Source organism: Chenopodium quinoa, unplaced genomic scaffold (assembly GCF_001683475.1).
Source record: "Chenopodium quinoa cultivar QQ74 unplaced genomic scaffold, ASM168347v1, whole genome shotgun sequence".
NCBI lineage: Eukaryota > Viridiplantae > Streptophyta > Magnoliopsida > Caryophyllales > Amaranthaceae > Chenopodium > Chenopodium quinoa.
The window spans coordinates 5,647,343-5,718,852 of record NW_018744304.1 but is presented as its reverse complement, the minus strand read 5'-3'; the positions used below and the strand labels follow the sequence as shown (position 1 = coordinate 5,718,852).

At 34.4% G+C, this 71,510-nt stretch overlaps 4 protein-coding genes, 1 long non-coding RNA gene and 1 pseudogene across 10 annotated transcripts; 4 read left to right on the top strand and 2 right to left on the bottom strand.

Moving 5' to 3' along the window:
* Positions 1-455: 455 nt before the first annotated feature.
* LOC110695730 lies at positions 456-5,666 on the top strand. 2 transcript variants are annotated; one of them, XR_002506190.1, is made up of 7 exons: positions 456-1,071; positions 1,440-1,507; positions 1,677-1,778; positions 2,009-2,078; positions 2,568-2,653; positions 2,978-3,091; positions 5,352-5,666. It is a non-coding gene; the product is annotated as an uncharacterized LOC110695730 (long non-coding RNA). The 2 variants fall into 2 exon arrangements; XR_002506191.1 differs by lacking the exon at positions 1,440-1,507.
* Positions 5,667-26,174: 20,508 nt separating this feature from the next.
* Positions 26,175-31,491, top strand: LOC110695728. Its single transcript, XM_021872955.1, has 4 exons — positions 26,175-26,713; positions 26,812-26,994; positions 27,109-27,186; positions 30,970-31,491. The coding sequence occupies exons 1-4, from the start codon at positions 26,689-26,691 to the stop codon at positions 30,999-31,001; spliced, it is 318 nt and encodes a 105-aa protein (XP_021728647.1). The 5' UTR covers positions 26,175-26,688; the 3' UTR covers positions 31,002-31,491.
* A 14,900-nt stretch (positions 31,492-46,391) lies between these two features.
* On the top strand, positions 46,392-50,776 carry LOC110695726. 4 transcript variants are annotated; one of them, XR_002506188.1, is made up of 4 exons: positions 46,778-48,842; positions 48,924-49,147; positions 49,270-49,375; positions 49,890-50,309. XR_002506188.1 is itself a non-coding variant. In XM_021872954.1 (3 exons), exons 1-2 carry the CDS (start codon positions 46,546-46,548, stop codon positions 49,367-49,369), a joined length of 321 nt encoding a protein of 106 aa, XP_021728646.1. In that variant the 5' UTR covers positions 46,392-46,545; the 3' UTR covers positions 49,370-49,375; positions 49,890-50,309. The 4 variants fall into 4 exon arrangements, 1 of the variants encoding a protein (XP_021728646.1); XR_002506187.1 differs by adding an exon at positions 50,371-50,776 and having other exon boundaries at positions 46,803-49,147; positions 49,890-50,259; XM_021872954.1 differs by lacking the exons at positions 46,778-48,842; positions 48,924-49,147 and adding an exon at positions 46,392-46,766.
* Positions 50,777-52,824: 2,048 nt separating this feature from the next.
* LOC110695849 (zinc finger MYM-type protein 1-like) lies at positions 52,825-54,711 on the top strand. Its single transcript, XM_021873073.1, has 2 exons — positions 52,825-54,599; positions 54,654-54,711. The coding sequence occupies exons 1-2, from the start codon at positions 52,825-52,827 to the stop codon at positions 54,709-54,711; spliced, it is 1,833 nt and encodes a 610-aa protein (XP_021728765.1).
* Positions 54,712-57,060: 2,349 nt separating this feature from the next.
* Positions 57,061-60,068, bottom strand: LOC110695725 (annotated as a pseudogene).
* A 1,042-nt stretch (positions 60,069-61,110) lies between these two features.
* Positions 61,111-71,085, bottom strand: LOC110695724. Of its 2 annotated transcripts, XM_021872953.1 has the most exons (13): positions 70,687-71,085; positions 69,494-69,558; positions 68,476-68,548; positions 68,280-68,298; positions 68,025-68,144; positions 66,461-66,530; positions 64,167-64,210; positions 64,048-64,089; positions 63,884-63,943; positions 63,342-63,409; positions 62,722-62,779; positions 62,503-62,618; positions 61,111-61,512 (listed from the first exon to the last, which is right to left on the bottom strand). In XM_021872953.1, the coding sequence occupies exons 1-12, from the start codon at positions 70,986-70,988 to the stop codon at positions 62,529-62,531; spliced, it is 1,011 nt and encodes a 336-aa protein (XP_021728645.1). In that variant the 5' UTR covers positions 70,989-71,085; the 3' UTR covers positions 61,111-61,512; positions 62,503-62,528. The 2 variants fall into 2 exon arrangements, with proteins under 2 accessions (XP_021728645.1, XP_021728643.1); XM_021872951.1 differs by lacking the exon at positions 61,111-61,512 and having other exon boundaries at positions 62,253-62,618; positions 70,687-71,084.
* Positions 71,086-71,510: the final 425 nt, after the last annotated feature.

Below are 71,510 nucleotides of genomic sequence, written 5' to 3'. Positions count from 1 at the left end.
CAGGGGCCAACAAGAAACTGCTATAGACCGTTTCAAGATTGCTTGCAAAGGCATTAAAGTTATGCTAATTACATCCTCGTCTAATATCACATCAGGAACAATGCTCGATGGGCCACTCCTTTGCAAATGAGTCGTCAAGTATTAGGGTACCAAAATTGTTTATTCTTGGATTATTCAATAAAAAATTGTTGGATTGTATTAGAAATTTGATCGATCTATGTCATATTTTTTTTACTAAGTCATTTTTTTTTTTTGACACACATACTTATCTAATTCAACAATACTTTTTTTTTTAAACGGTAATTCAACAATACTTTGTTGAAGATATTTTAGCTGCTTTTGCTTTTCGTACTTATCTAATCAATATGTCTTCCATCAAGTCAAATTGTTTTTTTTTTTTCCTATTTTCTAGCCTAAATTAAGTTTGTTTGTTATGCCTTCTGTACACCACTACTTCCATATAATATAACCCTTATAAAAGCCAAATTGGGTTGAGGAAGTTGGACGATTTTGCCCCTGCCATAATATTTTTCTGTTCTTGCTGAATGCTTCCCTTCCGTTTTTGCCTCTTCAACTTGTTTTTGGTTTTATCTTTTGTTTTGTCGTCTTTTCCAGCCTTTCTCAGCTTCACTGTAATTTGCTCCTTTTTTTCATCTCTCCTCATCTCCTCTCAACCTCTCTCCTCAATCTATCAAGGTAATCCTCTTCTCGAATTCTAGGCCAGGGTTCTTCATTTTGAACGCTAATCCTATCCCCATAATTCTTTGGTTGTTTAATTTGGTGAGATTGATGGATTTAGGGTTTATTTCTTAGAAAGGAGAACCCATCTTTCTCTCTCCTTTTTTAAAACCCACTAACTCCATTTTCATCCAACACTGAGTCGTGCACCGATTCACCAAACCCAATCAACAAAAGCCTATGATCGCCGGAAAATGGCCACAGCATCACCAACATCTCCACCGTCTCAACATCCACGAATTTCAAGTATATCGCTTTGTTCGTCAATCCCGAGGAACGCCTTCATCTTGAGCATGCCCAGAAACATGCTCATTGATCTTCCTCCTTTTTCAGGTAATTTTGGTTTTGATTGTTTCAAATTGAAATTGATTCTAAATTTTTGTTGAATGAATATTTTTACTTAAAAAGCTTTTGATGCTAAACTACTTCATTAGTCACAATATTTGATGCTTAAGGTTGTAGAGTTTGATTCTTTATGAATTTTGTGTCTCTTGATGTAATGCTTAATGTGTAAGAAACAATTTGCTCGCTTGCATTCTAGGTATGTCAAATTCTGATTTTATATACTCCTTAAAGAGGGTTCAACGATTATAATTTGAGTGTTCCATTGTTTCTGGGTTTGTGTAGAGTTTCAAGCTCAGATCTTTAGGGTTCTTCTTAGCTTGATTGTTTCTGATTTTATTTTTTGGCGAATTTTGTAGGAAACCCAGATGTTCAAGATTGAATTAAAGAAGATATTCTTGATTGAGTTGTCAGTGTTTGTGCCAAGGTGAGTTCATTCGAATCTAATTTAATGTTATATTATTTGCTTTTGTCTTGTAAATATTTGATCTTAAAGTGTTCGATGAATTGCTTGAATGAAATAGATTGTGGGTATTTTCTAATTTAATCTAGGGGTTTATGTTTTCATATCCATAACCCTTAATTATGAATTGCAGGTGATTGATGATCTAAATCTTGCCAATTTACTTGGTGTTTGAGCTCTCCATTAAGTTCTACTTTGACTTGGGGTTGAGTTTTCCATCATGAATCTCATCTGGGTATGTCAAATTCTGATTTTATATACTCCTTAAAGCGGGTTCAAGGATTATAATTTGAGTGTTACCTTGTTTCTGGGTTTGTGTGGAGCTTCAAGCTCAGATCTTTAGGTAGTGTCAGTTTCATGATTTTGTTTGGGTATTTCATCTTTGCTTGATTAATTGATCTGATTTTTCAAAGATTTTATCTGTTATTTTTTGGTAAAAGACTTTTTAATGATTTGTGGTTGCAGATCCGAAGAAAATATAAGGGACCATGCCTCACTAATCACTATCGACCTCACCCAAATCGACTTGGACTCTGTAAGATTTTAGCTTTTATTTTTATTTGTTAAGTTTGTGTAAAAGTTTTACCTTCAATTTCATTAATTGTAATTGATAATTGAATTGAAGTAGTGATGATGAAGTACTAAATTTTGAATGGATTTTGATCTGGAGTTAATTGGTGGAAAATAGAAGTACTTTTGTTTAGAGATTGGGGCGTTGGTCGATGTTTGGTGAATCAGCCTACCAATGACCTGAAGATAAATGCATTGTATTTAATTGGTTGTTAGGTTTAGTTGACAATTTTGCAAACTTAGGGACATCAGTTTGCTGCGACTGCTGTTTTTGTTATAACTTAAGCTTGTGAAAGGTATACAAACACAGTAGGGATAGTTTTAAGTGATTGGTAATCTGGAGGTGAGTTTTAATATTATTTTTAAAATTTGTTTCAGTTGTACTGTTCCTCGTTATCTTATAATGTCAGAAGTATGAGTCTAATTCAACCTTTTCTCACAATGGTGATTTCAGGGCAAGCAATAGTAAGGTGTTTAGAAGGGTGCTATAATGGAATTTCAAGAAGGTTATAGGTATAACCCTTGATTGGGATGTTGTAGGTTAGTAATTTTTATGAATTGTGTTCTTTATGAATTAAAAAGTAATTTTTATTGTTCTCGATGTTGGATGAAAATAGTGAATTGAATTGTACTATAATGATCACCATAGAGGGGTTGGGAGCTCACGCAATTTTTTTACTTTGTTGAATATGATGGTTTGAAAGTGAGAATACGAGGAGCAAATCGTTCATGGGATTATTTTTGAGTAATTATATTTTTTTGGGTCAAATTATGTCTTGTAGTAGTTTTGGGTAAAATTGATAGCCTTTTGAATTGAAATTTAATTAGACTAAGTAGATGGATTTGTGTGTGTCTGATCAACAGGTAATTATAACAGAAGCTTCAAAGGTTATTCGAGATGCTGGAAAGAAGATGAACCTTATGTCTTCTTTGAATCAGAGAATTGCTTCTTCAAGACCACCATCCAAGAAGTGGAAGGTATGTCAATAATGGGAAGATACTTAACACAAGTGACTTTGCCCAAAATCTTGAGAACTGACATGCCTAACACCATAGAATTTTTCCTTCAGCGTCAATGAACATGATGTCTTGCAGTCTCTGATTGCCTAATCTATGTCAAAAGATTTATAGTAATAAATGGCACTAATGTTAGTAATGTTTCTTGATTGTTGTACACTCTTAAACCAGTTTCTAAGGGTTTGTTTGGCATTGTTGTGGTTTTCTGTTTTTCGGTTTTTTGTTGTATAAAAGTATATGATATATGCCCCATAATAAATAAAAAATTATTTAAACTTATTAAAATCATAATAATTTTGAAAACTGACAACAAAAAAGTGGAAACACCTTTTTCTTGTTTCTTGTTTTTGGTTTTTAGTTTTCAAAAAAACAGAAAACTGAAAACCAAAAATGATACCAAACAACCCCTAAAGATCTGGTTTTCAGTTTTTCACTCATGTCACTGATAAATATGATTGTGTGAGACTTGGGTGTCCACTATGTTTAGTCAGAGGGAACTCTAGAAGCTGGGAATATTTATTGGAGAGAAAAGTTGTCCCTTTAAAAGAAATCAGATTTGTTACTTTATCTGCAATGTCTAATCTCATCTTATGTCCTCTTGTGGAAAAACAACTCTTTTAAGGTTTGGGTTATGTGAATAAGCTAGCATGTGAGAGAGAAGTTCATAACAACTGTATCTTTTTGTTTCGAGGTGAAGATAATGGTTGTTTTAGTTTAGCGATCTCCTGATGGGTGATGTTGCTGCCTTCTCATCAGTCCAGACTCCCGAGCACCTCCCAACATGACATGTGACTCTTTCCTTATTGAGGTGAAGATAATGGTTATTTTAGTTTAGCGATCTCCTGATGGGTGATGTTGCTGCCTTCTCATCAGTCCCGACTCCCGAGCACCTCCTCCCAACATGACATGTGACTCTTTCCTTTTTGCGGTTATACCTTCCTTCAATCACTGCCCAAACTAATCCCCTACCCTACTGACCCCAAACCTTTATCACCCCACCCAAACCCACAAAAAAAAAAAAAAAAAAAAAAAAAAAAAAAAAGCGAAAGAATTTAATAGTCTTCACTTCCTGCTGTCATGTAACTGGAAGAAACTGTTCAGAAAGAGGAGAATAAATGGAAATTAATTATGCTAGGGGAGATTGAAGAATGTTGATGCACATCGTATATGGTAACATAATAGGAAAATTGTCTCATAAGCTAAAAGTTTAGTGAATTTTGTATATATTGTCATTTGGTGAGTCAACTTTCTTTTTGGAAATCATCTATGTCAGAGTTGTAGTATGTTTAAATGCAATCTATGAATTGCTTAATTGAGGGAGGGTAAGAGGGTGGGATTTAGATGGATGTGTGAGGTTGTTTATACTTTATAGCTAGGACATGGGTTTTTCAGAACAAGTCTCAGTATTGGCTTCCAAATTACTATGTACGAAGTACTACAGTAGAATCTTTAATCGTAGAGAAAGTGGGATCAATAATGAGCTTTGTTAACTTGTATTACTTGTTGCTAGGAGAATAGGATATGGTTAATGTAAATATATAATGGTATATAATATAATCCATTTACCATGTGCTTCTTGCCGTAGAGATGGGTGGACCATTGGATTTAGACTATCTTGCATTAAGCAAATTGAGATGTGACGATTTGATTTGATGTTGTGTAGTATGATCAAAGCCACAAAATAATGCTGGTGAAAGAATAATGTCACTATTTCCTTTTCCTTGCTAGCATGCTGTGTAATTGCTTTTGTGTGTTGTTGATGATTTTATTTGATGAAATGCATATCTTGAACCCTTTCTTTGTTGTGCTTGTGTGGTCAGGCTATTCTTTATGTCTTAGTTTTTTGTGTGACTGACCCACTAAACATGACCTTAAATATGTTGGTGAAAGTCAATTTTAGAAGTTTTTTGTGGGAAGGTAAATAACCTTGCGTTGGTGGTTAAATTTAAACTTAAAACTGGCATTTCTAATACAAAGGTCAGGTTGGTATAGTGTTGCATATTATATTTCAGAATGTATATGAGATTATGAGTGATGTGCTAAATGCAACATAATATGATACTACTATTTGGGAGTTGTATTTTCCTGTATATGATGATTTCAGCATTTCACCTTGCGAATTTTTTAATTAGAGTAATCAGATGTCATTGATTATGATAATATATCAAATGACTCGCATTGTTATTAGTATTGATATCCTACATAATTTATTTCCTTTCAGGTTGCTTTGGATTTCTAACATAGACGAATTCTGGACAAAGGAGGAGGTGCTGGGCCTGCTTCTAATGGCGTCAATGCGGCTGTTAGACTTGTTTTCTTTACTGTTATCTATTCACTAAACTTGTTATATACAGGTATTAACTATAGTAAGCAGGCAATGCTTTGCAATGAGTTTCATTTTCTAGCATAAGTGATAAGACAGTCGCAATTAGTTTAGTTTTTAAAGTATTAACAATCGTTGCCATTAGATGCTTTAAAGTGTAATCAACTTACAATTTTGCAAAGTACAAGTGTAATAATTTTTTTTCCTAAGAAAATACTTTTTCTTTAAATATCATCGTGGTTTTTTTTAATGAAAGGATAGACATAGACTATTATTCAAAAGTCATTATGGAGTTTTTTTTTTTTTTTTTTTTTTTTTTTATTCAGAACATAACCTATTATCCAAATGTTATGAGTTTTGAATAAGGAATAACCTATTAAGTATTAACCAACAATGCAAATTTATTTAGAGGTGACACAATTGTGTATGATATTTATGGATGAGACAACTATTGCTCCCTTTGTTTTGAATTAATCGTAATATTGGGTGTTGCACAAAAGAAAAAAATAGGATGGGATCAAAAAGTGAATTTTATGACATCATCTATTTGGTGTAGCAGGTCACACCATGTGGGGGGGGGGGGGGGTTTACATCAGTTATTTTGTTAGGGTTATCTGAGTTATTCAGTCATGGGTAACTCGAGTTACTCGTTCAAGGGTTATTTGAGGGGTTGGGACACGGGTTACTTAAGGGGTTTACTCAAGCAAGGGTTACTCGAGTCACTCGATCAAGGGTTACTAGAGGGGTTACTTGGTCAAAGGTTACTTGAGGGGTTACTCGAGCTACTCGGTTAGGGGTTATTTAATGAGTTCGGTACGGGGCTATTCGAGTAATTTGGTTAGGGGTTACTTAAGAAGTTTGGTAAGGGGTTACTTGAGGGTTCAACCAAGGGTCACTTGAGGGGTTACTCAATAGGGTTTACTTGAGGGGGAGGGGTTACTCAAGGGTTGAGTCATGAATTACTCGAGGGGTTACTTGGCAGGGGTTATTTGAGTAATCCCAACAACTCGAGTAACCCTGACAACTCGAGTAATCCTATACCGAGAAAGTCAAGTAAACCTTGATGCACGATATAACAAGCTGCATACAAAAATTTGTGATTTTTTAATGTAAATTATAATTAGTTAGATATATTTATTTGTTCGTAGAGAGAGAAATAATAATAAAAAAAAAAGTGTAAATTGGGTTGGTTAGAGAGATAATAAAATAGTCGTGGACTCTTACCAAAGAAAGTAGCGTTGCAATTATTATGAAACGGATTGTGGCATGGTTACTTGAGTTAAGGTTATTCAAATTATTCAGTCAGGTGTTACTCGAGTTACTCGGTCAGAGATTACTTCAGGGGTTGAAAAAAGGGATTATGCAGTAAATTGATGATATCCTTTTCATCACAAATGCTCTACATTAAATATGATAAATTTTTTTTCTTAGAGACCTATCATTTATGTATGATATCAATAGTAATAACACTAATATTTCAATACAACTTAATTATACTTTACACAATAATGCAATAATTTATAACGTATACAGGCATATATCATGTACAAATTTACAAAAACTAAGTTAATTAGCTTACTTATATGTCTTGCTAATAATTTTCTTAATAAGGTTTACAAACCGGTGCGCGCGCATCGCGCACGGCGCTCTCGGACTAGTGCTTATAAATATTGGTATTCTAATTCTAAATAAAATCATTTAGAATTTCTTTCCTTACAAATACGCAGTACTCCGTTGTTCGTTTTTATATATTTATATACTACATATTTTATTACTTTCATTTTAAATATTCAATATTATCGAACACTTTATTGACCGAATAATCATATTACTCTTAATATAAACCAAAAGTTACTTCTACTGAATTAGTTAGTCTTACGAAGTTTTGTGGAAACATAAATATAAGGATTTTTGACTTTTGCTACGTGTGTTTCACTTTTGCTCCTAGGAATTTTTTTTTATTTTTTTATTTTACTACCTATCAAATCCTTTTTTATAAATTTCGCTACCGGTTAACGTTTTCGTTAGTGAGATCCAATCACCCTAATTACCACCTTTCGACCACCACTACCTCCTTAGCCACACCCTAAATGCCTCCCTGTCAGCCACCAAAATTTTTTTAAAAAATAAAAATAAAAAAAATTTAAAAATCAACCACCAAGCCCAGCCCTCCCGTTAGCCCCCTCCCCCCTAACGGCGGCCGGCGAACCCAACCCCCATCCTTTCCCCCACCACCGCAGCCCCCTCCCTCCCCCCACCATCGCAGCCCCCTCCTTTCCCCCACCACTGCAGCCTCCTCCTTTCCCCCACACCATCGCAGCCCCCTCCCTTCCCCACCATCGCAGCCCCCTCCCTTCCCTTCCCCCACCATCGCCATCGCAGCCCCCTCCTTGTCCCCACCATCGCAGCACCAAAATTGACCCTAAAATCGACCCAAAAATCGATTTCCCCCAAAATCGACCCAAAAATTGAAGATAATCACCAGCCCGAGACCGTTTCCTTCGCCGACGAAGCTGCACCCTTGTTTTCCGGCGAAGTTGAAGTCCTTTTTCCCTAGAAGCCGCAATCTGTGTTGGTTGGGTCGAGGCAGCAAGAACCAGGGGGAAAAGGGAATGGCTGGGCTGCGTTCGAGGGGGAAAGGGAGAGGGAAAGGATCGCCGGCAGAAAGGAGGGGGTTTGGATGCCTGCCGCCGGCAGAGGGGAGGGGGGAGGGAGGTGGTTAACAGGAGGGTTTGGTTTTTTTTAAATTTTTTTTAATTTTTTAATTTTAAATTTATTATTTTTTTTTTTTTAAAAAAAAAAACTCAACGGAACCCATCCGCATTCTGTTAACTGGTAGCGAAATTTTAAAAAAAGGATTTGATATGTAGTAAAATAAAATAAAATTTTTGCCAGGTAGCAAAAGTGAAACACACCTGCTTTAGAGGTAGCAAGAGTAAAAAAATCGTAAATATAATTTGGTTAATTTAGTCATATCAATGTAACAATAGAAAGCCCAAAATATTCCTACAATTTTTGCTTTTCTGCTGTGGTGGAGTTTTCCTCATCGCTTCTTGCTGCTTTCTTGAACCCTGCGTTTGCATAACATAAGATGGTAGGAACAAGTAGTCACCATTGTCACACCTGGACAATAATAATATACAAGATGCCAATTATAGTATGCAAATATAATCAATGGTATTAATGGGGAACAGCAGCAGCAGAAGTAGATGAAGAAAAGGAATTGGAATTTGAGGTGAGAATCCTGTGATTATGGCGGATTCGAAGAGCGAAATTTGAAGAAAATCGAGCTAATATTGATCTTGTCGCCATGTCTCTTGAGTTCGTTCCTCTTCTGCCTTCTTCCCTCTCGATATCTTTCACCATATTAAATCTAAACCCCCAACGCCTACTTCACGTGTGGAGCTATTAATCACCGGTGTTTGGGTCGGGTTAGTGTGGGTCAAATCAACTCAGGTCGGGTCAAGTGAAGTTAATAGAGTTGTTTGATACTGCTAATCAATCCTAAAACTCCCATCATTTAACAGATTTGGCCTTGTTAAAAATGGTTTTACAGCATCATCACATGGCAGAATTGACAGGAGGTGAAGCATACAGCTTCAGACAAACAGAACCTCACTTGGTTTGCATACACTAATAACAATCTTCCAACTCAATCAAATGTCTCAATAGATAGCAGTATAATTACAAGAAGCACCAATGGGAAAAGAAGCATGGAAAAGTAAAGAGCAAAGTGTCATTTTCAAAAGAATAAGGCAACAATTATGGCTTGAGACATCCAAATTGAGATGTAAATTTAGATTGTTATGCAACCTTTACATTGAATATGAGTACCTTAACAATTTAGATTTTTTTTTTTTTTTTTTTTTTTTTTTTTTTTTTTTATTTGTCAAAAAAAAAACAAAGTGTACAGCATGCAATGTACTCTTAGGATTGGAATCTTGGATTAATTCTATAATCTATAATCTATATAAAAGCCCCAAGCACCCTATATAAAAGTCCCAAGCACCCTTACTATTCCCAATCTACTGTATGAACAGGAAATTGACGCTATTGCCCTTAGCACCCTTCCCTGATTGACCAGATTTCCAGGGGTAGTTTGGTCTATTCGGGTTGCCCATTTCTCTCTCCTGCTTTTGCTCCTCTCATTCTCAGTTCCTCACTCTTCTCCTAAGCATCCTCAAATTTCTCTCTCTCTCCTCCATTGAAGCGCACTCTGAGTTCTCCATTAAAGCGCACTCATGAGTCATGATTATTGTTGTTATATTGTCATTAATTTCTTTAATCAAGTTGTCAAGGGTCAACTCAGGAATTAATCTCTCTAAATTGATTAGTTATAATTTAGTCATTGGTCTTAGTGATTGGGAAATATTTGTATTAGCTTCATATCCCTGCTTATTGTTTCTTGGGGCTTGCATTATTTTTTAGCAATTGGAGATGAGAAGATAGAGCAGTTGGAGATGGAGCTGAACAAAGTAGGAAGGTAAAGTTTTGTTTTCTGTTTTTACTTACTGGAATGACATGACATATTATTTACCTATTTGTATGTTTTACTCTTTCAGGAAGTTCAAAAGTACCATGACATGTATGTTTTTAAGCAAGAAGAGAAACTGGGTTTAGATGCTGAGCTCCAAGATTGCAAGGTATCTTATAACTGTCCTGAAAAGCTTCAAGGAAAGGAAATGATATTGGTTCAAAATCTCTTACTCATGCACTAAACTTTAGCACCAATTCTAATCTAAGTCTGCTAATGAAGCCTGTTCTTCACAGCACTATAAAAAATAATAAAAAATGAACCGAAGGACAAGCTACTTCAGTTTTTGCGGGAGCCTCTTACTTAGTTTGTTCTTGGCCTTGTGCTACTCTTCATGGTTTTGGATTGCTGATTTGCTATTCTGTTTTACCTTTCCAGTTTCCTGTGTAATTACTTATGTTTCTATTTGGCTATACATAGTATGCTTGCCTTAGATATGCATGGTTATGGGTGGTTGTTTATGGTGCAGGTGCTGTCTTATTCTTGTTGTTATTCTTGGTCCTTTACATAAAGGAAATTTCTAGCTTTATTATTATTATTATTATTATTATTATTATTATTATTATTATTATTATTATTATTATTATTATTATTATTATTATTATTATTATTATTATTATTATTATTATTATTATTATTATTATTATTATTATTATTATTATTATTATTATTATTATTATTATTATTATTATTATTATTATTATTATTATTGTGCCCGGGAAATTTCCCATTGCAATCTGATTGCATGCCATAGTTTTGGTTTTGTTTTGGCCTGTTGTACCCATGCTTTGTAGTAGGGAATCTGATTTCATGAGTGCTCATTGTTTCTAGGTTGTGCAAGATGATGTGGTCCATTTTTGATCTTAGGGTGTGTGTTGTTGCTCCTCTTGTTAGGAATTTGACCTCTTAAACTGGCCTATATGACCCCTTTACATTTAATTCACACAGTCCATTCTAAGCATAGTTATTGCCAGTTTACAAGCCAGGTTATGGTTGTACAACCGAGCTAAGTCTTCATTCCTTTCCAACCGCTTTTAGACCAGATAACTGAGCACCTTAGGTTTTCAAAGCCAACATATGATCTGGTTGATATGTCTAGGAGCAATGCTTACGTGTGTGTGAGGGAAGCATCTGGTCCACCTAGGTTTTTTTTTTTTTTTTTTTTTTGGGTGGTGCAAAAATTGAAGACTTATTTCAAAGTTCGTGTGGCTGATTTCACATCTGATAGGCGGAAGATATATGAACTGTGTAGAAAGCTTTTCAGCCATAAGGCATAAATGTGTGTGCAGAGCTTTTGCGTTAAGAGGGGCGTCATGGGACCATATAGGCAAGGGAATTTAGATGGGAAAGCATCGGATTCCTGTCCTCTGTTCAGTTGAACGTGTTGGTTGATTCAGGGTATTTGAATTTGAAATATGACTATGGCTGATTCATGGTAATGTTTCGAATGTGAGTGATTCAGTGATGTCAATTTGACTTGCAAGTGTACGCATGTAGCATACTAGAATTGTTTGCGGTTAAGATCTATTAATTTTATGTATTTTGTGCTTTTAGCCTTTTCTTAATGTGACTGACATCACATGTAGTAACTTGTACTCCCTCCATCTCTAAATACTTTCGACACTTGTAAAAACAAGTGTGTAGTACATGAAAAATGATGAATGTTAATATGTAACTACTCCAAGTGGGGTTAATGAGTGTATTTTTGTTAGCTTGTAGAGAAGGAGAACAATAAACGAATAGTGCAAGTGGGGTTAAAAAGAGAGAGAAACATTAACTTAATCATGCTCCTATGTCAAAATAGAAAGTGTTGCAAGTAGCCAAAATATGTGTTTACAAGTGCTTTTTGAGCAAAACATAAAAATTTCATTGTTGTAGGAATCCCATGAAAACTCTGATTGAGATTTATGACGTACAGGTAGCAATAAAGGAATTTGTGTTTGTGGATTTGACAATTTACAAGTGTTACCAAGCTGGTAATGTGGAATGACGTTTGGCATTAATACCGGGCTTTGATGTATTGAGAAAGGTGAGGGTAGATGTGTGAAGGATATTATAGGAGTAAATCGGGGAGGGAATGATATTTCTACAGAATTAAATATAAGGATTAATTTCAAATGGATAAAGGAACATTAGAAGATATCAATAATGACTTGGGATTTAATTTTGAAAGGCATTAGGGTGAAAGAATTTGTATGAGTGTTTGTATAAAGTATTCAAATTTGTCTGCACTATTGTTAGATCTTTCTTATTGCATATGACTGCTAGACCTTATTTGCCCAACTGTGAAACTATTCTAGAAGAATATGATTGGATGCAAAGAAATAAAAGTGGGAAAGAGTAAACATATGAGTTCGCTTTTGTGGAAGTAGTCAAGTTTATGAAGGGATTAAGCTGGAATAAAAGCCTTCACCTATCCTAATAGGAGATATAGAAGAAGATTTAAGATTTTGAGAAGCCTGCAATCTTTCTTTTCTTTTTTTTTTTTTTTTTTTTTTTTTTTTTGTGGGTGTATATATATATTGTATGTTCTAAATAACATGTTTCTAAGTTATTGAAACAGTAACCTGTCAACAAGTGACCAAGAACTAAGGTAACCAAGGTGTTGAAATACGTTAGTAGGCCGAGGAAGTATTTAATTCTTTATTGTCTTAATTAAAATGTCCATAAGATAGGTTGTTTTATACCCTGTTGTAGTTGATTTTATTTTCTGAATATTGTGTGTGAATTCAGCAGTATGGAATTGTGGAGTGTAAACTTGAATGTCTGGATTGGATTTACCCAAATCCAAAACATTTTGGATTGCACCTGTTAAGAGATTCTATATGTTGATTACAAACCTAACCTAACTTTTTTGTTAATTTTAAGCCATCTGTAAAGACTATAGTTTTTATTTGTTTTGGATAGTTATTGCCGCCAAAAAGGCCTGATATTGCTGTTAGAAGGCATTGCATCAGAGATCATGTGTTTTGTATTTTTGATTGCTTAGAAGCCCACCACCTTGTGGATTTATGTGCACTTACTGCCTAAGGCAACATTTTGCTTGCTTTAAGTTTTCTCCATTTGCTTTTTCCTGCTTGCGTTTTTGGTAATGGAATAGAGGCTCAGTCTGCCAATTCTTTGTTGTATGCAGCCTCTTTAGAATATATGTGTAGTAAGAGGCATGTTTGTATTTTTGATATAAATCAATGAATTTATTTATTTCTATACAGTTATTTAAATGTTGTTTTGCATATGATCATGATGGTGTTGTTGTTGCCCTATGGAAGTAAAGTGCTTTAGGTTTCCTCTACATTTTGTTTAACAATGGACACCTTTTCTTTTCAGGGTTGGGATACCAGCTCTGCTGTCAGTGAAATGTCATGCCTGACCAATTTCGAATGGGTATATTGTATTCTATTGTTTTGTTACAACACAAAAACGCTATCATGTGCCTTTTTAAGACTAAATCCCGCTGCTGTGAAGATCCATATAAAGAAATCAATTGTATGTGTTTGCATTGTGATTTGTATTTTGATAGCTGGCCAGCACATGATTCCCCGCTTATCAAAAACTCAGAACTATAAAAGGAGCCGTGCTTTTGATGGAGTCCTTGTGCAGCTGTGCCTGAAGCAATTAGGTACACATCTGTTTAGTTTCTTTTTCATCGTGGTATCGGATAGAAATAAAGTAGCCTTTGTTTTCTTTTATGCAGTGGTTTAAGGGAGTCTATACCGCCAAAAGTTCAAAGGCAATGCACGAGACTTCCTCTCGAGAGTACCATCATTTAAAACTTGGTTGTTAGGTGGTTTTCCATGTGATTAGCTTTGTTTTATGTCTTTCTTGCCTGTAATTTCTCTATGGATTTGTTAATCAGAAGTTTATTTATTGTTTTGTTGTGTAAGAGGCTGAGTGACAATGTTCAATTTGATTTTGTAGAATTTTCGAGAAGGATGGTGTCAAGTTGGTGATCCATAAAATTTCTTATGACTTTGTTAAAGGTTCGAGTATTGATTATGTCGAGGAGCTTATCCGTTCAGCTTTCCAGGTCAGTTGTCCTTGAGAAGTTTGGTACAAAGTATATCATATGTGGTATTGATGTATTGTGAATTCATGAACTATAGATGCTCTCACTGGCTTAAACTCCAAGCAATGTCAATTTTTTTTTTTTAATTTTTAATTTTTTTTTTATCCTTCCTATGTCAAAAGTAATTTAATTTGACTAAGATCACTATTACTTCCTAAAAATTGGTAAATATTGTTGCTGCAATAGCGTGGTTCATTGTTGATATCCTTCAAATCTCATAAGAAGAAAAGCTCGGAACTTTGCAATTTTTACTAGAGGGTGAAAAAATGGGCTTTGTATACTCTAGTAAGGGGTGAAAGAATGGGTCCTACTCAGGGTAAAGGAGGAAGTGAAACAAGGGTTAGAATTAGGAATGCTTATGTGGATTAAATTGCCTATTATCAATTCATGGGACAAACCTTTTCACTGTAAGAAATAAATAATGACTAAAGCTTTACGAAAAGAAATTCACAGATATCGTTGCTTGAATTCATGTTAAATTTAAACTTTGTTATGAGTTGGGGCTTATTTGATTAAGGTTTTGCTTTAAATGTAACTATTATTCTGGCTTATATTGTTTTTGAGGCCTAAGGACATAACCTATGATTACAAAGTGTTGTTTGACATAAGGTTGTTGACATATATAACTCTGTATATATTGCTAATGGTTGGATTCACGGTGAGTTTGGGTGTGTTAGCCTATCATTATGTTGGACAATACATATCCCCTCCTTTTTCTGTTTCGTGGTTACAAAACTTGACGTGTATTGCTAATATGCTTACAATTTACTTTGTTGTCTTATGCTAATTGTAGTCCAATTTCTTTACATTGTATGATTAGACTGAATGGTGTGAGGGAAAGTCAAGGCAAAAAAAGATATTATTATTTGTTATAAACTAATTGTAATCAGTGAATACTATCATTAGAGGACATCCCATTAAATTACGCATTTTTTGTGAGGTGGAAGGACTGAGAATATATTATATTCAACATCTCAAGTCCTATTCACTACGAAGTGTTAAATGATTAATGACTGCTGTTTATTATTAATCCAAGATTCCAATCCTAAGAGTACATTGCATACTGTACAATTTGTTAAGATACTCATTTTCAATATAAAGGTTGCAGAACAATCTAAATTCACATCTCAATTTGGATGTCTCAAGCTATAATTGCTGCCTTATTCTTTTGAAAATGACCTTTCTTTACTTTTCCATGCTTCTTTTCCCATTGGTGCTTCTTGTAATTATACTGCTATAATTACAAACCAAGGGAGTTGGAGGATAGTTATTATTTTATGCAAACCAAGTGAGTTTCTGTTTGTTTGAAGCTATATGATTCACCTCCTGTCAATTCTGCCATGTGATGATGCAGTAAAACCATTTTTAACAAGGCCAAATCTGTTGAATGATGGGTGTTTTAGGATTGATTAGTAGTATCAGACAACTCTATTAACTTCAGTTGACCCGACCTGAGTTAACTTGACCCACACTAACCCTGTTGGGGAATTTGTGTATGATCAAGGGTCACAAAAATAGCAAACAAATTAGAACAGAAAACTTCGAGGCGTGAACGGAATCACTTTCCCAAAAGTATAATTCCGACCCTATACTACAACCGGGTTTCACGGAAAATTACTTAGGAGATACAACGAAGAAACAATTGCAATCACAAGTAGGATGATTACAATTCAATGTAGATAAGCCTTTGTATTTATGATGATGATAATAAATTGCAAAGAGGTTTCGAAGAAAAATAATTTCTGATTTTTCTCAAGTATATCTTCAACATATGTTCTTAGAACATATATATATTAAAGCATAATCTTTGCCAAAAGCCACGAAAATAACTGACCTTCTTCAAGCAAAACTGACGAAACCGTCGGATCCGCTGCCGCCCGATCGGGCGGAAATCGACGTCAACTCCAGGCGTCTTCTCGCGCCCGATCGGTCGGTGGTGGCCCGATCGGGCGGCTGCCCCAAACTCCAGAAGTCCCTTCTCGCGCCCGACAGGGCGGCGACTGCCCGATCGGGCGGCGAAGATTACGATTTCCGGACTACCCTCGCGCCCGATCGGGCGTCTGACCGGGCGATGTACAGGGGCAGCAAACCAGAGTTTGAGTTGTTCTTTATCAATCTTTAATCAAGGTTAATTGCTTTAATATTCTTTATTAATTATACACAACACCTTTGCCTAAGTAATATAATTAATTAACGTGAATTATGTCTCTAATTCTCAAAATTATTCAACAATCCTCCCCCATTTTGAGAATTTAAACTAGACACATTGCAAAAACATCATCATCACAAAACAATCTTATGCATAAATGAAAGTGTACATAGACTTGAACTCCCACTTAGTGAAATATACAATTCAAGAATCCGTATCGATTTGGTATCGTAAAATGTTTGAACCAAAAACAACACATCTTGAAACTTGAGGATATTACACACAAGATTAATTACTTAAATACATATTAGCTTGACACTATAAGCCATGTGTCCATATCTATTCATAAGTACATCAAAGCTACACCCTTAATAGCTTCTTGAAGCGGCTAAACCTCGTACTTATATAGGTAGAGTTCCAACATGCTCCTGTGACAAAGCACTTTTATCAGGAATTCTATTAAGTTTAAAACAACCTCTTTTCATCACAGAAAAACCGGAACTTTACCTTGGATGAATAAACAAGTTCTCAATCATCAATTAAGAGAATTAATCTCATTGAACTTAAGACCCAACGTCTTATTGGGCGTTAAGTTGAGATTCTCCTAATTGTGATTATTTAGGGTTCCAATCCTAAACCGATTGCCATCAACTGTTAACATCTCTAGCCAAAGCCTTTGTAAAACAGTCGGCGAGATTAAGATCCGTTCGAACATAATCAATAGTGATCACACTATCCTTGATAAGTCCTTGGATGTAACTGTGCCGTACTCCAATGTGCCTTGACTTACCATTATAAACTTGGCTATAAGCCCTTGCCAAGGTAGCATTGTTATCACAATGTATCACTATTGGTGATATCGGTTATGGCAACAAAGTAATCTCAAACATGAGATCCTTCAACCATTCGGCTTCTTTACCGGCCGAATGCAAAGCAATGAACTCCGATGTCATTGTGGAGTCCGCAATGCAAGTTTGTTTCTTTGAAGCCCATGAAATGGCACCTCCCCCATACCGGAAAACCCATCCACTTGTGGAGGAATGATCTTTGTTAGAGATCCAACTTGCATCCGAATACCCTTCTACAACCGAAGGATATCCACTATAAGACAAACCAAGTTCCTTGGTTTTCTTCAAGTACTTCAACAAGCGTCGAACCGTTGACCAACTGCATAAGCAATATCAGGTCTAGTACTTGTCATGGCATACATCAAACAACCTATTACTTTAGCATATTCAAGTTGTGAAACCGCATAACCTTCATTAGGTATCAGCTTTATGCTAGGATCCATAGGTGTTGAATAAAGAGAAGTAGTATCTTCACTTACATTGAATTTCTTGAGCACTTTCTCAATATAATGAGACTGTGACAAGAGCAACTTTCCTTTTTCCCTCTTTATCCTTATGCCCAAGATGACATCTGCTTCCCCCATGTCTTTCATGGAAAACTTTGAACTAAGGAATGACTTTGTCTTTTCAACTTGTGACAAATCAGTTTCAAAGATCAACATGTCATCTACATATAGACAAATTATGATACCTTGACCATTTTCATGAAATTTGCTATAAATACACTTGTCTGAATTGTTCAACTTAAAACCATTAAACAACACAACCTCATCAAATTTTTGATGCCATTGCTTAGGTGCTTGCTTTAGCCCATACAAAGATTTAATCAACTTGCAAACCTTTTCTTCCTGACCTTCTACAACAAACCCTTCCAGTTGTCGCATGTAAACTTCTTCCTCTAGATCTCCATTCAAGAATGTTGTCTTGACATCCATTTGATCGATCACAAGATTGTGGATAGCCGCAAGTGCTATCAACAATCTTATAGTTGAGATTCTAGCAACAGGTGCATATGTATCGAAATAATCGATACCAGGTTTTTGTGTAAAACCTTGTGCCACTAACCGGGCTTTGAACTTTTCAACCGTTCCATCAATCCTCAATTTTCTTTTGAAGATCCATTTGCACCCAATTGGTTTACATTTTGGTGGTAAAGTAGCTAAAACCCAAGTGTTGTTTCCCATGATGGATTCCATTTCATCATTAATAGCTTCCTTCCAAAATGGAGCATCATGAGACCTCATAGCCTCATCATAGGTCAAAGGATCATCTTCCACATTAAAAATGTATGGAAATTGTGTCGAAACAGATTCCCTTGATCCTTCAACTAAGTACACATGAAAGTCCGGGCCAAAAGATTTTTCTTTCCTTGCCCTCTTACTTCTCCTAGGTTGTGATGATGATGTAAATGCCTCCTCTAAATGAGTTTGGTCATCCACGTCTTGATCAATGACAATTTGATCAAGACTTTGAGCATTGGCATTTGGAGTTATGTCCTTTGGTCTAGGAATTGAAGAAAATCGATTTTCATCAAATAATGCATCCCTTGACTCAATGGTGGTGTGAACCGACCAAAAGTCATTTTGTTCTATTACATAGAACCTATAGGATTTGCTATGATCCGCATATCCTATAAAAATGCATTCAACTCCTCTTTCACCTAACTTTTTACGTTTAGGTTCCGGTACTTTTACAATTTCCCTACAACCCCAAACTTTGAGATGACTCAAGTTTGGTTTCCTTTTATACCATAGCTCATATGGGGTAACATCTTTCCCTTTCATGGGAATACGATTTAAAACGTAAAAAGCCGTTAAAACGGCTTCACCCCAAGAACCATCACTTAAACCTGAATATGACAACATAGAATTTACCATTTCTTCTAGTGTCCTATTCTTCCTTTCCGCTACACCATTTTGTTGTGGTGTATATGCTGCGGTAGTTTCATGTACTAAACCTAAAGATTGGAAATAACTTGGGTCATAGTATTCACCTCCTTTATCAGTTCTCAACTTTTTAATCTTTTCATTGGTTTGCAATTCTACTTCACTTTTGTAAATTTTAAATTTATCAAGGGCTTCATCTTTAGAGAATAACAAATAAATGTAACAAAATCTTGAATAATCATCAATAAAAATTACCAAATATTTCTTATTCCCTAAAGAAGGTGTGTTATGAAAATCACACAAATCACTATGCACTAAATCAAGCAATGAATTATTTTTCTCAAGAAATTGAGGAAATGGTTTCCTTGTGATTTTGGTTAACATGCATGTTCTACACTTCTCTATTCTTGGATCAAACACAGGTATCATATCATGCTTTGACATAAAATACAACTTTTTATAATTAACATGACCAAGTCGCAAATGCCATAGAGAAGAATTATCATTAACAACATACACAACATCATTCAAAGTATTTGAAATACTTAATCTAAACATACCATTACACAAATAACCAAGTCCTACAAATTGACCTCCTTTAGACAATAAATTTATCTGACTCAAACACCATCTTAAAACCTAATCGATTCAAGATCGCACCGGATACAAGATTCCTCCTAGGTTCGGGAGAATACAATACATCTCTTAAGATAAGAGATTTTCCCGAACTAAAGACTAGCTCCACTTGTCCTTTGCCAAGCACCTTAGCTGTAGAGTCATTGTCCATATATAGAATTTCTCCATCATCAACCTCCAAGGTCTTGAACAATTATCTATCCTTGCACACATGCCTCGATGCTCCCGAATCGATATACCACGAACAATCAACCTGTACACAATTGATTTCAGAAATCATACACATATAATTCATAAATGAATTAAATGAAATTTGTGCACAATTTACCTTGTTAGTCTTGGGATTGGCTAGCATTGCCATTCCCATCTTGAGCATTCTTCTTGCTCATCCTTTTCTTCCAGATTGTGCAATCTTTCTTGAAGTGACCGGGTTTTCCACAAACCCAACAAGCACGTGACTTTGAACCATCACCGCTTAACTTAGACTTCTTGCCTTTATTTTTGTTTGAGTCATTACCCCTTTTTCTCACATTTTGTTTGGCATCCTCCACTACATTTATCGTAGTAGAACTAGGATTTCCATCCTTATTTCCCTCTTGCAACCGGATTTCTTCCTCAATCCGGATGTGAGAAGCCAAACTCTCAAGCTTAATATCATCCTTCCTATGCTTTAAGCCACTTTTAAAGTCTTTCCAAGAAAAAGGTAACTTGTCTATTATAGATGACACTACAAAGGTCTCATCAAGAACTATGCTATATTGTCTAAGACTTCCTAAAATTCTTTGTATCTCATGAAATTGCTCCATAATAGGCCTACTATCAATAATTTTATAATTATTAAATTTACTAACAAGAAACTTCTTTCTAGAAGCATCTTCAGCCATATATTTAGCCTCTAAATCATTTAGCCTCTAAATCGTCCCATAGAGACTTAGCAGAATCATTAAACTGATAGATATCAAAGAGTTCATCAGACATATCGTTGAGAATGTGACCACAACAAATATAATTGACATTCTCCCACTTGTTGCGTTTCCTTGCTTCATCAATTGTTTCCTCCTCCTTTTCCTCGGGTTTTGGAGTAGCAAGAACATAAGCCACCCCAACTGTAGTCAAGAAGAAATGCATCTTCCTCTGCCACCTTCGGAAATCAACACCTTCGAATTTGTCCAACTTTTGAATGTTGGCCATCAATTCCTTAACATTTGCCATCTTTGTCAATTATACTTTTGGATTGTTGGGGAATTTGTGTACGATCAAGGGTCACAAAAATAGCAAACAAATTAGAACAGAAAACTTCGAGGCGTGAACGGAATCACTTTCCCAAAAGTATAATTCCGACCCTATACTACAACCGGGTTTCACGGAAAATTACTTAGGAGATACAACGAAGAAACAATTGCAATCAAAAGTAGGATGATTACAATTCAATTTAGATAAGCCTTTGTATTTATGATGATGATAATAATTGCAAAGAGGTTTCAAGAAAAATAATTTCTGATTTTTCTCAAGTATATCTTCAACATATGTTTTTAGAACATATATATATTAAAGCATAATCTTTGCCAAAAGCCACGAAAATAAATGACCTTCTTCAAGCAAAACTGACGGCTTTCTGATGCCGCCCGATTGGGCGGAAATCGACGTCAACTCCAGGCGTCTTCTCGCGCCCGATCGGGCGGCTGCCTCAAACTCCAGAAGTCCCTTCTCGTGCCCGATAGGGCGGCGAAGATTACGATTTCCAGACTACCAACAAAGGAAATAGTATTTAATTCTCTTTTATTTTGTGGTAATTGAATAACAATAGAGTAATTCCATTAATTGTTGTACTCATATGAAATTGGAACTTTAAATTTCTGCTTTGAAATGCGAGAATTTTTTTTAAATTTTTATTTATTTTTATTTATTTATTTATTTATTATTATTATTATTTTATTTTTTTTATATATCCGCTATATAGGTGATGAATATTATACATCCTAAGTTTAATTTTTATCGATTGGTGAAATTACCAAATGGTTAGTGGAGACTCGTGTTTAGGATGTGTTGATTGTCAAAGAAGTTGGCATTGAATTAGGTTTTGAAATGTTTGAAACTGTAGAATCTTCGACCGCATTCGGAAGCTTTGACTTTTATGGAATTTTATGATAATTTGGGAAATTTTGAACATGGGATGGGGTTGAAATTTATAGGTTGGGATTGGATTTCGGAGGTAAGGTTAGGATGATAATCAACAATTTTCGATGAAGTAGATAATCAAGCTAACTGCATAGTTTGTGTGGGATAAATTAATTTTTTACTTGATGAAAGGTGAGGATGGAGGTATGGAGTGGTGCTTATAAAGGATTTGTCCTTTGTTAATATAGTTATACAGGTTTTCAGTGGTATATAATTAAATTTTAATCGCACCATTTATATTTTGACCTTGCTAAAGATATTTATAAATTTTAGGATTTGTGGAAGAGTAAAAGAGAATTTCTTTACAGTAATTTTTATTGGACTTCACCAAGACCATGTGTTATGTCTTTTCCTCTTCCGAATTTTAGATGAAATAACATGGTCTATCCTCTATCTAGGATGGCATTTCGTGGTGCATGTCACTTGCGGGTGATATCAAATTAGTGGATGAGATTATATTCTCATTAGAATTTGGGTAAATGCTAAAGCAATTGAAGCTAAGGTTGGAGTAAATTCAAGTACAAGGAGTGCAAAGTATTAGAGGGAGCTAAGGGAGGACACAGTATTTTTAGATGGTAAAGTTCTACCCCTAAGCAAGTTTAAGTGCCTTGGGTTCATTTTACGAATTAATTAATGTATTGGCCAAGATGCAATTTACCAGTCGAGGAGGCTCAAACGGAGAGCGCCAACTGCAACTGTAGGTTACTTGTGAGGCTAATTGGAAAAACATTTAACCAGCATTATATGGTAGAAATGTCAGACTTTAAGTAAAGATAAAATAGATGCGTATGTTTAGTATTAAGATGGATGTGAGCATAACACAGATCCTTGTATTGAAAATTGAGATGGATGTATGGGTTCACCTGATGGTAGTTTTCACAATGAGGACCCTTAGAGTATGGTTGGAGTTGCAGATATTGAGGATATGTTAAGGGAGAAGTGGAATATCAATAGAGCTGCTGCGTTGGATTAGCTAATTTCAGCAATTGTGGGGCAGTGTGCGCTACTAAGTGACCTGAAGTGGGGTTTTCTTTGGCTAGATATACCTTTTAATTTATCTTTTTATTATAAATTTGCTTCATCTAAAGTGAGGATGCCTAGTGTTTGGATCCTTAATTGTAGGAATGATTAGAGGCTATTTTTTTGGCTGACTAATGATTACAGTTTTGGTAATCGGTATGTATAGAGATTATATGTGAACCTTTTATCTGTATTAGGGCCTTTCTGGCAATAATTTTGAAGCAACTGTATTAACTCCGCTTCTCAGTCTATGGTGGATGCCACCTCATAAGTGATATCTACAAAACATACACAATTCTTAATGGCCATTGGCCAATGAATAATTTAAGAATTTGAAGGAAAAATGTACATTAGACATCATAAGTGACATCTTGTCATTGTGGTGAAGCTTTCTTGAAGATAGATAGTGGTTTAGTTAAATTATCTCAGTAACTTCTCTCTTTGACTTTTTATTTTTACTTTGTGACGACAGCAAGTGGTGAAAAGATATGGAGTTACAGAATGTGACCCACTTGTGCTTTAAAAGGGATTGATAGGTGTGTAAGCTTCTCGTTCATTGTTATCTGACATCTACAAAAATACACAATTCTTATTTGCATATGAACAGTTCCCCTAGAAATATTGCACTAAGTTACCAAAGCCAAATGCACTTGCAATAACTATTTACGTTCTGTCGTATTAAATCATTAAGTGATTCTAGAGTTGTTTGCATAACCTAACGAACTTTTACTGCTTTTTTTAGCAGGCTCGATACCTGATTATTCCCTATATCCCAATGTTGATACCTCCAAAGAATTGGAAAGGGTATACTTATCTTCTATCTCCTTTTTTTTGTAGAATTGTCTTCTATCTTTTTGTTTTTTAATAATTTATTTAATAATAATGTTTTCAGTAATCCTTGATTAATTTTCTTTCACAGAGAACTATGAAACTTATGCCCCTTTTACCATTTTTAGATCCTACTCTAAATTACTCTAAGTTAAGTAAGCTGTGGAAAATGGTTATTTTGAAAAAGATTGTGCAAATTTGGAAGTTGGATGGAATATCGACTGTATATATATAAAAAAAAAAAAAAAAAAGGGCAGCCCTGTGCACATCGGCGTCCCCGCTAGGCGAGGGTCCGGGGAATATAGACTGTATAGAGTGTAAAAAAAAAACCTATGAGACTCAGAATATGATCAGAAGGAGAGAAGGTATTTTAGTATTGTTTATTTAAGTATAAAACTTAGAATGTGTTGTACTATTTTACCATTAATACCTTTGATTATATTTGCATACTATAATTGGCATCTTCTATATTATTATTGTCCAGGTATGAAATGGGTGGCTACTTGTTCCTACCATCTTAAGTTATGCAAACAAGGGTGGCTACTTGTTCCTACCATCTGTTATGCAAACGCAGGGTTCAAGAAAGCAGCAAGAAGCGATGAGGAAAACTCCACCACAGCAGAAAGAAATGCAAAAATTGTTGGAGGTACAGCAGAATAGAGCTTCTTAGTCTTATTTTAATGGATTTTATTTATTTATCAGCTGCTCAAATTCTTAACTAGCCTGAGTTAATCATGGTGCAAGTTTGCAGTATTTCGGCGTCCCCACCCCCCCCCCCTTTTTTTTGGTTGTGATTACACCCTTAAACCTCTGCACATCTGAATTGTGTACTATAAGTACGTTCAGTTTTCCCTTTGACACTTGGACTGTTTAACTAATACCATTAAGTCTTGTGTCTTGTAAAAAAAAAAATGCTCAAATCCTCCATAATTGTCCTAATCGAATGGATTTGTTTTATTTATTTATACGAAAATAAAAATTTGAAAGATAAATTGAATGTTCTATCCATCCTTAATTAAATTTCAATCATTCCTGAGCTCAAGTTGGAGAGGAGGGTTATAATTTCTCTTGAACTAAATAGCACTTAGTTTGTTTATACACCGTGAACAATGCCAGCTCCGCAATAATCAGAACTTAAGTTGATTGTAGTTATTAGTTTTTGGCTCTACTTTTCTACGAATTAGTTTTTTTTTTTTCCCCTTTTTTTCTTTCTATTTTAGGGGACGCTTGGTTGGTAGAGGGGAAAGGAAAACACATTAGGAAAGGGAATGAGAGAGAAAGGAAAGCAACTCCCCCATTTATAATGTGTTGTTTGTTGTATTAAAAAAGAATGGAATCAAATATGAAGCACCAGCATTCTCCACCACCACTATTGTTCTCCACCACCATCATTGCAATTGTTAGTCATCAAGCCTCCAACACTGCCGCCCCTCCATCCCTCTACTATCGCATCGTCCGACTCCGACACTCACCCCCTGCCGTACCCATGCCATCCTTCTTCTCTCTCTTCTTTTAATTTTATTTTTTTCGTAGATGTGGTATTTTGTTTGTTTTTAAGGTGTTAAGGGTTGTTTATTTGGGTGTTAAGGGTTGTTTATGGGATTGTTTGGGTTGTTTATGGGGTGGTTTGGGTTGTTTATTGAGATGGTTAGCGTTTTTGGGTGGTTTTCATGGTGGTTTTTGAGGGTAATAAGCGGCGAACGTGGTGAGTGTAAAGTTCTGAGTGGGTTTGGGTGGTTTCGAGGAAGGTGGGTTTTGGGTGTGGGTGGGTTTTTTTTCCTTGTTTTTGGGTGGTTTAGGTGGGGAAGGATGGTGGTTGTGTGGTGGTGAATGTTTGGGCGATGTTTCCGGTGGCTAGGCGGTGAATCTGTTGGCGGTTGGGAGCGGTCTGGGACGTATCGTCGTGTGTGCCACGAGTATCGGTGTTTGACACGATGTCTGACACGGACACGATATGTCCGTGCATCCTAGGTATAGACCCTCATGTCCATAATAATATTATTGTGAACCAGGTATACACAAGTTTTGAATTTTTATAAGTTTTATTCATGTAGTGTGTCATTGATTGCATCAACAATGTCAAGTTTACTAAAGGTTGTTTAAATTGAAATTGATGTTGAGTTTATTAATATTTACTGATTTTTGAAATTAATTTTGTTTGAATTGAAGGATGAGGTAACGAGTGTGATTGGTTCGAGTTGCTACACTATTGTTGCTATGACGAGCGACCGGTATCTTTGGAAGCATTTCTCTGCCGCCTTATTTTTTTTTCCGATATGATGCACTGAATAGTATGTTGTGCCTGTTGAGAGGGCTGTGACAACAAAGATGCAACACATGCAGAGCAAACTGGAACAAATAAGCACTCTTGGCAACTGGCAGGTTAGTTGATTACCCCTCCATTTTAGAGTAAGATGTGGTAGTAGAAACTTGAAATTTTGATCTTAAAAACTGCTTGATTTATGCCTTCTCTTCAGGTTCTGAATGAAGCGGATCATATGCTTAACATGGAGTTTGAACAAGATGTCTGTTATGTATTGAGCCAAACAAGCTCTCGTACAGTGGGGTATGTTATGATTTCATCTCTGCATGTATCGAGTCATAATTAGCATTTTTTCCTAATGAACGCTAAATCCATAACCCTTAAAAGCCAAATTCAAGGGTTAAGGTAGCTATTTTTTTTGCTTTTGCTTATGAACAGTAAAATACCAGCCATGCCCTTAATTCATGCCTATTTTTTTGCTGAAAAACCTTATGAACAGTGATTTGGCGACTTTGCCCTTGCTTTATTAATTTTTTTTGCACATGGAGTGGTTTTTTCTCCTTTGGCCTTTGCTCTCTCGAATCATCTGAACTCTCTCAAACTCATACCTCCTTCTTCTATTTCCTTCCTTCACGAGATCGCACCACCACAACAACCATTCTTCCTTTCTAAACGCGCACCACCACAACGCGCCGCCAGCACCGCTGCCCATCCATTCTTTCTTGAACGAACTGACGTCGATTTGGGTCGAAGTTTTTTAGAGGATTCAATCCCGTTCCTTCTAACTCTTATCGCAATCTTGATGAGCAGATTGGTCAGCTTATGTAATGCAAGCCTCCTTCCGAACAAGAGGTTTTCATTCTTTCTCTTTCTACAATTCAAATGTGCTTGATCCATTTGTTCTCTTTTCATCTATTTGTTAATTTTGAGATTTTTGTTTTGTTTTTTAGGGTTTGTGGTACATGAAAATTTTGGGATTTTTGTTTTGTTTTTGAGGGTTTCTGGTACCCGAAACAATTCCCAACTTTCTGCTTTTTTTCTCTCTCTCTTCCGACCAAGAACCAATTCAGGGTTTTTGCGTTTGTTTCAGGCAAGCTTCAACAATCTTCAATGGCGGACGATGATTACAATGGGTAACTTCTCTTCTAATTAATTCATGTTTTTTCGCAAATTATCGTATTTTTCACTGATTAAGCTCTCTCTCCTTCCCCTGCACACTGAACACTGATTAAAACCATACTTTGAAGATTCTAAATTGCCTTGGCACGAGCACGATATTGAAGATTCTGGAACGAGTTCTTCAAGATTCTGGAACGAGTTCTTCTGTATGATTTTCTTTAACTTGATCTATTTTTATCAAATTTTGTTCTGCTTAAATATTGTTAATATAATCTTGTTATTGTTCTTTGATGATTTCTCTCAATTGACTTCTGCATTTTCGATTTTCTAGGTTGGTTATACCCTTAAAATGACTTATTTAGAGAAAGAAATTAATGGGTATTTGATTATTAGTTCATTCAACCTGGCATTATGTAGAAATGTCAAATATTAGCTTGTTGTATGTTTTTGTTCTGCTTAAATTATTGTTAGTATAATCTTGGTGTTGTTCTTTGATGATTTCTCTCAATTGAATTCTGCATTTTCAATTTTCTAGGTTGGTTATACCTTCGAAATGACTTATTAATTAATGGTTAATTTACAGAAAGAAGTTAATGGGTGTTTGATTATTAGTTCATTCAACTTGCATAATGTAGAAATGTTGAATATTTGCTTGTTGTATGTTTTGATTTTCTGCTTCGTATCAGAATCTTGGTGATGTTCTTTGATTATCTCTTGTTAATACGATAATTTTCGTGCCCTCCCTGTTCAATTGGTTATGATGATTTTTCAATACTAATTTCTGAAAGGAAAGTTTTATTTGCTACAATCCATTTGAATGTGAATGAGCTATTTTCTATAGGGACTTATCTATAGGTGCTAATTAATGACAATAATGGTACTGAGTTACTAATTAAATTTATCAGTAAAGTCTTGGGACAATGACCATGATTTGGGGTACGGTTTTACATATTGACTGAGGCTGGTCCTAAGTTAGGGGTAGCACCAACCAATTATGAATTATAATGGCTGGTTTTAATTTGTTTGGGGAATACAACTACATTTCCAGACAATTAAAACCCCTGTTGTAAAAGGTTTAGAGTTTCTTTCCATGTTGAAAATTTATGTGGCATCCATACATATTATCGGGTTGTGAGAGAGAGAGAGTGGGGGGGGGGGGGATAAAATTTCATTTCCAGACAATTTGTGCCTGTTGTAAAAGGTTTTGAGTTCCTTTCCCTGTTGAAAAATTATGTGGCATTCACACATTATTTCTCAGATTTTGTTAAATATTATGTGATGGGCTATCAGCTCTGGAAGTGTGTGAATTATCTAAACGGAGCGCGCGCATATATTTTGCTCATTATGACTGTATGAGCGAGGTAAAATAGAAAGGGAGTGAGAAAATGAGGGCTTTGAAAATGAGGGAGTGAGCCAATAGATAAATTGATGGATACACAAGTAGGAAGTGTATTTCTAAAATTCACAATACGTAATAATGAGTAAGAGCAATAAATTGCGAGAATGAATCTCTCGAAATTGATGTCATGAGTCTTTTTATTGGTGTTATTAAGCTATTTGTTATTCTAAGTGATGATGTTGCTTGTCCATTGTGGGTTTTGTTCTCAGTATGCCTATGAAGAAATAGATGAAGTGCAAGCATCCAACACCTTGGGGTGAGTTTGAAATGGGGAATGATTAATGAGGTATATGGTGAATGCCAGAAGTGAGATTCATCTGTAGTATAAATTTATTTTAATTCTTCAGCAGTCTGATGGTCGTCTTTATGTTCTTATGTAAATATGTAATATATTGGTTGTTGATGTCTTCTTCTATATTTCCTTTCACTTGTTTTATATTTAGTCTTTTCAGTTACTCTTTCTTAACTACCCACATGATTTCCCTTGACATTCTCAATTGCTTATAGGGTTAAAAACTTAAAACAGCTTATACTACAGAAGGAGTTTTGTTCTCTTTCAACCCCGTTTCTTTCTTATTTTCCACATTTTTTAAAGTCGTAATATCACATGCTTCTTTCACTTATTTGGGTTTTATTTACTGGCTCCTTCATTATTCAATGGTTTCATAGAAAAAAGGGAAAATACTAAGTCGAGACATTAAGGGGAGTTTTCAGAATATGTTTCCATGTTAATTCTTTGTATGTAGAGTGATTATATAGATTTTTTCCCTATGCATGTCAATTTTTTTGTAAAAAATCATCTAGGTTGATCAAGTTATCTTTCTTGAATGAATTTAGCTGAATACTATTGAATAATACTAACGCGTAGAATCAGACTGCTGCAATTAAGTTGCAAAAGCAAAAAATTGGGGTTAATAAAGCTGATCATGGTCAACTTTCTTAAATATGTAAAATAAACTGTAGTGATTTTGAGTTGTCTGTGGGTGAAGCTGTGAAGGAGTAGTTGCTTTACTTGAGGCAATGTTTGAATAATATTTTTTTTTAGGCATGGATGAAGGTATTTATTAGCTGTTAGAAAGAAATCAAATGTTTTTCTTCCATTGCATTATGTCAGTATTCTTAATAGTCTAATAAACAGATTGAAGAATCAACACTCTTTGTTTATATTATGTGTACTTTGTCTTAGTTAAGTAGTGAAGTTCAATTTTCTCCAATGATTTTCCCCTGCGCAATATTCTAAGCCTTTGAGAATTCTCCTGTATTACTATGGACTACTTACCTGTCTATTAGAAATATTCTGATTATCAGTGGTTATTCTGATTATCAGTGGTTACTGCCTTTTGCATGTTTAGCTGTCCTATTGGTTTTCTAAACAATCATTCTGCTTATAATGAGCTCATTGTTAACATATGATATATTCCCCTTGATTTCATTTGGTGTTTAATTTCTTATAAATTATTAAATTTGTGTGGATTGTCTGTGCGGGGTTCTTCAGTTTCCAGCTGGTCGAATTCACCATCACCTTAAGTCAAGAGCCTCGGTCAATGGTCATGTAGGTGCAACTGCTGCTGTCTACTCTGCAGCGACACTTGAGCTCATTTTGCTCAAGTATCGCTGCATTTTGCAGTCGAAATCTTGCATTTTGCTCATCTTACTCACCCTAATTTCTGAATCTGATGATAACCTAGATTTTAATTTTGTTCATACTCCTATGTGACAGTTTTTGAGCTCATTTCTTTGATTTTTTTCGATTTGGAGAATTGAGGAAGAATTTTATGAGTGTGAAATTGCTGGGGTGTTTTGGGGATCGTTGCCCAGTTTTCCACTCTCTTTCTCTCTCCTTTGATTATGATCATCAACATTAAACGGCCCTCCCCCAAATTCTAAACCCTATACCCACAACCCTAACCCTGACTTTTGGGGATTTTTTGCTGAATCTTGAATATGTTGCAGAGGCGATATTTTTTTTTATTTTTCTGAAAATGGCATCTGAGTTGCATGACTGGTATAACCTCGGCGAAAGAATATGAACTTTTGGATTGAGGAAACCTTTAAACAGGTGGCTCTCCAAGTTTAATTCTCTCCTTGAGTGTACAATTATATGCTATGCAATCCCTTGCGATTTGATTCAGATCAAAGTTGTCCTTGTATGAGCCTAAACTTACAAACTAACATGAAAGTGGTGAGGCAGTGGGTTTTAAGGGCGGAGAGCCTTTGGGAGTTCTGGGAGCTGTTGAGATTTGGGTTTGATTTTGGAAGGAGTTTGAATTGCTGAAAACCTTCTACTACTTATCATCAGTGTGATTAACATGATACCCTCATGTTTGTGTGTGTTTTCTTTTAAAATTAATGTCCAGTTATGGATCATCATACGCTGATGTGTGTCTTTGCTTATGGATCATCATTCACTTATGTTTTTGACTCTTTTATCTTTTTTTTTTTTTTTTTTTGAATGGTGTTATAAGATCTCCACGACCTCATGTTATTATATGGGTTTGAATTGTGATCATTGGAGTTCAAGGGAACTCCAAATGTTATCCTTTTAATCTATGTGTTTGCTTCCCAATCTAATATTTTATTGTGTTTTCAGTGCTTAAGGAGGTAAGAGAGATGCTCGGATGAAGTCTGATCCTGCAAGGTGGAAGCCGAGGAAGAATTCTATGAAGACATACCCTGTCATTTAACGGATTGGACTTACTGTATTTATTTTATTTTATGTATCATAATCTGTAATCTTTTGCAGGCTCGGTTTTAATTGTTTAAAGCCTTAAACTATTATGATTGAGCTAGCAGTTCAACTGAAGTTTGTTCATTAGAAGCAGTGCGGATTACTACGTATATTAATTTCTCCTTTGTTTTATTGGCTCTCAAATCTATGTCAACAGACTTTTACTGGGGTTCCACCTATTTTGATACATGTATGGAATAACTTTGTAATTTTCGTTATTGCAATGTTGAGGTTTTAGCACAATTTATAAGGTGTTTGCAATTAGTTTAGTTTTTTAAGTTTTAAACAATCATTATTGGATGCTTTAAAATGTAATCTTATTTAAATTTTGTAAAGTTTAATTATATTTGAAGTGTAAGTGTAGTGTGTAACCCATTGTGAAAATACTATTCCTTGGGAAATGATTATGGCTTTTTGATGAAACGGGAGTAGCCTATTAACCAAAAGCTACCTATTAACCATCAATTTATTAGCTTTGTTAATTCAATTATGTGTCTTGTGTATTATTGGTAAAAAAAAGTGATGAACAAATGTGAGATGTAATTTGTATATACTTTTAAAAGTGAGTAAATTCTTTAGGGGAATTGTACAAACTATTTAGGAGTGATAATTTATTTAAAGGTGAGGTTCGGTTAGGGGTTACTTAAGAAGTTCGGTTAGGATTACTTGAGGGTTTAGTTAGGGGTTACTTGAGGGGGAAGGGGTTACTCGAGTGGTTAAATCATGGTTTACTCAAGGGGTTACTCGGTTATGGGTCACTTAAGAGGTTACTTGTTAAGGAGTTCCTCAAGTAGTAACCCTTGACCAATCAACCTAAGTAACCCCAGCAACTCAAGTGATCCCGTATTGAGAAACTCGAGTAACCCTTGTTGCATGGTACAACAGGCTGCATACAAAAATTTGTGATTTTATAATATAAAGTATAGTTAATGAGATATATTTATTTATTTGTACGAGTGAGAAAAAAAAAAGTGTAAATGGAGTAGGTTAGAGAGAAATAATAAAATAGTTGTGGACTCGTACCAAAAGAAAGTACTGTTGCAATTATTATGAAACGAATTGTGGCAGGGTTCACTCGAGTTATCTTTTTAGGGGTTACCCGAGTTATTTAGTCAATGGTTACTCGAGTTACTCGGTCTAGGGTTACTTGAGGGGGTTGGGACAAGGATTATTCGAGGGGTTCACTTGGTCAAGGTTTACTTGAGAGGTTCACTCGGTGAAGGGTTACTTGAGGCGTTACTCAATCAGGGGTTTCTTGAGAGGTACTGATAGGGGTTGCTCGAGGGGTTCACTTGGTCAAGGGTTACTTGAAGGGTTACTCGGCCAGGGGTTACTCGAGTTACCCAGTCAAGGGTTACTAGGTCATAGGTTACTCGAGCTACTCAGTCAGTTTTTACTCGAGTTACTCGCTCAGGGAGTATTTAAGGAGTTCGATTAGGGGTTACTTGAGGGTTAAGTTAGGGGTTACTTGAGGGGTTACTCAATCATGGGTTACTTGAGGGGGAGGAGTTACTCGGTTAGGGGTTACTCAAGGGGTTCAGTCATGGATTACTCGAGTGGTTACTCGGTCAGGGGTTACTTGAGGGAGGGGTTCACTCGGTCAAGACTTACTCAAGGGTTACTCGGTCAAGGGTGACTTGAGGGGCTACTCGTTCAAGGGTTACTCAAGTTACTCAGTCAAGGGTTACTCGAGGGATTACTCGGTCATGGTTTACTCGAACTACTCGGTCAGTGGTTACTTGTGTTACTTGGTCAGGGATTATTTAAGGAGTTCGGCCAGGGGTTACTTTAGGGTTCAGTTAGGGGTTACTTGAGGGGTTACTCAATCAGGGGTTGAGGTTACTTGGCCAGGGGTTACTTAGGGAGGGGTTATTCGGCTATGAATTACTTGAGGGAGGGGGGTTCACTCGATCAACTTGAGGGGTTCAGACATGGGTTACTCGATGGAGTCACTTGTTCAAGGGTTACTTGTGGGGTTACTCGGTTTGGGGTTACTCGAGTTACTTAGTCAAAGGTTACTCGAGCTACCTGGTCAGTGGATACTCGAGTTACTCAATCAGGGGTTATTTAAGGAGTTAGGTCAGGGGTTACTTGAGGTTTCAGTCAAGAGTTACTTGAGGGTTCAGTCAAGGGTTACTTCAGGGGCTACTTAATCAGGGGTTACTTGAGGGGGGGGGGGGGGTTACTTGGTTAGTGGTTACTTGAGGGGTTTAGTCATGGATTACTCGAATGGTTACACGGTGAGGGATTACTTAAGGGGTTACTCGATAAGGAGTAACCCAATCAAGTAACCCTTGACCCAGCAGCTCGAGTAACCCCAGCAACTCGAGTAACCCATGACCGAAAAACTCCAGTGACATCGGCAACTCAAGTAATTCCATACCAAGAAACTCGAGTAACCCTTGTTGTACGATACAACAGGCTGCATACAAAAATTTGTGATTTTATAATATAAAGTATATGCACTGGGATATATTTCTTTGTTCGTAGGAGCGAGAATTAACAAAACAAAAAAGTGTAAATGGGGTTGGTCAGAGGGAAATACTAAATATTGTTGGACTCTTATAAAAAAAAAGTAGTGTTGCAATTATTATGAAACGAACGGTGACGGGTTATTTTGTTAAGGGTTACCCGATTTATTCAAAAAGGGGTTACTCGAGTGAGGGGTTAGAACAATGGTTACTCGAGGCGTTCACTCGGTCAAGGGTTACTTGATCAAGGTTACTTGATCAAGGTTACTTGAGGAGTTCAAACAGGGGTTAATCGAGGGGTTCACTTGGTCAAGGATTACTTGGGGGGTTACTCGAGTTAATCAGTCAAGGGTTACTCGAGTTGATCAGTCAAGGGTTACTCGAGAAGTTACTCGGTCATAGGTTAATCGAGCTATTCGGCCAGTGGTTAATCGAGTTACTCAGTCAGGGGTTATTTAAAGAGTTCAGTCAAGGGTTATGTAATCCCCCGTATTTTTAAATATTTTATAAATGAAATTTTATTTTATTTATAATATTTATTTGTACTTTTCCGAAATTTAATTACAAAAGTTTCAAATTATTAATATTGGTCAAAAATTATTTTAGCACAAACTATTTTATGAACCTATGTTCTACAATTCATGATCATACAAACAAAGCCTAGTCCATTTCATTTACCTAATTGGCCCAATAATTTTATGAGGCCCAATCTTCTTACTTACCCTACAACATTCTCTCCTATAAATACCCCATTAATCCCCAAAAATTTCCCACACCAAAAGGTTAGCCTTATTTTCTCTCTCCTTTGTTTTATTAATTTGTATAATTATAATTATTGATTTATGGATTTTGATTTTATTGTTTGAAAGTAATTTAATTAGTATCAAGTTGTATTTTGATGACTAAACTTTATAATTTCAGATTTTATAAGTATCATAATTTTCAGATTTTGTAAATTTTATAACCTAGGGTTTTTAATTATTGAAAATCATGATTTTAGGGTTTTTATGAACAATTGATTTAGGGATTTTATAGTAATGATGTTTTGAAATTTTGGTGATTATAACTAATGATTAGTTTAACTTAATTCCAGATTATTTTGAACATGTAAATTCGTGTTTTAGTTTTTAGATTTTCGTTCGTTAATATTAATCCCGTTTTAATCCCGATCAGATTCTGAACTCATCCGATTTTGATAAAACAAAAAAATAGTGTTTTCCATGTGGAAACAACGTTTTAAGAAAGACTCACTACCTATGGTAGTGAGTACCACCCTCTCGTGGCCAAATTCAGCCTCTAAATATGATTTCGGGCAGTTTTTGATTTTAACGAAGTTTTTTTTTTACTTAAAATATTATCCTTGAGTTTGATTAATAAAATTAATTATGTTTAAAGTTAATTAAGCATAAATATATGTTTTTTTTATTAAGTTTTAAGTGTTGGAAATAGTTTCTAAGTACTACTTTTAATGTTTTATAAAGAGGGTTTAATCACCCATTAAAAAGGGAGATTTTTAGGGGGTTTTATATAATTTTTAGATTTTTATTAGACTTTGAACTTGCTGTAATTTCATGTATAAGAGTGTATTTTAAGGTTTTTATGAAGAAAATTTAAAGAACTATATATAAGCCTTTAATTTTAACTAAAGGGAAGGTTTTAAAGTGTTGTTTGATTTAGATTTTGAAGGTTTTAAAGTAAGTTAGTATTGCTGTAAATTTGATTGATTGGGTATTGATTGAGATGTTATTATTTGGCTTAGGAGAGGAGTTTATTGAAGGTGATTTCTAGTTAGTAAAGTGGCATACCAATTCGTTTGCTCAAGGTACGTACAAGTTACGAAACCTTTCTTTTAGGTGCATGTTTAAGGACGACGGATCGAGAACTTAGTATCATGTATAGGGATGACTGAGTTAAATTGTTTGGTTATACATTGTGAATTTCGTATAACGTGCACTATTTTATATTGCAAGTATTATTTGTGCTCTAATTATGCAAGGTGCGCTTAGAGGCAAAGGTATATTATTGGTGTAATGATTAATTTATTACTCATTCGTGATTATGCAAGCAGGATGAGTAAAGGAAGAATTTAAGTCTTCTAAGACGAGGTTAAGGTTTTGGGGTGCCTTATGCACTCAAGGTGTTTATACACCAAGGTAGTAAAGGTATAAATAATAAATGTTGCTTGCCACTAATAAATCAAGAATTGAAATTGAAAAGTTGTTTTACTTGATTGAATTGATATTGGATTGATTGTATTGTTATGCATATGAGTCATCACCAAGTCTAAATCTGCAAATCACGTAAAGTGCAAGATGGATGAGCAATAAAACTCTGGATTGGTGCACTTCTGGAATAATGACAATCAGGGGTTGGGGTACATGGGGTATTACCTGTGTACTTTTCTCGAGGTCGTCTGATCTACGAGTCTCTTATTTCAAATATTTTTCAAAACTAGGAGTTAGGTGAGATCTCATACTAACTACGGTCACGGAGTCACGCCCGTGGTCGTTGGATGTTTATTGATGTTTCCGAAAGGAGGCATGAGGTTTTTCTTTTATTGATGTTCCAAATGGAGCATGGGTTGGACAACCTTGTCTATTGTGTAATCCAATGAATAAAAATAATGATTTACCTATTATTAATTAATGGATTCTTAGTAATATAAATAGTTGAGTCGTGTGTTGAGTCTATAATTTAATGATGCATGATGATTGATTATTAGTAGCATGTTATGGATTTCTTAATTTATTTTGCAGCTTGTATGTACTCAGCTTTGCTGATTGCGTGCTTTGTGTGTCTTTCTTTGGTCATGGCCTTCGCCTTTCAATGACCCTGTGACGATCCAATTTTTACACTTGTAATATTGGGGAGCAGAATTACCACAGGTTCTTACACATGCAACATTCATCAGGGTTGTGGGATCTTGAGTAGAGAGTTGATTGTTTGCATTTTATTTCTTTTGCAAGTTTGAATTTATTTTAATTCGATTTTATTTGACACTAATTCTTTTGGGTTTGAATTAATTCGAACACTGGAACTAATCACTTACTACTTTTATTGGGTTTTGAATAAGGGCCTTAATGGTTCCAAGTTGTATGACTTAATTTGGTTTCATTCGTTGGTTTTGAAATTTATTTATAACTGATTTAGTTTTTCCGCTACTATTTTCTGATAAAGCCTTAACGTTTGAACACGTGGCGGTAGCACGCCAGTAATTCTCTTGAATGTTGTTCAGGGTCCTCACAAGTTTAAAGAGAGAATTATTGGGGTGTTACAGGTTACTTGAGGGTTCAATCAGGGGTTAGTTGAGGGGTTAATCAATTAGAGGTTACTTGAGGGGGAGGGGTTATTCGAGGGGATCAATCATGGTTACTCGATTAGGGATTACTCGAATTACTTGATTAGGGGTTATCAAGGTTAACTCGGTCATGGGTTACTCCAACTACTCGGTTAAGAGTTACTCGAGTTACTCGGTAAGGGGTTATTTAAGGAGTTGTGTTAGGGGTTACTCGAGTAATTTAGTCAGGGTTACTAAAGGAGTTCAGTCAGGAGTTACTTAGTGAGTGGTTACTTAAGGATTAAGTCAGGAGTTACTTGAGGGGTTACTAATTTTGGGGTTACTTGAGGGGTTACTAGCTCGGTCAGGGGTTACTCGATGGGTTATCAAATCCCTTTTATTTATCTATCCATAAAACTCATTAGCTAACCAATTATAATGTTGGCCCATCTTCTTTTGGACTTTCCTATCTTAACATTTCAAATTAGGATCATTCTTATTCTTGTGCTCTTACGTACTCCAAAAAATATCATCAAGGTCTACATATCCACAACAAGATATTTAACACAAAACAATAATGGTTAATCCAAATATATTAATTTACTTAGTGATTCCCGGTTAGCATCCTAATTTTGATTTAACTATCTCCACATTGTTGTAGTGGAAAGAGGTTGTGATAGCAGCCTGTTGAGGAAGTCTAGATCCTATAAACAGTGTTAGTGTTACAAGATAACCCTTATTTGAATATTCAAGTAGAATTCAGAAATCCAGAAAGCATGTATACAAAGATCTTAAGAAAGTCAGCTACTATAATGAACTACATGGATTCCTTTTCACTTTTACTTTTTGTTAACTTGATAGAAACTATCATGAGGTTAGCATTCTCCTTAATGATTGAACGAAACACTTTCTTGCAAACATCACAGTTCCAAACTCACCATGTAATTTCCTTTAATACATTCTTCAAGGATACATCAAAGTTATAATGATCTATATGAATACATCATTAACTTATATTCCTCTTGATCTGATACACTACAAAGAACTTACACATGCAGCTTATTTATCTCCAATATGCTATGCAAAGCTACATGTGTAATGCCCACTGATAATTGCTAGCTGATTTAGATCGAGCCATTTTTCTCAAAACTGAACCAACTATCTAAACTATATATTAGTCAATCTCTACCATTACTTAACTAATGAACTTTATCCATTCATGATCATCAATGACGATCTATACAAATACTAAAGTAATACATTAAGGTATATGTATAGCATCCTTCTTTAAACAACACAATAGATAGCTACTTAAAAATTGTTACTCTATATTCAATGAGATTCATAATAATAAGTAAATCAAATCAATACATATAGACATATAAAACATGCAATACTTAGAAGTTGTTACAATAACACAGACTTTTAAGATACATGTAAGTCAACAATACGTTTTGAAAACTATGAAATAATGGTTATCTAAATGGTTGACTTACTTGAACACATAATACTATGTGATTACAAACCACGCATGCAAGGGAAGCAATGTCAAACATATTTCGCTTTTAAACGACTTGTCTTACATACGTATCTTGTAAATTCAAACACGAAATAATAATAGGTAATCCAAATATATTTATTTAGTGCTTCCTTGTTAGCGTCTTAATTTTGATTAGCAAAATGGTGCGCGGACCACCAAACTAGTGGTTTGATATGTAGTAATGCATGTTTGTTCTTTGTTAATTGGAGAAATTTGACATTAATAATAATGTATGCTTCCTATACTTGCAATGTAAATCGTCATCACTGACTTTGTTTATTCAAGATACACTCTTGACATTGAAATATTGAATATAAACTGTTGTGTAAAAAGTAATTATCTTTCTCTTCAAGCTCAAGAATATAAGGGACTTAGTCTTTATTGTATAGTATTACTAGGTTAGGTTCTGTGTCCTGCACGGTAGTATTCAATAGCCATTTTCAATTATTGCTTTTAAAAATAAATTTATTATAAAAGAGTCTATTATTAGTCGAATAAATATTTTTAAATACGCATTTATTTATATTAATATATGGTATATTTCACCAATACATTTATAGTTGATTTAAAAAAAAAACAACTAAAGGACACACCAGAAAATGACACGTGTCATTTTTGGTGTGTCTTTTAGTATATAGTTATTGATATAAAACTTTTCGCATTGGATTTGTTAGGTTTAAAAAAATTTCACACCTAGGTTCATCTATGCTATTGTGGCTTTTTATTGAGAATGATTTAAGTTGTCATTTATTATTTACATATTGTGCTTTGAGCACTAACGGTTAACCTATCTTGCTATGCATGTGTAATTGGTAAGGGACAAAGAGAGACATTAGAAGACATATTAGATACATAAATTTTTATCTCTGGACATGAGAGCACTTGGCCATTTTCTTTTAGTGAGGAAAGAAGTCCTTTAAATCAAATTAAATGTCAAGGTCATGGCATAGGTATGTAGTTGTGATGTTGATATCATTAGTAACTAAAGAAAGCCAAAGCTCTTAACAGAGTAGATTTGTTAAATAGGGTTCAGTATAAAACTATATGGGATTTTTATTTACAGCTGCATTTACAAATCCTGAAAAGTTATACAGATTATAATTTGACAGCCTGGGTTCACTATATCCAATAGGAAGCACTTTGGTGCCATATTGAGAGACTGAGATATGTGTTTGGAATTAGATTTATGTTCATTGATTTTAAGTTTGATGTAAAGAGTATATTTGTGTAGCTTGAAATTTAAGAACTAGAATTGGAATTTGAAATTTAGAAGAGAAGAAAGGGAAATTGTAAAATTGATCTTTAGTTTGTTGAAATTAAATTATCAAATGGTGTTCACGTTTCTTGGCCTTGGATCGCCTGACATTGCCAATCTAACCAACTAAAACCATTTAACTAAATCTTTGCCTTTGCGAGTCATGTTAATATTCTAATACCAATGTTATCCTTCCTTTTAAGGTTACTAGGTTAGTTATTAATTAAAATTAATGCATGTGCCTTGGCAGTAGTTCCCTTGTGAGTTATGTCAGCTCCTCCTGCAATTTTCTTTGCAAGATACTCTTTTAACCTTTTTAAAAAATTGTATATGGTAGTATGCAATGAACTATTTAGTGTTAACATTGAATTATAATGTCAGACTTCTTGTAATTTAATATTTTGCTTCTTACCTAGAATTTGACAACTCTTGATACAAAACTTTGAGGCCTCATTATAATTTGAACCTGCAGAGCATCACAATGAATGCCAATTGATCAATCAGTGTTTGCAACATCAAACAACCGAGTAACAATTATCGACTCTGGAACAACTTTTGCATATCTAATTGAAGAAGCTTATGAAATAAATACTCCTTTCCTTTGAAGTTTTAAATTAGAAGTCGGCTGGACTATCTTTATCCTTTTAAGTTTATTTTGTTGGGAAAGGGTCCTCTTGAATGTGGGTCAATCATTATTTTAGCTCGTATGTTGTTTCATCAGGTTGATAATAAACTTTGGTATCACTTTTCTATATGAAAGATTGCCTTATCAGGACATTGTCTCACCCCTCAAGGGCAGTGTTGGAAGAACGAAGTTGAATATTATCTTGAGGTAAGCAAAGCTAACTTCCGATGTGGAGCTCGAGAAGGCTCAGCAATCAGCTCTTTGCATTGTGTCAAATAGTGTTAAGGGGATTTTTGACAAGGCTCGTCAATCAGCATTGTGTCATAATTAATCAAAGTGTATAATGAAAAAAAATAGAAAATCAAAGTGTATTAATTATTATGGGATGGAGATTCCCTCAAAAAATTATTATGGGATAGAGTCATAGAGAAGGTATTAGTATTCCTTTTTCTTTGTCAATGCAAATATTTAATTAATCAAATTCATTTATTGTTACTAATTAAAAATTATGCTTCCATTTTAATAATATTGCAACAATTACCATTATAGAAATTTGCACAAATATTGTAACATTTTCTCTTAATGTCTCTCTTCATCACATGCATCTCTCTCTTTTTATTTTTATTTTTTTTATTTTTATTGTATTTATTTTTTGTTTTTTTTTTTTGTTTTTTTTTTTGAAGACTCATGAATCTCTATTTTATTTCTCTTTATCTCTACTCATCTTAAAAATTGAGCCTCCTCCAATTTTGTAAAACGAGGAAGTATTTACTTAACTAGACTTAGGCCATGTTCTGATTTACTGAACTAAGCTGAGTTGAACTGAACTGAACTGAACTTATAAGAGCTAAGTTGAACTATTTAACTATTGATTAGTGATGTTTAACTACGGAATAATGATCTTTGATTTCGATTATTTATTATTATATATATAAGTGTATATACAAAAATGCATATTAAAATATTAATGAAAAAAAAATAATAATATATTATTATTATTTAATGTTATTATTATTGTTATAATAATAATAATAATAATAATAATAATAATTATTATTATTATTATTATTATTGTTATTATTATTATTATTATCGTTTTTTTAATATATGCTAATAAGAAGGGGTATAATAAGGGTAATAAGGTTTTTGTTGTTTTAACATATTATTCAGAAATACTTGCGTGGACCTAGTCCACAATAATATTATTGTGGACCCGAGGTTTATACACACAACTGACATTATTTTAAATGTAGTGACCCTTATTTTTAACATAGTAACCTTATTTTTAACATAATAACCTTTATTAAAAGTTGTATAATGTTTAATACTATTGTGAACATCAAGTGCGACGTTATGACCCTAATTGTAACATAGTGACCTTTATTATTTATATTAACCTTATAAAATATTTCATAAAAAAATTAACCTTTTATAGCCTATATTTTACCAAAATGATTTTTATTTTCAACATAGTGACCTTCATTTTAGTGACTTTTTTTTTTATTAAAATAACAACCATAGTTTCTCTAATGTTAGTGGTCCACAATAAATTAGTGTGAACCAGGTCTATTTAAGAATTTGTAAATATTATTACTACAGTAAATACTTTGAAGAGTGCCACGTGGCACCATTCCTTTAAAAGGAATGCCTTTTAATATATAGTATAGATTAAGTATTTATTGGTGGAAGGGGCAGAAAAAGTATGGTGGAGGAGGTGAGGCAATATTGATTGAGTTGCTATTTTATGGGTCTAACATATGACATTGATTACTTTTGTTTTCTTTTGGGGAAAGAGATTCGATGTGTCTCTTCCACCAAATCTGCGTTTTAGAAATATCATTATTGATTATACCCATGTTTGATTAGATTTTTTTTTTATTGCAATGCATTTTCTTGTGACGGTGTCTCTTGCTTATACTGATGTTTGATTACAATTTATATTTTGGTTTTCTGTATATTGCTATGTTTTTATCCAAAGCAGATCTAATACTCCCAACAGCAAGTCTGCAACAACTACACCTAGACTTACCAAATTAGTCAAGGCAGGATAACTTAAATCAGATGTTGATTTACCTTCTCATGTTCAAAATACGCGCCTTTTGATTTGAAACCGTCCGTTATTTGATCCACCACCTGAGTTTCGACACCAGAAGTATGTTTTAACTGGTTCATTGATATCTCATTTTCAATTAAAGTTTTTGGTGTTGTTTTATCAGTGTAGGGCATACTTAGATGCTCCTGATATAATCTTTCGAACTCATATGTATAATAAAAATTGTAGGAAGTGATAATTTTGTGGCGGGTATTGAATTTGATTTGTTGAATTGTAAACTTTAAGGTGCTAATATTTTCTTTGTTGAATATATAGGTGTATTTGCAAGTTAATTTGATGATTTTTAGATTTGAAAATTGTGAGAATATTGTTTCAGCTACTTAAAATCGAATGTGATTAGTAGGAATGCTATTTTCTTTTATGGGAATTAAATAGGATTCCCAGGATTGCAATATTCTTTAGTGGGAATTGGATGGGATTGGTTGGACTGTAATACTTTGATGCAAATATTTGTTCATTCAGAAGCCATTGTCGCGTATTTTTAAGCCATCAAAGTTGCACGCTCAGTTAATAAGGCAAAAGGTAAGTGGCTTTAGGACCCCTGATATTTGAAAGCTCTCTTTTTCACTATAAGCAAGATGATAGACAAACTTCGTGGCGGATGCGGGCAGTATGTGGCTTTAGGACCCAAGAGATTCGAAAGCCGAAAGCACTTGCCTCATCCTTGTGATTTATTTACAAGCATCTTGAACTGAAGCTATCAAGATGGTTTTGGGCTACACCAGACTGCATAATTCTTTGGTTTTCTGATTATTTCTTTAATTAAGCTGAAAGAACTTGCCTCATTCTTGTAATTTGTTTACAAGCATCTTGAACTGAAGCTATCAAGAAGTCATGATACTATGGGTGAAGAGTATCGTGTTTACAACTAATTATAATGGCTTCATCTATTAACGAATTGTATATATTATGTTAATGTATGGAAGATTTAGTGTATGCAATTGCTATTTTCATGTTAGTAATCAGATTGCATTATGTCAATGTATGGCAAATTAAATGCAATTGCTACTTTCATAGTTTTCATGTTAGTAATCATATTACTGCAGAAACATGTACCCCTTAGTGAAACATTGCCCAAAAGAAATATTGAAGTTATATGATTATGGACAGAAGAGGATTAAAGAATTACTTCAGGCATTGACCCCTTCATGAAACATTGTGCAAAGATTTTTTTACTGCTGTCTTTTCTTTTGAAGCCTGTTTACATGTGTATTTAATTTATAGGCTTCATCTATTAACGGATTGTATTATGTTAATGTATGGCAGATTTAGTGAAAAGGATATTTGCATAAGAAAAAAAATAAGAAAAAGTAACGTATAGGTAGTACAAGAAGAACAAAATACACTGAATGATTAATTAAATAAGTCATCTCTATTTAATACTATGATAATATTTTATTTTTATCATGAAGAATTTATTATTTAAGTAAATGGTAGATTATTATATGAATATACAAAATAGGAGGTTGTATATTTGATATTTTTAGCCAATTAGTTTTTAAATTCTTTTTTAAGAAAAGAATGTTATGTGTGTTGTTGATGTGTGAGCATTGTGTTTAATTGAACTAGATTAAAAGGAAATTGTTGGGCACCAATTTGTGAATGTAATGCAAAGGATTTGAGCAAAATTATATGAAATTGGATCGGTTATATTCGATTAATAAAGAATTGTTTGTGAAAAATTAAAGGTACTTCGTAACAAGTAAAAATATGAGAATATGTCCACAGTTTGCTTATTAGTCCTAGTCCAAAAAGACAACTAAAATAACTACATGAGTATAAAATATCAACACCCAAGTTAACAATGACCCAAAAAAAAAAAAAAAAAACCCAGAAACTCTTAATTTAAGTCTTGTTGGTAATATTTAACAACTTTCAAGAAATAATCATAATTCACATTTATTAAAACTATAATTGGCATGGGATTGATCTTCATTATATAAATACAATAAGAATTGGTAGCTTAGATTGTTGAGGACATTTGAATCTTATGCTTAACAACAAAGAATGTTATTTTCACATTGAGTTAGTAAATGTTGTAGAACAAGAACAAGTGAACAACTATATAGAAATAAAAGAACAATCATATTCAAATGATTTTTGCTAATGAAAATCTGTATTACACTTGAGAATATGCTACAAATTACAATTTTCGTTAATGATGCTCATCAAACAATGCAACAATTTTTCCTTAAAGCTCAAATCTCAACCACCCCTGCAAAGATACATAATTTTGTAGAAAAAAAAGTAAATAAAAAAATAATAAAAATAAACGTTAATTACAATAATAAAGGGCCATTTGGAATACTATAACACTTCATAAAACTAATTAGCAAAATCATTAGACTTTTATTCATTCAGATCTACAAAAGAGAAAATAAGCAAAGAAATACTATACTACTCTCACTCTGTAGGGACTAAGAAAGACAAAAAATATACATATATAATAAATATCAGTTTTAATTAATGGAAACTAATAAGTATATATAAAGGGTTGCAACTTCTGATTGAAAAGAATGAGTATAAAGTACTTATATTTGCCTGTTTCCAACAAAAAAAAAAAAAAAAAAAGTTCTTATATTTGTCAATTATAATGTCATAAAGGGCCAAAAATGTGATCATAGTAGCCCAAACAATTTTTTAAGCCACATTAACATTTTGAGCCTTTGAACCAATTTTAAAATGATTGCTCTTTACAACCCAATCTTTTACCAAAGAGTCCATAACTTCAACTTTTATCCAATGTTCCCATAGAGTCCACGTCTAAGGGCCTGTTCGCTTCAACTTAATTTCAGTTCAGTTCAATTCAGCTCCAATCAGTTCAGTTTAGCTTTTAATTTTCTTATCTCATTAAATATTCATTTTAGCTCTATTCAGTTCAGTTTAGTTCAGCTACAATCAGTTCAGTTCAGCTCTGTAAATGTAAACATGCCTTAAATTAGATTATATACCTATACATAGTTCAAAATAAATACTCAAGTAAACCAACTTAGTTAATACCCTTATACATATATTATACTTTTAACTCTATTTAAAAACATGTACAATCACTTATTTTGGTTTAATTCTATTTATCAACATATAGATTCACTCATAAATCTACATTTATTCATAATTACACCGAAGAAGCCTACACATTAGCCTTACAAAAACTTAACTTCCGGCCGTGCTCACTAACAACACTACATTGCCCGGCGCGCAACAATAATATTGCAACAATTACCATTATAGAAATTTGCACAAATTTTATAACATTTTCTCTTAATGTCTCTCTTCATCACATGAATCTCTTTTTTTTTTGAAGACACATGAATCCCTATTTTATTTCTCTTTATCTCTACTCATCTTAAAAATTGAGCCTCCTCCAATATTTTAAAACGAGGAAGTATTTACTTAACTAGACTTAGGTCATGTTCTGATTTACTGAACTAAGCTGAGTTGAACTGAACTTATAAGAGCTAAGTTGAACTATTTAACTATTGATTAGTGATGTTTAACTAAGGAATACTGATCTTTGATTATTTATTATTATTATATATAAAAGTGTATATACAAAAATATATTAAAATATTAATGAAAAAAATAATAATATATTATTATTGTTATAATTTTTTTTGTTATTATTATTATTATTATTATTATTATTACTTCCTCCGTGTTTTTTTAAGTGATACATTTTCCATTTCCGGCCGTGTTTTTTTAAGTGATACATTTCCTTTTTTGGCAAAACAATACATTAAAATATTATTTCTCTCTCCTCTCATGGCCCCCACCCAAACCCACTACTACTTTTTTATTATATCTTTCATCTCACATTTATTACTTTTCAATAAACTATTAACCACACTATCTTTCTTTAACAATTTTTTAATACTCCACTACCCCACTTACCTCTTATTTTATTTAAGTCAATTAAATTGCCTAAAATTATGTGCCGGTCAATATGTATCACTTAAAAAAACACGGAGGGAATATTATCGTTTTTTTAATATATGCTAATAAGAAGGGGTGTAATAAGGGTAATAAGGTTTTTGTTGTTTTAACATAAATATTATTACTACAGTAATTTGTTTTAAATTAGAATAGAGTTGTCTTGTCACCAAAGTTCCAGTTGTCATCAAATACAGTACCATCAAAAGCTTGAGCTTTCCATAAAAATGGCGGAAAACGGAAATTCTGGAATTGGTGACTACCAAGAGCTGCTGGAGGCCATTCTACATGAGATTCGCCAGTACCGGAGTTTTGTAGAGACCCGAATGGAGCCTATTTTGGTCTCCATTAGGGATACTCTTACGAGTCGCCTTCCCACTCCCCCACCTGTTCCAGCTCCAACTCCAGCTGCGGTTGCTTCCGTCGCTCGTCCTGCCGCCGGGATTGAGTAAGTTTGTACTTTTGAATTTCCTCTCTTATTGTTGTTGTATCATTGATGTTTGATTAAAGGGGTTTGTAATTAAGGGTTTTTGACTTTGCTGCTGGAGATTTGAATTGGGGTTTTAGTAAATTAGGATTTGAATTTGTTTGTAATTTGTTTGTAATTAGCCAACTATGCCTCTAATTTTAGCTGGAATTATGGGTTTTTCTGGCAAATTTCGAGGGCGAAATCGGGGGAGGTGGTTCTGAGCTAGGGGGATAGTTATTGTAGGGAGCCGAGGGAAGGGGAAGAATGGGAAGCTACCCGGTTATTGAATTTTCGGCTTGAGGATGAATCTCACCAGAAGATTAGGAAAAGGGTACTTCAAAAGTTGAACACATTGTTTGGAGGTTCTGATGATGATAACTTGGCTTGTAGGTTGGGTAGGGTTACTGATATGGAGATGTTCTTTTTGGTGTCCATGTACTTTTCGTTTCCTCGAGGTGAAGGAGGACCGGGGAGTTGTGTGGGAGTTGGATTTGTTGAGGGCAAAATCTGATTATTCTGTTTTACTTTTTTCTTAAGAATCTAGAAGTAGATTTTTTGTTGATAATGGGTTATTAGATGTTGGGCGTACCTTGCTGATTACAACGTTCAGAAGGAGTCCGCCCCTTCACCTTGTCCTCCGTCGCCGTGGTGGTTTCTAAGCTCTTGGTATCGTTCTCTAGTTGTCGGCGTTAAGTTTGTGGCATCGAATTGGTTTCTATTTTATGATTTGTGAATGCATTGAAGTACTTGTTGGAACAATTTCTATTTTAGTTGTTATGAATCATCAAGTTCTCTCATATTATGTTTCTGGTTAGTGCTATGAACTCAATGAAGTTCTTATTGAGTTATGAATAAACTATTTTCTGTTTGTGTCTACATTCTCTTGTTCCTATTTTTAATTGTTATGCTCTGGTTTCTTCTGACATCCCTTGAAACGTGTTTACAGTTCTTGTGATTGATGTGGCCATGATTTCTAACGATTCTATTGCTCAAATATATATTATATTAATGGACCCTAACAATGTGCTCTGAGGTTATGCTCGCAGTTCCTATTCTTTATGACATTATGTCTTGAGTTTAGATTAGATTTGGTCTTTGGACATGGAAATTGATATTTTGATAAGCAATTTTATTAGCGTAGTTTCTCATACAAATCTGGCGAGTTGTGATTCTTCTTGGTTTTTGCAGTTTTAATGATAATATGCTAGTGATGTTCTGAAGTTGAATTGAATTGTTGCCTGCTGTGTGTGGTACTGCCAGATGAATATTTACATCATCACCCAGTAAAATGTGTTTTGACTGATGAGTTAGTTTAGGCTTTTGCAAAATTGTCTGGACTTGGAACACCCTGAAATTTTCAATTCTGAATCAATAAATTAAAGATAACATTGCGCAGTTTCTGTTGTTTTGTTCTTATGCAATTTGGCATATACACTGCTAATGGTTGCTGGGTTATGAAATTTAATTAAACTGGAAAGGGATTAAATCTGTGCCCTAGTGTCACTGGTCCTTAGTTCAATACTTTAGCTCATCTTTTATCTGCAAAGGTTGCTTGCATGAACCCTCTTGAGTTTTTTGCATTTTAGTATGGGATATCCTGCGGGCTTGTTTGACTGTTGCTAGAAATTAGAATGTTTCGGGATGTGTGTGATTTTTCTGAGTGTTATTACTTGTGAATGTGGTATTGCTGAAATTGTGTAGTTAGTTATTACCTGCCTTTGGGGATCTTATCAATGGGCAACTATTCACATGGTAGGTGTGTTTTGGGCTTATTTTTAGTTGGATTATCAATTTCTGGATGAATTGATTTTTTGAACTTCATTAAGTTATATCAATGTGATATTGTGATGTGATTAGTTTTAGAGTAGGGAATAAAAAAATCTTTCATTCGACATCTATAGTTGATTTCTTTGTTTATGATTTTTATACTATATCTTGTTAGCTGTGTGTGTGTCATTGCAAAATGCTAGTTCTCCATGCAGCGAAGATGAGTTTTTCTAGTTTTACTGATGCTAGTAGGCTGTGTTGGTGTGAGCATGACTGTCGATTTTGCAAGTATGTCAATGACTTACCTGAGATTTTAATTTTATTATTTTGTGGGCTTGCTTGGTAAAATAAAGGGTGAACTCTTGGCAGGGACTGTGGTTTAATCTTCATTGGCAATGTTGTTGAAATTGAGATGATATTATCTTGCATTACCAGACTTAAGAAGCATTGGCTCCTAAACTTTTGGCAGGGACTGGTTCATTTTTTTTCTCTCATATGCTAGATTTGAATTTGAACGGGTTATTAAATGTTTTGAGGTTGGGCTCCTCAATGCTAGATAAGAATTCTGTTTCACTTTTTTCTTAAGAATATAGGTAAATTCTGGTAAATTTTTTGCTATTGTGTGTATCTTTGTGTTTTTTTGGATAATATTACAAATTTGACAATTAAATTGTTTCATTTTATAATCATTTTTTTTGTTGTTGTTGTTTTACAGGGACAGGCGCGCTGACTTGACCATCTTCCTGATGGTCATGTCAGCCATCCAGATGTACGCGTCGTACCTTCTCAACTTGCGCATGCAGAATGCTGTGTGAGCGAGAGTAAGTATTTTGTTTTTAATGTTTTTCTAAAATCTTGTTTGTCCTGTTTAATTAAATGCGCTATTGTATTTAGATTGTGGCCTTCCACGTACCTTATAAAGTCCGTAGCTAAGCTTATAGGATCGTATGTAGTTGTTCCTGATCGTCCATGAAGCCCACAATAAAGTTGCAAAAATCAGTAATTCGCTCCTGGTCATTAGAGGACACCTCCGAGGAATAAAGGGGCTTGAGTGAATTCTAGAGGAGATTTAGGGGTGAAGGGACATTTTCTTATTGTAACGTTTTGAATTGCTGAATGAAAATCTCGTTTGCTGCATTTTTGTAACAGAAATGCAAAGATCTAAAAGGTTTGTCACATCGAAAATATTAGAGGATACTAATTGTAGAAGGTTTCCTATTTAAAGTCACGGGTGTGGGTCAGATAATTTAACAAGTCTTTATGCTCCTATTTGAACAACTCCTATTTGTTTTTTTGTTCTAACATAACTGTTTACTTTAACCACATATTTTACAGGTTGCGTACACACTCTTGGCCGTCCTTGGCATTCCAGGGCTCGTGGTGGTCGCGCTTTTCGTCTCGTATTTGCTTCAGCTCATGGGCTTCATGAGACTTTTTCTTCCGAGAGGCAGAGGAGCTTGACTCTGTGGTTTTTAGGATTCTAGGAGTTTTGAGATGTTGATAGTTGCATATTTGTCCATATTTTTACTCCCTTCTTCTATAGTCGTCTTTTATTCATTATATGGAGTTATTATTACTATTGGAGCTTAATTACTATGTTTTGATCATGTCAGCTAGCTATTCAGATGTACACAACACATCATACCTTGCTATTCAGATGTACACAACATATCATACCTTTTCAACTTGCACTGTAAGAGCGAGGGTAAGTATTTTGTTTTAATGTTTTATAAAAATCTTGTTTGCTCTGTTTAATTAATAGAAACATAAAACTTAACTTTTCAATCTTGCTTCTGGTCTTCTAAACCACACCAAGTGGATCGCACTCCAACCAGACCTTTGCATATCCGAAACATCTCACAATCTCCACACCAAAACACGCTATTACGGCTTCAGCAATACCCGGATCCCAACCACCAGCAATCGACGAGCAGCATTGACTAACAGCTCACCATTAGAGTCACGAACAGCAGCTCCCAACCTCACCATAGGTCCATTCATAATTGCATCATCGACGTTGGTTTTTATAACCCCATCAGGAGGACAATGTCATGAGGTTGCAGACCTTGTATCCCTGTATACTACTCTACCAAACACTCTGCTTGCATTTAGATTGTGGTCATCCACGTACCTTATAAAGCCCGTAGCTAAGCTTATAGGATCGTATGTAGTCTCATGTATAGCTTTGTTCCTGATCGTCCATGAAGCCCACAATAATGTTGCAAAAAATCAGTAATTCGCTCCTGGTCATCAGAGAATACCTCCGAGGAATGAAGGGGCTTGACTGTTTGAGATGTGTGGTTTTAGATTATTCTAGGAGTTTGGGATGTTGATAATTCCATATTTCTCTTAATATTGTTAAAATAGAAATTAATTCCCATTATGCTTCGTTTTAAAAACAAATTCCCAAATTAGTGTCCACGTAGGATTGGTTTTCGGTTCAACTTAAAACCGCTACGTTATTAGCGGTTTTGCAATTTTTGTAAAATAAAGTCAAAGAGACATGTTTTTATTGAAAGGCGGTCTCTTTGAAGTTATAAGTGTAATTGCCAGCGCTCTCATTTCTTGTTGCGGGCTAAGAATTAACAAGGACACAAAGAGACCTGTCGTATTGAAAGGCGGTCTCTTTGAAATAATTTTCCTGTAGACTATGCCTTGTGAATTAACCAAGGACGCAAAGAGACCTGTTATTGTTAGAGGCGGTCTCTTTTTTAAAACCGCTATTACCATTAGCGGTTTTAAGTTGAACCAAAAGCAAAAAAAAAACGATCCTACGTGGACACTATGTAGGGAATTTATTTTTAAATCAATGTATTATGGGAATTGATTTTTATTTCAACAATATTATGGCGGACTTGGGCTTAGACCTCACCAGGCCCAAAAAAAAAAATTTAAGTTATTTTTTGAAAAAAAAAAAAAAAGAAAAAAAAACTGACATTAGCTTCCCGAAATCCCGAGTTTTTGTCTTCTTCAAACAATCAAACCCTAGCCTTCTTCTATTCGCCTCTTCGCCATTCTTCAGTTCGCCTCTTCGCTTCGTCCCAGCCAGGCAGCCACTGTTCTCTTCGCCTGGTGGTCGGTGGTCGTGGACTCCGTCCTCTTCGTGGCTTCTCGCATAATCGCATTTCGAAATCGCTACTCGCTAGTAAGTTGATTTCTAATTTTTATTTTTAATTTCTAATCTTCAATTTAATTCAGCCTAATTAGTTAATTTTATTAAACTTTGGTTTAAACTTTGGTTGATTTGTTAATTTGTAGTTGGCTGTGCTGCTGAATTGCTGTCTTGCTGAGTACCTGAGACTTGAGTGCTGCCGACTGCCGTGCTGCGGTGCAGGCCGACTGGCCGTGGCCCTACTGCAGTGCTGCTCCGCCTGCTCCGCTGCTCGCCTCCGCCTGCTCCGCTGCTCGCCTCCGCCTAGCAAGGTAGGTAATCAACTAATCATCAATTGATTCTTTTTTTTTTTTGTGAATTTTTGATCAAATTTGCATTACTTGTCTCTTGAACTTATGTGAAATCTGTTTTGTGTAATTGTGTTTTGTGTAATATTTTTATGTGATTATGTCATTATGTGAAATTGCTTGATTTAGTTGAATATTTATTCAAATAATTTTTCTGGGGAATATTGCTTGATTTAGTTCAATATTTATTCAAATTTCAGAATGAAGAGAAAACGTACTCCAAATGAAATGCAAAACATTACTAGCTTCTTTGCTAAAAAGAATCCTACTCCAACTTCTCTTCCACATCTAACACAAAATGAACAAACTATAACTCCACCTCAAGAAAGTGAACAACTTTCATCTCCATCTCATTATTCAACTTAAAATTCCCCTCAAAATGAACAAGGCCAATGTTCTCCTAATGCCCCAATCTTTGGTGAAAGATTAAGTGAACATGAATTTGCTAATCTTCCACAAGATCTAGGAAAGAGGAGAAAAATGAGTCAATTTCATAAAGATGATAGAGATTTAGTGAGAAGAATTTACATTCAAAGAAAGCCTTGTCAGCCCAAAGACTACATTTCCTCAAGCTTCTATTTTTGGCAAAAATCGTCGCTTTTGTGCTAAGTGGTTTGATACTTGGACTTGGCTTGAGTATAGTGTGGAAAAGGATGCTGCCTATTGTTTCCCTTGTTATCTATTCAAGGATGAAAATGCCTTTGGAGGTGATGCTTTTGTTAGTGATGGTTTCAAATCATGGAATCGATCAGATTTAATAAGAAAACATGTCGGTAAATACTTGAGTGCACATAATAATGCTGTTTTAGCTATGGATTTGTTCAAGAAACAAAATTCAAGCATCACACAAGCCTTGACAAAACAACTCGCTGAGAGTACAAATGCATATAGGAAGCGACTTGAAGCTTCAATTGAATCTATCCAATGGCTTTTACTCCAAGGGTTGCCTTTCCGTGGTCATGATGAAAAAGAAAGTTCCTTAAGAAGAGGTAACTTTCTTTCACTTTTATCCCTTATTTCCAAAGGTAATCCTGAATATTCTAAAGTTGTTTTCAAAAATGCTCCTAGTAATTCTCAACTTACTTCTCCTAAAGTCCAAAAAGATATCATAAATGCATGTGCAAAAGAGACCACTAAAGCAATGCTTGAAGATATTGATGGTGGTTTGTTTTCTATCCTTGCTGATGAGTCCGCTGATGTTTCTGACAAGGAACAATTGGCTCTTTGTTTGAGATATGTTAATAGAAAGGGAGAAGTGTGTGAGCGTTTACTTGGTATTGTGCATGTTGTAAACACTACTTCTTTGACTCTCAAAACTGCTATTGAATCCTTATTAACGGAGCATTCTTTGTCTTTCTCTCAAGTACGGGGTCAGGGTTATGATGGGGAAAGTAATATGCAAGGTTCTATTAATGGCCTTAGGACTCTTATAGAGAATGAGTGTAAAGAAGCTTATTTTGTCCACTGCTTTGCTCACCAACTTCAATTAACTCAAGTTGCACTTGCTAAAAAGAATTCAGATTGTGCTTGGTTATTTGTTGATGTACTTGCACCTCTCTTGAATTTTGTGGGGGGTTCACCAAAAAGGAAAGAGTTTCTTCGTGAAAATCAAGCTCAAAGAGTGGTGGATGCATTGTCTCTAGGTGAACTTGAAACGGGTCCAGGTTTAAATCAAGAACGTGGATTAGGTAGACCTTGTGATACTCGTTGGGGATCTCACTTCAAGACAATCTTGAATGTACTTGATTTATTCCCTGTAATCCTTGGTTCTCTTGAGGATATTGCAAAAGTATCTGATACAATAGATTCTAATAGAGCTCAAACACTTACAAATCTTCTGATGTCCTTTGATTTTGTGTTCGTGGCACACTTGATGGTTAGTATATTTGCGATAACAAATGCTTTGAATGTGGCCTTACAAAAGCACGATCAAGACATTGTGAATGCAATGGCCATGGTTAATGTAACCAAGACTAATTTGCAAAAAATGAGAGATGAAGGATGGGATTCTCATATGGAAAAGGTAATTTCTTTTATTGGTGACTATGACATTGCAGTTCCAGATATGGAGGCTAAATATGTTGTTCCCGGGAAGAGGTTGTTTAGAGGTAAATGCCCACAAGTGTCTAATCTACATCATTTTCGAGTTGAAGTTTTTTTTGGTGCCATTGATCTTCAATTGCAAGAACTTGAAAATCGATTTCCCAAAATAACTAAAGAACTACTTGTGTGTATGTCTTGTTTGAGTCCTGTGGATCGTTTTTCTAAGTTTGATAAGGAAAAATTGATTAAGCTTGCAAAATTCTATCCTAATGAATTTCCAAGTTCAGAATTGATAGTCTTTGGTCATACACTTGAGAGTTACATTTGTTCTGTTAGAGGAGATGAAAGGTTTTGGAATTTGAAGGGTCTTAGTGATCTTTCAATCAAATTGGTTGAAACGGGATTGTCTGAAACTCATGATAGGGTCTATTTACTTTTGAAGTTGGTGTTGCTTCTTCCTGTCGCAACGGCAAGTGTGGAAAGGGTATTTTCTGGCATGAAGCAAGTGAAAGACAAACTACGAAATAGCATGGGAGATCAAATGTTGAATGATTGTTTAATTACTTATTTGGTGAATGATTTGTTTTTGAATGTTAGCATGGAAGATATCATGAATCGATATCAAAACATGAAAACTCGTCGAGAACTATTGTAATAAGTTTGCATTACTATTTAGTTGTCTTGTGTAGTATTATATGAACATTTGGTTGTATTTTGTACTGTTTAAATATTTGGATGTATTTTTTAGTACTATTATTTGGTTGTTCGGTAATTTTTTTTTTTTTTACATACTTGATTATCGATTGTGACCCACCAGTCGGAAATTCCTGGGTCCGCCACTGGTTGCAGACCTTGTATTCCTGTATACTACTCTACCAAACACTCTGCTTGCATTTAGATTGTGGTCATCCACGTACCTTATAAAGCCCGTAGCTAAGCTTATAGGATCGTATGTAGTCTCATGTATAGCTTTGTTCCTGATCGTCCATGAAGCCCACAATAAAGTTGCAAAAATCAGTAATTCGCTCCTGGTCATCAGAGAATACCTCCGAGGAATGAAGGGGCTTGACTGTTTGAGATGTGTGGTTTTAGATTATTCTAGGAGTTTGGGATGTTGATAATTCCATATTTCTCTTAATATTGTTAAAATAGAAATTAATTCCCATTATGCTTCGTTTTAAAAACAAATTCCCAAATTAGTGTCCACGTAGGATTGGTTTTCGGTTCAACTTAAAACCGCTACGTTATTAGCGGTTTTGCAATTTTTGTAAAATAAAGTCAAAGAGACCTGTTTTTATTGAAAGGCGGTCTCTTTGAAGTTATAAGTGTAATTGTCAGCGCTCTCTTTTCTTGTTGCGGGCTAAGAATTAACAAGGACACAAAGAGACCTGTCGTATTGAAAGGCGGTCTCTTTGAAATAATTTTCCTGTAGACTATGCCTTGTGAATTAACCAAGGACGCAAAGAGACCTGTTATTGTTAGAGGCGGTCTCTTTTTTAAAACCGCTATTACCATTAGCGGTTTTAAGTTGAACCAAAAGCAAAAAAAACGATCCTACGTGAACACTATGTAGGGAATTTATTTTTAAATCAATGTATTATGGGAATTGATTTTTATTTCAACAATATTATGGGAAATCGTTATTTTTATTCCCTTTTCTATTTTCGTCTTTTATTCATTAAATAGAGTTATTATTACTAATTGAATTTAATTACTATGTTTTGATGTTCTTAAGTGACATGGGCTAGAGTTACAAATTTACAATAGGAGCAAATAACTACCACTCACCCACCGTTTTCTAGAAAACTGCAGTATTTCTTTCTCTTATTATTTTTGCTTACATTTATTTATGTTTTTTTTTTTTTTTTTTTTTTTTTTTTTTTTTTTTTTTTTTTTGGTTATCATCAGACATGGAAGGAAATCAAATTTATGTCTCTAACAAAATGTGAAATTCCATAAAATTAATTATTCACATCAGTGATCCAAAAAGTCAACACAAATTATGCTTATTGGAGATACAAATTGATAATATGGAAAGTAAGGAAATTGGCAAATATGGCAATTGGTCAATTTAATTTATCACTCAGCAAATTTCATTTATGAATAATAAAGGTCACTACTTTAAAATTAAGGTCACTATATTCAACATATTGTTATGTTTCAGATTTGCAATAATATTAAAAATCATACAAGTTTTAATAAAGGTTACTATATTTAATAATAGGGTCACTATGTTCAATATAAGATCAGTTGCACTGTTGCACACGTATAGACTTAGGTTGCACAAATACAGGTTCTGACATGGATACGGGTACGAATTGAAACGAATACGGAAAATCGTCTATCTCAAAAAAAGGAACACGGGTACAGAATGTTAAAAATCTTATGATAAAATAAATAAAAAAAAAATAGAAAAAGAAAAAAAGAATTTGACCATATATTTGTCATTCGGTCCGCTCATTAGATCATATTGTATCATATTAACAATGAGATTCATATTAAGGCACTCCTATTATTTAATAATTACCTTCTTTATCATAGTTTACTTAAAATTTCTCATCAAAAAAATGGTAGAAAGAGAGATGTTGTAGTATATTTGTATGTTTTACAATTAAGTTGGCATTTGCATAAAATGCTTAAAAACTATTGGAATCCAAGTTAATGAAAAATTATAACTCATTAATGTTAATTAAGTATTAAAACGACATTCATTGTGGAATAAAATAATAAATACAATAGCGTAATATAAATTTTTACTCATGGTGAATCAATGTGAAATAGTTGTTCACTTGATAAACAATAATGGTAATAAAAGTTGGAAATTTCAAAGGGGTGTAATCCTGTAAGGGTTTCAACATGGCTCACGTATTTATATGTGTCGTCATGTCATTATGTATGTGACGCCATATCATAAATTTCATTATGACTTAAGGGATCACACATAACATGTTATCCTATTGAGATTTAATAATATTATAGATATAAAGCTTTGGAAGATTCAAACAGTTTTTTTATTTTTTTTTTATTTTTTTTTTATTATGCTCGCGAGCATTCAATTGTATAAGTGAAGTGGAGACTCTCAAAGGTTGAATCAATCAAAACATGATATTGAAATATTGAAAAATATAAATGAGAGCAAAGCTATACATTACAAATGATTAATACCAAAAACAATCAATCAAAACATGATATTGAAATACATAAATGATAGCAAAGCCATATATTACAAATTGAAGCTCATAGACGAACAAAAATAGTTTATGAGCTCGGATTGATTATTATTATACAAGGTGTTCAAAAGCCGAGCTTCAACACAATATCTCCTAAACAAACTAAACTTGAGCAAAATTTTGAGCTCAGATGAAAGTTCAGGCTTGATCTCGTGCTCGACTAAGTTAAATGAAAATGAATTAGTGAAAATCTGACTTATTTACCAGAAAAGGTTACAACTTAGATTTATACTCTTTGCTAATTGCCATCATAAAGTTGGACCTTCCTTCCATTTAAGTGGTTGTGCTGGTCTAGCATTCTTGATCTTATTGGCCTCACAAAGAGGGGCCTTCAAAGCTTCAACTTGATCCTTTGCAATCGATTTCACCTAAAATTTAAATCAACAACCAAATTAAAAGGAGGAATGTATAAGCCATTTATCACATATGTATTCAATAGCATGTACGTAGCCATTCTTATTGTGTGCATTGAGTTTGTCATCAACTATTCTCATTCGTTACTTGTTATGTCAAGCTTTAGTTATCACATTGTCTTGACTTCTCATAATTATAAATTTGACATGTTTCACAAAAACAATATGTACGTAGTTAAGTATTGTCTATCATCCTTGTCAAATAAAAAAAAAAAAAAAAAGTGTTGTCTATCATCTCCTCATCATTGTACTCAGTTTAACAATGTGTAAACTTAATTTTTTGATTAGTTTAATCAAATTGTTGTCTTGGAAAATATAACAAAATATATTGCATTATGTTTTCTATAAAAGCATACGTGAGTTACAAAGGAAAACACGTAAAGTAGAATACGTAAAAAAACAAAAAGGAATGAAGGAAGTAATTATTGTTGTACAATATACAGTACATACCTTGGTAAGAACATTCCAAGTGACATTCTCATCACAAGGAGGGGTAGTGAGAGAGCCAGGATATCTGTAATATTTGCGAGGCCTCCTTCTCAAGAATCTTGACATGGTTCTTTAGCTAATTCATCCAACTGGGGTTTTAGCTGAAATCCATCGAGATCAAACAAACACGTACACACAATAAATGGATTTTGTACGCCGCATATAATCAAGTTCCAGACCCATACCACCATGTAAAATTTCCCCTGATTTAAAATCCGTGTACACTAGGTAACAAACCAAATCCTCCCCTAAAAGTAGCATATTAAGCTTGATTATATTGAGACTTAAATAAATTATAGCCCATTGCTTATCATACATGTTGAAATTTCCATTTCACTATGCTCTTTTTAAATGATCTGTATTCATATTCATTATATTATTGTATGATTTGTATCTGCGAAAATGCATCTATGTTTTCCTAGCTCGTGACACCCTTCAAATGAAGTTTAATAAGTACAGTACATAAATATAACCCTACAAACATACCATGGTAAGAACAGGATCAGGTTTGCCATACTCGTAAAGGATCCCTACAACAGACCGGCTGCCATCAGCAGCTACATATACCTGGTGTAGCTCTGCCGCGTATCTTTGTAATGCACATACAAATATTCAAACAGAACAATTTCATTAATGAAAATAATTATATCTAAAATTACTAATCACAATAACAATGTCCCAATCCCTCGTAATCAAGTCTTGAAATCTAAAGGACTGAAGAAGAATTTAGCTTACTGGACACCATTAAGGTGATGCTCTGAAGGAGTATGCCAATGCATCTGCTTCAACTTGTATGTTTCTCCATCAAACATCAAATCTCCTCGACCAGTAAATACAACCTGAATGATTACATACCGTTCATAGGAATTCCTTATTCAGAATTAATGCGCAAACATTTTATATGTAACAAGGGCTTTAGTAGGAAAATAACCTCAACTTCAATGCCATCAGTAGACAATGAAGCATTGTAAATGTGGTAGTCTCTAGTCAAAGGTTTCATGTTTTTGTTGATGACAACGTCGTTGGTGTTGATATCGATAGGGGATTGCCTCTTGCCGGTAGAGCAAGCTGTATAGTTCGGGTGCTTGCTTCCCCATTTATCTACTTCTGAATAATTATACAGAGGAAGATCCTCTGATTCATGTAACAAAAGAAAAATATTATAAGGGACTGTAATCATCTATGCTTTGATCATTTTTAACTTTGTAAGATAAGGTCAATTTCAATAGCTTAAACAGCATAAACCAAACATTATAATCTCAAAACGATCAAGTGAAAGAGTTTAATTTTCTACAACGGAAACAACAAAGACATAATATTAATCATGGTAAAGAATGTCCTGATGTACACAACATTATCCTTAGCCGGTTATGCCTTAACTAGTTAAAACGTACACTAAGAGACATTAGAGAAATAGAGTACCTGAGGCAAAGACACCAATGAACATGAAGGAAGCACAAAACAAGAGAAGGGCAGGAAAAGACGAAATCATTGTATTTTCTTGCCCTTTGCTAGTTTATTTCTGAATCACAAACAGAAAAAACTCTCTAGAATTGTATATTGTTCTACCTGCAGAGTTTACCACACTTAGATTTGTGATACCAAGGAATAAATGGCTAAGCTTTTCTGATTTTCTCTTCCTCTTGTTTTATTTAGCTCATTGCATTTACACTCAATGATGGGGAAATTCTGGTGGTTATATATAGCAATTCTTCACCTTAAATTCCTCAAAAAAAAAAAAAAAAAAAAAAACACTATTATATGATGTAAAAATATATGTTTTGCTTAATTAGATGTAACTTGGTGGGCCAAAAGGTCCATTAACAATAGGAAGTTCCTGTAAATTTAATTAGAGATGAGATATGCCATTAACAGGATTATTATTGTTCCACAGTTAAAGTATCTTAATTTTTGTTGCTATAATAGTCATTAATAATGGTAATTGAAGTAAAGCGTCTACTTAAGAGCAACGCAACCAAAATTTGATGCCAATATAGTAAAATCTAAGAGTCTACTAAAGAGCAACGTATCTTATTATGTCTGTCCTTGTCTTGAAGTCGATGCGATTAAACACTAGTTAGGCTTATTAAACACTAGTTGTTTGTATTAATGGTGACACTATATATATGTTCGATTCTAATTACACATATGTCAAAACTATTGATACGCCCAAAAACAAAAAATGTAACAGTTAATTTGAAACAGAGGGAGTAAGTTGAAATGAGCCACACATCTACTATTGAGACGTAAGCTCAAATTGTGGGTTGACTGTTTTACTCATTTCTTTAACCAAGAAAGGGATCACAATCACTAGAATTTAGAAGCATGACATGTAAAGATTATACGACCCAAAATCAACATATTATTTGGTCCAAAATTAAAGAAAAAAAAATGTCATAATATAATATAAGCCACCATGTAAGGATGAAATAAAAAGTCCTAGGTAGCAATTTATAAGTCAAACAAATAAATAAAACCTCCCACATACATATTGGAAGGCATGCAAGCATTTCCTAACACACTTTGAGTGCACAGTGCACTGTTAGTGGTCACAATAAAACAGTTGCACTCTGAACATTGAGCAAGATAATGGTGGTGCCATGCTGTGAAAGGAACAACTACTCTGGAATTTTCTGTTTGTTAATGATATCACAAGTAGAAGAAAAGGCAGCTTAATAATTCTATCACCACATCTAAATGATATCTTCTTCACCTCGAAGCATCGCGATTGTTTCGGTTTCTAGAGCCATGCGACATGGAATCTGATCCTTTTGGTCCAAGCTATCGCTGCATGCTACAAGCCAATTACATGATTTCTCATGTGAAGAACTAACTAAACATGATCTTGGTTCATTCCAGTTCAATATTTTGTGACCTTGGATTTGCACATATTGGGAGAGATAAAGAATGAAAAATGAAAAGTAGGAAGAATTATAAAAGGCAGGGAGAAACAGACTGAAATAGCCTTAGGTTCTAGGTTAACATCATAATATCGGATGTTTAGAGCAGATAATAATTGTCTACCAAAGATGAACATACATTCCCTTCATCGAACCATAAAATCGAAATATTCTTCAAGTGTGGATCAAGATTAAGAATCATGTTGCCCTAGTACAAAGACTGTTGCTGCTTAACTTTCTATAAGATTGAAATTCTTCTCTGTTACAGTCCCCTGTCACCTTTTCATTCTTTTTGTTGATTTTGTTTGAGATTTGGGGAAGGATTTGAAACATTGTATAACATTGCCTTAGCCTTCTTAGAGTCCTCAATGGCTGAACTCCTCATCAGATAAAATAACCTGTGCTCCAGTAGAACCTGCGACACCTACAAGATTGTTGTTTCACACAAGTTATGCCACTGACCCAGTACACTGAGTGTCGTGCTTGCCTAGAAACACAAGCATCACCTGGGTAATAGTTTCTTTGAGAGGATAGAGCATATGCGTGCTTTTTAGAAAGCATTAACTATACGGAACAATTACACATTATTTTAGAGGTTTCTAGGTAACCCTCGTTCACTTAGACAGCTGATGACATGGTGAAAGTCTATGAACAATCTTTGTAATCACTCGATTTGGATGGGATCTCATGCAGCAGGCAATCCAGTTGGGTTAAAGAGACAGGAAACTCCAAACAAGTCGTTCTACTGTTTGACTGCGTTCATTATCCCAGTAACCTAAAACAGAATAACAGCGGCACTGCCGCGCTGGAGCCTATGACCAACCACTTTTCTTCTATACATACAGGCTAAATAAATGAAGAGACGTCACAAAACAGTGTAGAAGTGTTTTCTTGAGACCCACACTAATCCTAGAACAAGCACAACTTGGCTTAGTGAAAAGCTTTGTATCTTAACCATGTGGTTATAAATTCAAACCCCACCAGAACACTTTTTGGGGGTAAGAGTTTCCTTACCCTCCCCCTCTCCCAAGGCACCTAGCAAGCTAACCCAGCTAGGATTCTAGCCGGTAGAACCTTCTCCTTAACCACCCAAAAATAAATAAGTACTGTCCTAGAAGAAAACCAAATTTACCAAACACAAGAAGAGGTACAAAATTATTACCATTATTAGTGATCAAAAGATATATTGGGGTAATTAAATGAAAAAAGTTACCATTTGAAAGACATAATGCCACAACTGAGATTTAATGAACATGAATAGAATCTTTCAGTCAATTTATGGACTGACAATGAGGACAATGTTGAGAATATATTTCTGACTAGATTTAAATGTACACATCACGAATGGCCTTCATGTAGAAAGAAGAACAATTGTATATCAAGCACATTTAGTTATCTACAAGATGAAGAAAACCTTCTTTCGCCTGAGAATATCTGCTACTAAAGAGCATATGTTGCTTTTAAGTAATCTACTATTTCAGCACTCTCGAACATTTGCACTCCGGTATTTGGATCTTCTAAATAAGGCACCTAACAAGACGTTATTGAAACATTGACGATAATGTTAGAGCTTACTGCATCATCGAATGCTACATAAGGGACAAGTTGCTTATTAATTCAAAAAGGAATTTACCTGAAAATGACCAACTCTTGCATACAGATCCTGTCTTTTGGGGCTGCCACGAGCGCAGCTGAAAAAAAAGTATTAAATCATATTTAGAAATATTGATGAAGGTTTACATGTCCTAATATTCAACTATGATAAGAAAACATAAATGTTGATATCGTATGAATTAGGATTTTCTCAAAAACAAAAATTCCATGACTTTCAATATCAATATTTATTTTCATAAATTATGCTCGACGCTTGCTTTCTTCGACATGGAATATAAAAATTCAGACCTTCAATGTCGGAAAAGAATTATTGCTTCACTACATTGTTACTCTGTACATTCAATATCAGGTTCTAAAAAAAATTAACTTCAACTTACTTACCTACCATCTTACTTTCATCCAATCACGTTCTAAAATTTTGAAGGTATTAAATACTTTAGGGCGTACAGTAATAAAAACTAAACAACAATGTCAGGACATCCTGAGAAGAAAATTTAGCAACATAGCATGGAAGGATTATGATAAATTAGACAAATACTTATTCACCATTAGTGTTGTGCAAAGAGAAAAAACATTGCAACTTCGTTCAGTACAATATGAACAAACAAATTAGCTATATAGAAACTTTCCACACAGTACCTGCGTTGAATGTGTGGCAACTCCAACTCCACAAGCACCTCACGAGCAACTTTACAGAAGGGAGAACCCTGAAGTAAATTAAATTCCATAAAATTGATGTTTAAATATAGGCAATACAAGAAGTATAATTTGTCTTCCTATACCCTTTCCCTCCCCTCGACTCTTTAAAAAAAAAAAAAAAGATGGGTACAACGAGCCTTTTTTTTATTACTATTTTGATTTTCTTTCTTTTTCTTTTTCTTTTTCTTTTCTTTTCTTTTTTTCTTTTTTTTTTTTTTTTTTTTTTAACAATTGCAAGTTTACAACAGGTCCCTTAGGGACACATTTCAAGGAAAAGATTAGAGAAGGTAGAAGGACAAATTAGCTAAATTAACTTCAAAACCGATAAGAGGGACATGTTAAATTATTGGTGATTAAGTATTATAGCTAACTTGTTTATTAAATTCTCTAGTCGCTCCCTTAACATGTGTGCCAAGGGGACATGCTGCAATTATTAAAAATAATAACAAAACAGAGATAGTGTTAAAGTTGAAAAGTAATACCTCATATGCCCACAAGACAAGTGGCTTGGGTGGCATTTTTGCTGGAGTATAAGATGATCCCTGGAAAAAGGAAATTGGAAAGGCAGAAGAACAAATGTCAGTTACTGGTATCAGCTACCAAATGATATTTTGCAATCAGAAAATGTTAGCCAAGTGCAACTTACTCTACCCATGCGCCCAATCATCGCAAATCCTTCAGTTAAGGTCTAAATAAGCCAAAAAAGTTGAATTAGTTGTTTATTAGTGTTTCAATAACTACATTTAAAGCAATTGAAATACTAACCGTAAGTAGGCCTAGCGACAACAAAAGAGGGACTTGACCATTACCTGCATAAAGGACCTCAAAGTCATAAAAGTATACAGGACCTCCAGAGAAGTATAGATAAGTTACAATATATTTTAGATTGCACATTCACAGAGGAGATATTTTATCTAGGAAATTCAGGATGTTAGACCTTATCTAAAGTGCAATCGACTTAATTTTACTAATATGTGGCTGCAACTCTGCAAGCCTGAAACTTGTTTGTATCACATAAAATGCTTTTTTCCCCCCTATTAACCAGACAATAGAAACTTCAATAGACTAGAAATTTTTGGGATAAATATAATAACTAAAAGGGAAATAAAAAAAAATAATAATAATAAGTAAGAGGTACAGGGGGGAAAAGTAGGTTTAGATTAACATTTACCAAATAATAATTGCAAGCTAGGAGTTTTCATTGGAGGCAAATTAGTAATTTATAAAGGTTAGGGGTTAATTGCTTCTCTAATAACCAAATTAAATATTAAAGTTTAAGCAGATAGAACTTTTGTTTGAGGGGTAACTAAAAAAAGGAGACCAAGGGTTGGTAGTCTATATCCATAATTCACTCCAATGTTCGAGCGCTTTCTTTACTTCGTTAAACTTTTTAGTATAAAACACTAGTCTCTACATTGAAAAGGGTTTGGAAACTCTGGAACCAACATAAGAAAAAACTTGGCGTCATTAAGATAGTAGTATGTTAGTCCAGCACATAAGCATCCTATACATAACTTTTTTAAAAAAAAAAAAATGGAAAGGTAAACAAGAAGTTAGGATAGGAATCCTATATTTAACTGTTGTTCAATAGAAGACAAGTATAACCTCAACATTATCAAAACAGTCGGCAGGATAGAGGTCATGTATATGTAATCTTATTTGCTATGACAAATAGATTGCTTCTTATTTCCTAGTAATCAGAAGTCAATAGCCAAATGCTACTTCACAAAAGTGCAGCTTAATGAGCTATTAAGATGGGTAAATTATTCATTAGATATCTACTATTTCTTTCTTGTGTTTCAAATCAAAGGCTAAGTTGGAAATAAAAGGTTCTTCGTTTTTTCAGGAAAAGGCTGCATATATCAAAGGCTTTTAGGAATGAAAAGACTGCATAGCATGATGCATGTGACTTCTCAATAAACATTATGAACTGATTGAATTACTGTAAATATAGAAAATCTAAGAACAAGACTAAAGTTTTGTTCTCTTCACCTTAGTCTTATTACTTTATATTTAATCATGTCAAAATTCTAGGCAAGATTAGGGGAAAAAAAAGATCAAATGCACAATATATAAGACCACACTTTACAAAATTCAGATCAAAACACCTTAAATAAAGCTTCATAGCATCAATGGTCATCTACATATAGTTTTACACCTATCACCACATAGGGGCTCTTTTATATATTGAAGATAAATAAATAAATCTTAAGAGATTAAAGTAAAAATACAAATCAGAATTGACTTTCAGCAAATTTTAAGCTAACTCTGCTATTTATTACCTAATTATCATGCCATAAATCCTTTGATTCACTGTTGTTCAGGTTGTTTATTAAATCATTTCAAAATGTTTGATAGGATGGTTTTCGAAAAGATTCTAAAGGTACTTCAATATTGTAACTTGTAACACTCTTGGTTTCCTAGCACAAAAATTACAGTAAGATATAACACAAAACACCAAAACAATTGAAAAATTAAACAAGAAAGCATTATGGCTTAAGAGTGTAACTTGAACTAAAGGTTACCTAATACCTTATTCAATTCTTTAGCTATCACCTAGCATGAATATCTACATAATTTTACAAATACTATCAATAAATAAATAAATAGATAAATAAGGATGACAAAATCGTCATTGGCCAAACAAGCAGAGATTTGAGCCAAATTATTTTCTTATGTTAATCTCAGTTATATCAATTTTCCATCAACAGATTAACTACAAACCTGTTCTTCTATGAGTAAATGTGTAGGTTTATATCATTTAAGGAAGATAAAGCATTTTGGTTAAAATACAAGCGCATCCCCAGCTTACCACTTCTCAAACATGAAGAACCCCTGATAACCAACATGTACAGCTCAATTGGAAAGCAAAGCAAGAAAGGGCAGGAAGAGTCGATGTAAAAGAAGTTAAATTACCAAACTTTATGGGTCAGAAACAAAGAAAACAATGTAGAGCCATATGTAAGAGAAGAAATGGCAGAATTAAGCAATGGGCTTGGCATGCAACCAAGGCAAATGAAATCAAGAAATTTGGACATAATGAGGAGAAGGTGACGAACCATATTTGTTGACCAAATACTTAATAATATCATCTGATTCATACATAGACACTCCAGTGTTAGGATCCACCTGCAATCACATAATCAATGACTGGTTTTAATTTCTTTTATTCAAACATGTATAAAAAAAAAATCTTAACATAATGTCAAGGAGAGGAGAGGTAAACCAGTCCCAAAACCAGACACTAAGAGACTGGATCAATAGGACAGATTCTAAGAAATGAGAAGTTGTACTGATAATACTAAACCAAACACTTGGGCCAACCTATAAAGTTGGTGGTTCTGGAAAGACTTGTCATCAAAACAAATGCACATAATTGTAATGAACTGACCAAAGGAGGGGCATTACAAGTAGTCTAATATTATTCTGTTAATAGTCATCAGATTTAGTATAAATGGAGAGAGAGAGCTGCCGTCTTTGAATATGAGAAAAAAGCTCATTCTAGAATCATCCTAGGGGTTGAAGCCGTTTACATATATAGAGAAAGATGAGAAAGGATTAGGAAGGCATTTTGTGAGTACAATCATGTTGGAGAGCTGTGACCTAAAGTCACTACCTTGGAGTGGTATTTGGAGAGTGGTAGCCTCAAGCTGTCGATCACTAACTTGGGAGAGGGGAAGACCATATGCTCATATAGATTTAAAGAAAGGAAAATCCTACACCGCATCCTTATGCCTTAGCAAATTATAGCAGTAGGCCAATAACATATTAAATACTACCGAATGACCTCATAGACATGATGTATGTTCTAGAGAAAGTCAGAAAACAATAGTCTGAAAATGGATAAAGCCTGTTTAGTGGTGAAGTGGCCCCTTCCCATCACCCAACAGCCACCACTGCAACAAAAGCCTCCACCATCACCTCCACAACCAGCCACCAACAACAGAAATAGGCCCCTATCCAACAGCCACCACTGCCACTAACATCCCCAAATATATGTCTTTGACGGTCAATTTTGGCATAAATTTCTAATATATAACTATTGTGGTCAGATTAGACCACCATATACTCTCCATCGTTCAGCTCTTATGGTGATTTGTTTTCTTTCCCTTTCTTCGTCGGATTATGGTGATTTGTTTTCTTTCCCTTTCTTAATTGGATCAAAAGGTTTTCTGGTGGCTAGTTCTCATGGAGGGGCTTGTGGAACTATTTAGTGGCCGACTCTCAGTTCAGTAGTAATGGTGAAGCCATGGTGATAAAGGTGTTCTTATGGTAAGGTTTTTTATTGGAAATCTTAAAATTTTATCTGATACATAACTATAAGGTTACTTCACCATATAGAAAATGCAAAAACAAAGGGTTTCAAGGCTTAATTTCTCAGATACAGCAGAGGACTGTTGTCCCTATCTTTTTGGAGGAATTCGATTTCTAAGGGTGCAAAAATTATTACATCTCTTCCATTTACATGACCTAAAATTAACCTGATTACGAACAAAACAATTGAATTTGCCAGAGTTGCCACATTAATGGTGAAATCACATAAGTGGGAAAGGATTTCTAAAGCAAAAAATGGTTTTCAGTTAGAATAACATGGCATCAGATTTGATGGGTATATTGTCATACCATGTAAGGAAACATCTTCTTTCCACCCAACTGAACTGCTTTCGGACGGAAGTTTGGCCCATTTCTAGGGCAAGGATAGTATAAAACATCAAGATCCAACACTGCTACAATTTCCCTGACCTGTATACACATTAGAAGATCAGCTACATGGACAATACCAGGAAAGGTATGCAAATTACATGCTGGAGAAAATTATCATCAGTCAAGCTCCACATATATTGTGATAATGTGAATGAAATAATGAATCATCAGTACCTTTCGACAGAAGGGACAACTGATGTACTCAGTGTGTTGCAGGCCACGTATGGTGATGCCAAAGAAGCAAAGTAATTAGTTAAATTGCCAATAAGCTGTAAAAGGCTATGCTAAAGATGAAGATGCCACAAGCTGCCCATTGCTCTTCAAACACCAATACTCAGAGATGGGATGAAATGCAGTTCAGTTTCAATACCTTTCAAACTCATATATCTCAATAGGGTTTTCAGGACGTGGTCCTAATTTTGAGCTCTCCTTCAACTTGAAACCTTAATCAAATAAAATTGAAGAAGAATAAGCAGTATATATGTTAATCACACACTAAATTTCAAAATATAAAGTATAAACAGTCATTTCATCCAGAAAGGAACTATTACAAAGAGTGGGGAGCAGAATTATCACATAAAATTTATATAAAAAAAACAGTTTTACATCTTCAGCTGACAAAGTTAACACAAATACATTTATACAAACATCACTTTCTTAACCAATCTACATTGTAAGAATCTAAAGCACCTTTGTTGAAAGACAAATGTACACAAAAACAAGAGCATCAGATATAGTTCATATTCTTTCCAAAATTACCAAGAGGAAGTTAAGAAATGTAAAACTAATTTATTCACAAGAAGAGTTCCGAATTCTAACCAATTCAAGCAAATGAGAAGCTAACTTATTAAGTGACCTGATTAAGTTTACATTTTGAACACAACAAGAATTTTAGCGGAGAAACTTTCTAACAGGTTGATCTATGCAAGGCTGATAGTAAAGATATTGATCCAGGAAAAAGAACAAAAAGTCCAAGCTAGCTCAAAAAGTCCAAGCTAGCAAGCAACTGGTGTGCTGCTTGAAAATAGTTGTTCTAAACTTCTAATCCTTAGCTTTCAAGAATCTCAACCAAATCATTATCTTGCACTAAAATCCGGGATTTTAAATTTGTTTTTACAAAAAATTATCTCATTGAACTGTGGAACAGGTTAAGGTAATTGAAAAAATCTGCAAACATCCTTGCATTTTCCTTAATAGAGCTTCTTTGATTCAAAATATCAAAACTTTTTTATAAATATATTATAGTGGGAAACTTATAGAACATTCAAGAACCCCCAACCTCCAAAGAGAGGAACACACATCCAAGGACATTGAGAAAAGAGAACGGCCTCGTAAAGTCTTATGGAAAGCAAACCTTACACAATGAGGGAGTTGAACAAACATATTACCAGCAATTTCCAGAGCATATTGGTCGGATGGGATTTCATCCTTTGAAACAAGGGAAACAGAATACCTGTTAAGGAGTAATAAAAGTAAATCATATATTGGAACCACTGTACAAGCCAAGGTCAGCCATTCTGATCAAGAAATTAGTCAAAATGAAATTTATTGCAGCAGACATTTGAAAAATAGACAGCTGTAGGCACATAGTAAAGGAGCTTAATTATATAAAACATCAAACTGCATTCCCTTGCAACAAGCAGAAAATATTTTCAAGAGGTATATAAGAGGGAACCTAATTTAGATAGATGCAGGTAAGGAACCGGATAATTACATTGGATAAATAGTTCATCAGGTTCCCACTTCAGGTTTTCTGTACTTAACCACCGATATAAAGGAAGCCTAGGTTACTTATTAATGTCAAGACACATAATGCAACAAGCAATTTCACGCTAGCATTGAGTCACTGACAAACTAGTTTTACAGGGAAACATACTTCCTCCAAGAAGGAATGTCCCTTGTTTTCCTTTCCTTTTTGAGATGTTTTAGAAGGAATGTCCCAAGTCCAACCTCCAAAACAAATTTCTCACTATGCATTAATTGTGCTACTTCAAAACGTAATTTTAGTGGCTTATGATTCGCAGACAAGAAAAAAATAGAAAAAGATGCTTTGTTAGTGTATTAGCTCCAAGCTATGTAACTAACTCCAAATTGGCATCACAAGAAGTCAAAGCAAGTTTAGTTGAACATTGTTACATTTCTTAGGAAATCGCAACTTTGAAAAGTTTTCAATTGTTACTAAGTATGGAGTATTAAACATTGTTTGTTGGACATCGTTAGATTTTCAAGTTCTACTTACCTACCATCGACTATATATACAATGATACAAAATCTTCGATTTAAATAATCAATTCAAAATACAAAAATTGCCAAAATACTTCTGCATGCATAATCAAATCAAATAATCCATTCATAACACAAAAATATACTTCAGGAATTATTATTGCATATATTATCATTTAATCATTTATCAAATAATCCATTCAAAATACAAAACTGCAAATTTCTTAAAATAAACTTCTATGCATTCAACAATAATTAACAAAACCACTCTAATATCATCATCTAATTGATACTATAATCATCCAATTACCTCAGAAATTACCAATAAACAGTAATTAAGAAGAAAATTAGAGTTTACCCATCAGCAAAAACGCCGGTACCCAATCGAAAGATGAGAGAGAGAGAAGCGCCAAGAATATCGAGAGTCTTATCCGGTCTAATACCGAACCGCTTCGGCTCCGGCGGCTTAAAATTCGGCGGCGCCGAAAAATTAGGGTTTGATGTCGAAGCTCCGGCATTTAAACCACCTTGAGAGCTCGAATCTACTGTCGATTCTGAGATTTCCGTCGAAGCCCTAATTCGAAATGAGTTTATCGGCATTTTCCGGCCGGAATTCGGCCGGAAAATAGGAATTGGAGTGAAATTCAAAGCTCCGGCCATGATTTTCCGGTGAAATTCCCGGAGATATTATTATTAATATTAAATAAAAATGAAAGAAGTGATGATTTTTTTTTATTTAGTTCACAAAATCACAAGTGTGGTAGTAGATATTTTTTGGTGGCAAATACGAATACACGTACACTGGTACAAGTGTTTAAAATTGGCGGGTCAGCTTACTCTACTCTCGGAACTTGGACTTATGTTATGGACTTCTCTTGTTTCATAACAATTGCAACCATTGGATTTTATCATTTTCTTCACTTATATCAAAATGGCTATGGGACTTGAATATGAGACCAAGAGTATAACTATTGGATTTGAACATATGACCAAAGAGTCAAAGACTAAGGTCCCGACCGTCCTGTTAGGTAATTAGTTGGTTGTAAGTAGCGGATACACATGTAATTGAGTAAATGTCTCTTAATCCTACTTGAGCATGAAAAAAGAAAAAAAAATCTACTGTATGAAATTAAACTTTTACTTATAAAAATTACTTGTATTTTTATTAAAGGAAACTTTTGA

What these genes read in the sequence shown, in the direction of transcription:
- LOC110695726 (XM_021872954.1), top strand. Translation starts at nt 46,546, where the DNA reads ATGGCGGAAAACGGAAATTCTGGAATTGGTGACTACCAAGAGCTGCTG. An exon ending in CGTCCTGCCGCCGGGATTGA is followed by an intron (nt 46,767 to 49,269) that starts GTAAGTTTGTAC and finishes GTTGTTTTACAG; the next exon opens with GGACAGGCGCGCTGACTTGA.
- LOC110695724 (XM_021872953.1), bottom strand. Translation starts at nt 70,988, where the DNA reads ATGGCCGGAGCTTTGAATTTCACTCCAATTCCTATTTTCCGGCCGAAT. An exon ending in AGAAGATGTTTCCTTACATG is followed by an intron (nt 66,531 to 68,024) that starts GTATGACAATAT and finishes ATGTGATTGCAG; the next exon opens with GTGGATCCTAACACTGGAGT. An exon ending in TGTCGCTAGGCCTACTTACG is followed by an intron (nt 64,090 to 64,166) that starts GTTAGTATTTCA and finishes TGGCTTATTTAG; the next exon opens with ACCTTAACTGAAGGATTTGC.
- LOC110695728 (XM_021872955.1), top strand. Translation starts at nt 26,689, where the DNA reads ATGCAAGCCTCCTTCCGAACAAGAG. An exon ending in AGCCTCCTTCCGAACAAGAG is followed by an intron (nt 26,714 to 26,811) that starts GTTTTCATTCTT and finishes TTTGTTTTTTAG; the next exon opens with GGTTTGTGGTACATGAAAAT. An exon ending in GCGGACGATGATTACAATGG is followed by an intron (nt 26,995 to 27,108) that starts GTAACTTCTCTT and finishes CATACTTTGAAG; the next exon opens with ATTCTAAATTGCCTTGGCAC.
- LOC110695849 (XM_021873073.1), top strand. Translation starts at nt 52,825, where the DNA reads ATGGATTTGTTCAAGAAACAAAATTCAAGCATCACACAAGCCTTGACA. An exon ending in AATAGCATGGGAGATCAAAT is followed by an intron (nt 54,600 to 54,653) that starts GTTGAATGATTG and finishes TTTGAATGTTAG; the next exon opens with CATGGAAGATATCATGAATC.